This window comes from Phascolarctos cinereus, unplaced genomic scaffold, assembly GCF_003287225.1.
Source record: "Phascolarctos cinereus isolate Bilbo 61053 unplaced genomic scaffold, phaCin_HiC Scaffold_3;HRSCAF=262, whole genome shotgun sequence".
NCBI classification, from domain to species: domain Eukaryota; kingdom Metazoa; phylum Chordata; class Mammalia; order Diprotodontia; family Phascolarctidae; genus Phascolarctos; species Phascolarctos cinereus.
In genome coordinates, this window is record NW_027555736.1 from 184976357 (window position 1) to 185047052 (window position 70696).

General features: G+C 46.3%; 2 protein-coding genes across 3 annotated transcripts; both read left to right on the plus strand.

The window, feature by feature from the left end:
* The first annotated feature begins 7491 nt into the window (after nt 1-7491).
* BAHD1 (bromo adjacent homology domain containing 1) lies at nt 7492-42027 on the plus strand. 2 transcript variants are annotated; one of them, XM_021009339.2, is made up of 7 exons: nt 7492-7594; nt 30503-32040; nt 34724-35085; nt 37110-37269; nt 37673-37749; nt 38909-39000; nt 39470-42027. In XM_021009339.2, exons 2-7 carry the CDS (start codon nt 30519-30521, stop codon nt 39657-39659), a joined length of 2403 nt encoding a protein of 800 aa, XP_020864998.1. In that variant the 5' UTR covers nt 7492-7594; nt 30503-30518; the 3' UTR covers nt 39660-42027. The 2 variants fall into 2 exon arrangements, with proteins under 2 accessions (XP_020864998.1, XP_020864997.1); XM_021009338.2 differs by lacking the exon at nt 7492-7594 and adding an exon at nt 8874-9141.
* A 2833-nt stretch (nt 42028-44860) lies between these two features.
* Nucleotides 44861-47730, plus strand: CHST14 (carbohydrate sulfotransferase 14). The gene has a single exon (XM_021009382.2). It carries the CDS (start codon nt 45249-45251, stop codon nt 46383-46385), a length of 1137 nt encoding a protein of 378 aa, XP_020865041.1. The 5' UTR covers nt 44861-45248; the 3' UTR covers nt 46386-47730.
* The last annotated feature ends 22966 nt before the right edge of the window (nt 47731-70696 follow it).

Sequence of the window (70696 nt, forward strand, 5' to 3'; positions counted from 1 at the left end):
ATCTTCGGAAGTGGCTCAGCCATCACATTTATCAGTTCTCTCACTACTCTGGGACACAGCTCACCTAGGCCCAGTGACTTGAATTCCTCAATAGCAGCTAAATAGTCCCTTATAATCTGAAATAGGAGACTAGGATCATAGGTTTAGAGCTGGAACAGACCTTAGAGACCATCAGATCTAATCCTCTCATTTTACAAATTAGGAATTCAAGGCTCAGAGAGGGCATGTGATTTCCCCAAGGTCATATATGTAGCCAGTAGCAGAACCAGCATCTGAACTCGGGTTTTCTGACTCCAAACCCAACTGTTTCCACTCTACCATGCTTCTCTTCTTAATCTTATATCTGACCATATCTCTATTAGCCATTTTGGCTCTGTCATTTTCAGTCCTAACACTATTCTTCTTGGCAGGAAAAGCAGAAATAAAGAAAATATTGAGAACTTTTGCTTACCCACTGTTGGCTGATGTCTATCATTGATCCTCTCTCTTCTCTGATTCTCTACTTTCCCTCAACATAGAAAAACTCCTTGCAGTTATCCTGAGTTTTCCTCAGATCATCTTAAGCATTCAAGCTCCCAACACCATTATTTTTTAATTAAATAAATGCTTTATTGATGCTTTTTAAAGAACATTACTGTCATTTTCCAGGGACTCCCCTAACTCCAAGAGAACTCTAACAAATCGAAGACTTACTGTTGCTGCTGTTCAGTCATTTTTCAGCTATTAGACCCCTTTTGAGGTTTTCTTGGCAAAGATACTGAAGTGGTTTGCCATTTCCTTCTCCAGCTTATTTTACAGATGAAGAAACTGAGGGAAATAGGGGTAAATGACTTGCCCAGGGTCACACAGTTAGTGTCTGAGGCCATATTTGAACTCTGAAAAAGAAGTCTTCTTGACTCCAAGCCCAGTGCTCAAGCAAAATAAATTCAGGAATTACCCCTATATGATAATATTAATTATTCCTAAATTCCTTTCCTTATTACCTAAAGGCCACCACCTCTCCACTGAGAAGGAGGCATGCTTCATCAATAGTATATTGAAGTCATGATTAGACCTAACTCTGTTCTTAAAAGAACTGTTATGTTTTTGTACCATTAATCATCCTTGTTTCTATCTTCTGCATATGTATTTTAATAATATTTTGTTTCCCCCAATTACACGTGAAGTCAATTTTTAACATTCACTATTTTTTAAATTTTGAGTTCCAAATTTTCTCTCCCTCTCTCCCTCATCTCCCCCCTCCCAGAGACAGTAAGTAATTTGATGTAGGTTATATATGTTCAATCGCTACATGTGTTTTTAAAAATGAATTCCTTGTTCATTTACTTCAGTCTTTTCTAACAACTTCCCTTTTTTCCTTCTCTTCAGAATGCTTCTCTACCTGTCATCAAAATTTCAATTTTTGAGACTTTCCTACCCCTCCTGGGCTGACTTCCCCATGTAGGCCACGGGATTTTCCCTATCTTCTCCTTAAACCCTTTGAAATCTGCTCTCTAAAAATCTAGGGTTCGTGCCAGATTCTACTTTTCTCTCCTTCTCTAACACAAACTCTAAAATGACGTGGTCACTTCCCCCAAGGTTCTCATCACTTCCACTCCAGCATCCAGTTCCTCCTCATTGGTGAGAAACAGGTCCTGAACAACAGTTCCTCTCATTGCTTCTTCCACCTTTTGAAAAATGATCATTAGGGCAAGTCAAGAAATTACCTCAGCTGCCCTGCTTTGGGCAAGAGAAAGAGCTCTAGCAGATGTCTTTCATCACCACCCCCCTTCCAAGACCTAGGGACATCTAAGAGGCAAAATTTGCCTCCTGGCATTAGGAACTTTTTGCCCCATACTTTGTGAATTTGTGAATAGACATCTGAGGCCTTGACTTTTTTCTTGGCTTTTGCCACCTGTAAATTCCTAGGTATCTTCAGTGCTGATCTTCCTACACTGTAGTTACTATTGTCTATGGTATCTAACTGGATGGACATATGCTGGAAGTTTTCTCTCTATGACTTCTTTTCTAGTTCAAAGATTTTTGATTAGATATGCAAGACTCCAGACAAATATATATATATTGACCAGGTCTTGTTAGATGTCCTTCATCCCTGGCCAGAAGCCCATCGTTCCCACATTTCAAGCCATGGCTCCCAGCTATAGCTCCTGAAGGGGAATGGTTAAGGAAGGCAGAACCAAGAAACCTTGGGATTCTAATCCCTTTCTCTGTTTTTTCTTGTTTGTTTTTGATCAAGTTCTCCTTCCTCACTCAGGTTTCATTTTCTTCTGGGAGTGTACCTCCCAGAAATAATAGACTGGGGATGGCCAAGGACCAGTGGAAGGGGAAGGGAGTGATTTAGAATGAGTGGAGAGCTGAAAAAGGATCCACATTGTCCAGAAAGAACTAGATGTTGGAGGGGTGGGAATCTGGGAAAGAACTGTGAAAGGGTTCATGCTGTTTCCACAAAAGAGTGATCATTCTTGTCCAACCTCTCCAACAGGGAGAAGAGAGAAAAAAGAAGGTGAGAATGTTTCCAGGCATTTTTGAGTTCAATGAATCCAGTAGAGCAGGGGTGTGTAAGCTTTTTTGTGTGTTGGACTGCTCTGACAGTCTAGGGAAGCCTATGAACGTGCCTTCTCAGAATAATGTTTGCTGCCTACATTCAAAATCAAAGGAAATGCTAATTTCAGTCAGAGGTTAAGGAAAATAAAGATGTTATTTCCCTCCCTCCAAGTTCAAGGACCCTCTGAAATCTATCTAGAGACCACTGGTTAAGGGTTCTGTTGTAGACTAGAGAATGAGGGAGAGAGAAGAGGGGTATCTATCAGACGTTTTAGCCACTGAAGGACACTGGGCTTCTTTCTTCGGGACAGTGGGGGTTGGGGAAGGTGTAAAGGGTCAGGTACCAGCCCATTTGACTCTTCAGCCACTCATCCCTTGGTTCTATCAGGTGCTCAGAAGTGGACTCTTAATACCAACCCCCTCCACAGGACAAACATTGTCTGTGAATCTCTGGAGAAAATGAAGCCCAAAGAGGGGGAGGGGCTGAGCTGGAGCCTTGGAGCCAGCCTGCAGCCAGAGAACTCAGGAGCCCACATTTCCCAGTGAGACGGGGTAAGGGGAAAAGGTTGCATTCGTTCCCCTGGAGTCCTCTCTCCCTGAGGGATGGCACAGGTTAGGAAGGGCCAGAAGAGCCTTGGGCAGCTTCTAAAGGCTACGGAAAGTACACCCTCAAAGGAATCCCCCAGTCCTTGGGGAGAACAAGGTAGTCGAAAGTGAGTCCATCTACGTCGCTCTCTCCCTGTCTCAGGGATGGTGTGGCCTTCAGACCTTTGCCTATCCCCCTTCCCTGTATTATCCTGCGCCAATCCCCAACCCCAGCCATACACACAAGGTAAAAAAATGAAGTAGTGAACAGGCAGGAGAGAGGGGATGCTGCTCCTGGCTTCTGGGAGCTGCAGTGTGCCCATCCCCCAACCCCCTCCCAGCAATTTCTTGCCAATGTCTCTGGCAGTCCTGGGGGGGAGGGAGGGATGTAGATCTGGGGGGGATGGGAAGCTCAAGGGATACCCGAGGATGGAAAGGGAGGAGAGAGTAGTCTGAAGCCATAAACCCACCCGGTAGAGGCAGGGGTGAAGGGTGGAAAAGAGATTCCCCAAAAGATGAGGGCCTAGGGCACCAGGCAGTGGGGGGAGGGGAAGAGGGAGCAGCTTCTGCAGGGAGACACAGTCTGCAAAGATTCTTCTCCCGGCCAGCAATCTGGAGGCTGGTGCTGGACAGATGGGGGTTTTGGACACAGTGGCAAATGGGCATGTGTTCCCCCCAAAAGGGAGCTGGGTGTAGCCCTGCCTTGGCCCATCGCAGCTCCTTCTATCCTCAGGAGTGACCCAGTCAGGCTTGGTCCTATCCCAACCCCACACCTTTCTCACTGCCACCCCCTACCCCCCATAAATGCCTAAAGAGGAAGAAATCTTTGCACTAGGGGAGTCACTGTTTTCTATTATGAGGGCATTGGACTCAAAGTTATCTTTAGAGGGGTACTGCCTTCTACAGTTCCAGGGTCCATAAGTACCCTGAACACCTCTGTCCCCCTTCCTGGGGCAGGTGGCCACCAGGCTGAGCAGCTGCATCTCAGCTTTCAGCATTTAAATGGTTTACCTACATGGGGGCAAATAATTTCCGGAGATCCCTTTAAGGGGGGGGGATCCAACCCCTTTAAGAGGGAGGGGTCAGAGCCATAAGGGTTATAAAAAAATCCAGCTTTCCTACTCTACCCACCCTTAGGGCTTTTCTTTGAAGGGAGTTAGGGGAGAGGACTAAGGTATTACAGTCCCTGGTTTAGCAATCCTTAAAGAGGGAGACACGTAGCAGCCTTCCACTCCCACTCTTTCTCCCCACAAGTACGGTTGTTCTACTCAGTAACCCCTAGGACTTGCTGGGGTTCCAGGGTTTGCCACTTAGGCTAGGTGACCTTGGGGGCTCTTGGACCGTCCCTTCTTGTCCAGAGTCTCAGGAGGGAAATTGGGGAAGGAGCAGCAGCCTCACTGGGTGGACTTCCAGGTGGGGGGGGGGAGTAGAGCGTGGATGGGGGGGAAGGAGGGGGAAGGTCTCTCTTATGGTGGACGTGTGTGTGTGTGTGTGTGTGTGTGTGTGTGTGTGTGTGTGTGTGTGTGTGTTTTGCACGGTCTAAACACCCGACAGAGATCCGTGGGCACCCACAAGCGACTCACTGCTAGGGAGCAGCTGGGGGGAGGTGCCTGCCGGACCTGCATCTACCATAGGCTGCATGCAGAGCAGCCTGTCTCTTCTGGCTGCCAGTTCAGTTGGGAGGGGCGGGGGAGGGGTGTTCACTGTGTTCCCCCAGCACTCCATGTTTTTTTTCCTTTCTGCATCTTCCCTTCTCTGCTCTCCTAGTCCTTCTCGTTGGCAGGGAGAGGAATGCTGGGAGTACTCTTTATCCCACCCTGGAGCCCACAGTGAATCCAACCTAAGGGAGGGGGGGTTAACCCCCAGGGAAATCTCGGGAGGAGGGAGAGTTAACCTTCAGGGAAATCTAGTTGGTACCAATTTCCCTTTCTGACAGCCCCTGAAGTCCTTCTCTGCTTTGGTCTTGGGGGCTTTGGACTGGAAGGGGGAATTGGAGCCAAGAATCACTCCCTGTCATGCACCCTATGGTCCAGCCAATTTCATCCGTAGTCACTGGTGCTTTTGTACATGCCGTCCCCCATGCATGGAATGCTTTTCTTCCTCTTCTCTTCCTTTCAGAATCCCTAGTTTCCTTTAAAACTCAGCTCAAATTCTACCTCCTACATGAGGTCTTTCCTGATCCTCCCCTCCCTGCCCCCACAACTAGTGAATCTCACAAAAAAATTACCCCGTATTTATTTAGTATATGTTTTTGTGGATAGATGTCATCTCCCCAACAGAATGTAAGCTCCTTGAAGGCAGAAACTGCTTCATTTTTGTCTTTTCCTCCTGAGATCCCTCCCACAGGGCTAAGCACAAAATAGCTGCTTATTGACTGGGGAAGTGATTGATCTTTGAAGGTCTAAAGGGAGCTCTGGGATGGATGAAGAGTCTGTAAGAACTTCTGGGGCTGAGGGATTCAGGAAGAGAAGGAAGGCCTTGAAAGGAGGGGCTGATGAATTTAGATTCTCTGTTCACCCAAGTGTCTGCTCTACAGAAACCCTCGCTGTCCTGGAAGCCGATTTCCACAAGCCTCTTTTAGGGACAAAGGATAGAGCGGGAAAGGAAAGATGGCTCTCATTTCCTCCAGTGAACAAGGACAGCAATGGAGTTCGAGTGTTCGTGTTTGAATATAGTGCCACAGGCTTGTGGGGGCATCTGCTTTCAACTGCTGGGTGGGATGAAGATAACAGGTGCTCTTGGAGACTTTAATTATTTCCTCTGGCTTCAAGGTTTTAGGCCATTAAGGATGGGGGTGGGGGTGGGTGAGGAGGAGAGTCAGAGTAACTTAAGGAGGTGGAATGCCCTGGGCCTCACCTCTTACACTAAGGTTCAAAACTGTTCCCCATTAGATGAAGCTTCCAGTAGGTTTGAAGGTTCACCATCGACATCAGGGTAGTGTGGGGGCAAGTTCCTCCAGTGGACATTCTGTGGTAGAGCGGGCACACAGTCTGGAGTGCACTGCCATGCCTCCTCTGTCTCCCAAAAGGACCACTGCGTCTCTATTCATTCTCCTCCAATACGCTACAGAGAGGGGCATTGAAACTTCACTGTCCGACAGAGGAGGGAGAAAAAAATCCATCCTACCTACCTAGCCCCTGCCACCACTGCCTGCGCATAGCCTGGCCTTCCTGCAGCCAAGATTGAGCATTCAGATACCAAAGCCCTCTAGCCCATACCTCATTTCAGATCCCTTCTCCTCCCCCGCCCCCTCCCAAGTGAGAGCAGCTGCTGACAGGGAGCCTGTGTGTCTCCGAATTTTCCCTTCCCTTCCCCTCTCCTTCTCTCCTGGTTCAGTTAAAGGCACAGGGGCACAAGGCTCTGCTGACTGCTGCTGTTTCTTCACCAACAATCCCTAACTGGGTGGGGGCAGGACTGGGGTTATCAGCCTACTCCCTTAGTCCCCTGGGATGGGAGTAGGGGAGGGGCAGGGGAGTAGGCACAGCCTGTAGCTCAGCAAGTGTTAAGGAAGCTGCCTCTGGTTCCGAGGAGGACTTAATTTGGGACCTCGCCCTGAGGGGCAAATAGTGAGAAAAGCGAGAAAGACATAGTTTGCTTTGTGGAGTTGTGGGGGGGGGATTTCTATTCTCGGTTTGGGGGGGAGGGGCTCAAGTCGTCACTTAGTAGTGCTCCTGAGAGGATCGCAAAGGCTAAGGGATTAAGAATAACTCTGTACCCTCTCAGAGATCTCTAATGCCACATTCTTATCTCTCCAACCATACACTTCCCCTACTGAACCAACCCCTTCTTAAACCTGTTGGGCTAGGGATGGCAAGGACCCCAGTCTAGGCTCCGGAAGAAGATGGGTTGGGTAAGCATTTTGGGGGGGGAGGCTGGGAAGAGGTGACTGCTCTGATCTTTTTGGAGCTACCTTTGGGTGTCAAGAAAGGCAGTATAAGGTAGGGAGAGGGGGAGAACTAGAAGAAAGTGCACAGAATTTGTAGTCAGAGGACCTGGGTTCCAATCCCCACTTTCATTGCCTATGTGACCTTGCACAAATCACTTTCTTCACTTCAATTTCCTCAATTGTAAAAATGAGGGGGTTCAGCTAGATGACCTCTAAGGGCCTTTTCAGCGCCAAAAAAAGCACTTGGATATGGGCTCAAAACACCTATTTCCAAATCCTAACTAGTATGACTTTTCTGGGCCTCAGTTTCCTCACCTGAAAAATGAGGGGGTTGGGTCTTTAAGATTCCTTCCAGTTCAAAATCTATGCGCTTATGATACCGCAGCTCTCGGGAGGGTTGCTTAGGTTACTAGGAGGCTTGGTTTCTTCTGACCGAGTTCTCTTTGGGTGTTGCTCCCTCCCATGCCTGGGGCCCAGAGCATATTGCTCCCAGACCCAGGTCTTCAGACTGTCAGTGGATCTAGATTGTTCTTCGCCTCTCCCCTCCGCCTCGGCGTCTGGACTCCCCACCCGATCTGGGTAAGAGCGGATGTTGGAGGTTAGAGACCTCGGCCATGCATAGTCTGAGCTCTGCCTCCTGTGCCCACCGGGTTGACTAGTCATGCTCAGGCTCCTGGGGACGTGTCTGTGTGTGTGAGGGGGGGAGGGGAGCTAGGAATGTGTCTACACAGCTCTGACTCCCACCTGCCAAAATAACTGCATCTCGGCTCGAGGACTCTGAGGTAGCCCCGCTGAGACTGTCACACTGCCCACCCTTTGCTCCGGGAGCTCTCCTGACGACTCCCGTAGTGGGCTGATGGCGGGTGGGGGGTGGGAAGGGTGGCGGTGTAGGGGAACGCACATTTGCCTTTGCCGCGAGATGGAAATAGGTGAAAGCTAAGCAAAAAAAAAAAAAAGGCATCGGAAGAGGGAGAATTAGGATCTGGAAGGGAGGGGGCCGGTAGGGGAGGGGTCAAGAGGAGAAGATTGGAGGGGGGGGAAATGAGCTTAGAAGGGGAGGGGGGAGCGGCGTGGCCAGGGGCTGACCTCACTGCAAGGGAAAGGAGACTTGTGCTAGGGGACGATGGAAGGGTGAGGCAGAGACTGGGCTCCCTGCAAAGGAGGCTCCTCTCACTGGGGTCTGGGGTCTCTAATGCAGGGGGCGTCCAAGCTTGTTTCTTTTCTTGCTGGGTTCCCCCTAGCTTAACCTCGGGCAGCAGGAGCCTGCGAGGGTGGGGTGTGTCCGTGCCTCCTGCAGTTTCCCTGGATGGGTGGCTGGGCGGGAGGGCGGGAGATGGAGGGGGTGGGGGGTGGGGGACGGGAAGGGGAATGCTAGCATGGGGGGGCGCTACGTAAGACTTTCCCGGGGGGGGTAGCTGGGGCGAGCTTCTGGGGAGAGGGTCTTGGGGGTCGGCAGACTGGGGGGGTTGGACCATTGGAGGTGAGGGCCCAGGTTGGGGGGCGCTCCGGGAAAGAGAGAGGTACAAGGGGCTGGCGGAGGAAATCCACCCCTTGGATACGACCCCCTCCCCGCCACTCCCCGCACCTCCTCCCCCGGCAGCCTCGTGCTGCCCCCTGCGTTGGGACAGGCCGGCCGGTGGGGGCGGCTCTGATTGGTCCGGGGCGGGGAGGGGGAACAGAGGGCCGGGATTGGCTGGCGGGGGCCAGCCCAGGGCTTGTTGCTAATTGGTGGAGGTGGCGGAGGGCCATAATCCGATTGGCTGCGGACGAGGAAGCAGGAAGGAGGGCGGCGGAGGCTCCGCTCTCGGGGAGTTTGTGGGGGAACCGCGAGCGGCGTAGCGGATCCCGGAGCCCGGCCCCGCCGCCCGCCTGTCTGGACGCCCGCCCCGCCTGCACGGCCCCAGCAGCCCTCCCGCCCGGACCGGGCCCGCCCGCTCCTCCGACGGCCCCGCCCGGTCGCGGCCCCCGCTCCGCCCGCCCGCCCGGCCCCGGCCCCCAGGAGGAGGCGCTGACGCAGCAGCGTGGAGCCCGGGAATTGAGCGCCCCCGGGGGGTTCCAGCCGCCGGATTCCAGCCCGGCCGGGGCCTGCGGGCGTCCTGGGCCCCGTTGTCCGCGCCACTAGTCGGGTGAGCCAGGGGGCTGGGGGCCGAGAGGAGGGAGGGAGAGAGGGAGGCGAAAGAGAGGGACCGTCCGCCTGCTCTCTCTCTCGATCGCTCGCTCGCCCCGCCGAACTAGCCGCCGCCCCCACTCGGGGATGAGGACAGACGGACAGACGCAGAGCAGGTGCTGACCGCCCGCGCGGGCCGTCTCTCTCCCGGGAGTCCTGGCGCCCGGGTGGGTCCCCGCCATCGGGAGCGCAACGCGCCTCGAGGTGACAGCCCCCGGGGGCCGCCGCCGCTGCCCGCGTCGGGAGGCGGGGGGTGGGGGGGGTGGGGCGAGGGGCCGGCGGAGTGCATCCCGACCGCGGGCGGGCGTCCTAGGGCCGCGGCCGAGGTAGGGGCATTGGCCGCTGCGTCTCGGGAGCCCAGGGCTGGCTACTTGGGCGCGGGTGAGTGTCCCCACTCCCCTCCCAGGGCCGCCGCGCCCCCCTCGCCAGCCCCCCGAGCTGGTGGCCGAGGCCCGGGGCGGCCCCGCCGCTGCGGGAAGCGCCTGCCCCTGGAGGGCCCGCGATGGGGAGCGGAGCCGGTTCTAGAGTCAGGCTGGGGAGGGAGGCGGGGCGGGGACCAGGACCGGGCTGAGCCGAGGGGAGGCGTGGACCGCGGTGTGCAGCCAGGGAGGCTCGGGGCTGGGCACGCAACGGGACCAGGTTCGAGGAGAGCCGAGCCGGGGCGAAAGAGGGGAAGGCGAGCGGGGCTTCGGCTCCGGGTCCGAGGCGCCGCGGTGCTTGGGGGGAGGTAGATGGAATTGAAGTTGTCGGAGCCTCGTCGAAGTGACAGCGGGCCCGGGCTTCGGAGCCTGGCCCGGCCCTGCCCTTTCCGCCCCGCCGCCTTCTCTCGCCTGCGGCCTGGGGGGCTGGGTCAGCTCGGCTGGAGGGGCCAGCGCGGCCGAGAAGCGCTGGACAAAGGCGGCGCACGCGAGGGAGCGGGGCGCAGGTGGTGGCGTCGGGTAGGGGCGCAAGGGTCCGGGGCGCCCACCCCCACCCTCCGGATGGCCCGACAGCTCGACAGACCCTGGGGACTGCGGGGCCAGAAAAGCGGGCCCCGGGCTCCAGGGATCCGGCTGCAGGAGGAGCCGCAGTACTGTTGCCACGGCTCTCTGGATTGTCGGGCTTTTTCCCAGGAAGGGCTCTGGCGGCTGGGGTCAGGCCCGGCGGGGGCCAAGGGGAGCGGGGGCGGGGTAGCAGCAGGACGTCTGCGCTTCTCCAGGCAGGCAGGCCCCTCGGCCCGATTGGCGAGGGAGGCGATCCCAGAGCCCCGGAGGGGGGCGGAAGGGAGGGGGGAAGGCATCGGGGAGGGGGCCCTGCCCCATTTTTTTGAAGGTCCTTTCTCTCCCGGGGGGTGGCAGCTAGCATGAGCCCTAGCGAGGAAGGTCGCCTTTCAGTAGCAGCAGGATGTGGCCCTATGGGGAGCAGCTCCAGAGAAAGGGTACTGGGAGAGAATGACATGTATGGTGGGGTGATTGGGAAACAGGACTTCAGGTTCAGGTAAAATACTTGTAAATCAGCGCTAGCCTCCTGATTTACTTTCTCTCGTTAGGGCCCTAAATTTGAGGGGAAGAAATTGGATCAGGAGCAGATTTCTGATACCCTCTCCACCACAACCCCAATCTCTATTAGGATTTACAAAATGAGCTCCAGCGCCCCACACCAGTGTCTTCCTTTAACGAAAAATGCTTTTCTAGTTAGTGAAAAAATGCTCTCATTTTGACTTAAGAGGTCACTAATAAAGCCCAGGGCCAGATTTTGATGATAAAAGAAAAAAAAAACGTCGTTACCCTCGAGATGCCCCCTTGGGAGACTTTTCCTGCCCCTATCATAAAACTTCCATTAAAACGGAAGAAGGGGTCCCTATCAGACTAAACCTTGCCCTAGAGGGACATAGTGTCCTGCAGAGAAGAGTGCATCACTACCACAAGAGGACTCTGTGGACAGTGGGGGTGGGGTGGCAGCCATTGCCCTCTGTTCTTTTAAATTGTAGACACCTCCTCCAACATCAGTGTTGGGCTTTAATCCGGTAGCTATCTTCCTGGTCATGTAAACACTCCCAGAAATCCTTTTTCCCCTTTAGCTGCCATTTCTCTTAATAGAAGAGATGGAAACACTGAGAATGAGAGGCTTAGGCGTTGTATAGGGTATGGTTTGAAAACTTGAGTTCAAATCCCACCTCAGGCAGTGTTGAGTAAGAGCTACTACCAGCTGTTGGTTGGATCTAATCCCAGCTCATGGGAAGCTGCTGATGCTCTCAGACTGTCAGTCTTCCCAGTGGTGCAGTGTGGGCTGCACTACCATCTCCCCTTGAGGGTGGAGCCTCTGGGCCAGAACATGAGCAGTTCTGAGTGCCCCAGTTGAGAGAGATTTAGTGGACTGGAGAATGCAGCTTAAACTGAGACGGTTTCAATGCATAAACACACCAGCATGGTGGGAGAATTCAGATCCTCATGCCCTCATGGGGCTCCAGGGGCTGGGATTCCAAGGCACTCATCTGTTTTGGTAGCTGTGCATGAGATAATCTCTTCTAATAACTGGAATTCAGAATGGAGCTATAGGATGGCCTTGTTCCTTCCCTGGTAGGTTGTCTTTCAGGGAAGCCACCAAAATCAGATGCAGCCAATGTTGTAGAGGAGCTTAGCTCTAGGAGAGTTTGACCAGTGAAATGTTCCATGTGTGGTCTGTTGATTCTCACTTTATAAGATGTATCCAGTCTGTTCCTGCCTTTTCATTCCAGAGTGCCACTGTTGTTCAGGTCCTCATCACCTCGTAACTGGATTTTTCAATAGGATCTTACTGTTCTCTCTGCTCTCATTATTCCAGCCTGCTCCCCAGAACCCTACACAACACAGAAGAATTGTCCTAAAATATCACTTTGATCAGTCATTTCCTTGCCCCAAAACCTTATAATAGCTTTCACTTGCCTACAGAATATAACCCAAATTCCTCAGCCTGCCATTCAAGGCCCCATCAATCCAGCCCCATATGGGAAATAGAAAGGAAAGCTTTAGAGTCAGCGGTGCAGGGTTCACATCCCAATTCTGATGCTTAATTCTTATGTGACATTCAGCAGATCAGATCAGTAACCTGCCTGCACCTCAGTTTTTCATCTGTAAAGAAGGGGTTGGACTAGATGACATCTGAGGTCTTTTTCAGCTCTAAATTCTAGGACTTTCCAACCTTTTCTCTTTGCTACTTCCTTCTGCTAGGTGGCGCAGTACTCCCAGTACTAGGTCTGGCATCAGGAAGATCTGAGTTCAAATTCGACCTTAGAGTCTACTAGCGGTGTGATCCTAAGCGAGTCACTTAACCTCTTTTTGCCTCAGTTTCCTCATGTGTAAAATGGGGATGATGATAATAGCATCTACCTTCCCAGAGTTATTGTGAGGATCAAATGAGATAATGCCATAGTAAGTTCTGTATAAAATGTTAGCTGTTATCCGTATAATTATTATAACTCAGCCAAGTGGATAATACTCTCTGGGCAGTCCTTCCTCTAGCACTTTAGGGGAGAATTCTCCCCTAACAGAATGTTGCCCCTACCTCCACCAAATGCCACCTACCCATCTTTCAAGAATGCGTTGCAATTTTCCCTCTTTCCCTGGCTATCTCTAGCTCCCAATTATCTCTTTCTTTGAAATTCCACTGAAGTGCCTGCACCAATAAAGCACTTGGTTTTATATTGTTTATACTGGCTCATGTATTTTTTGGTTTTGTCTCCATAGTCAGATTTTGGGCTTCTTGAGAGTAGGAATTGTGTGCTGTCCCTTTTCATATTATACCTTGTAGCTATTAGCACACATAGGCATTCAGTGAAAAATTTTGTCATGAATGAATAAAGAATGCTATTGAATTGTGGCTGAAAAAGCACTTGACCCAAAATACCCAGTATTTTGTATACCCTTAAGGGACTCTGACCTTTCCTTCTTGGAGGTAGACACGCTGGGTCATTTGGTGGGGGAAGAAATGAGGTTTTGCTATCTTCTTACTTTGCTTTTTGTGTGTGTGTGTGTGTGTGTGTGTGTGTGTGTATTTTAGTTTACTCTTAGCATTCTGGAATTTTGTGGACTCATGTATATTAGTCTTCTGCACTTTTGGTGATTCTGTCTAGTAGATTGGCCTCATGACACCATATAGAGATGGATCTGAAAATGTTGTAATCCTGTTTTCTTCCTACTCTACCAGACCATCTCCCCCCACCCACACACTTAGCTGTCGTTATGCAATTTTCCTTGTCGTCCATGCTAAATGAATCCATGTGTTTTATCTCTTCTCATTCTTGGGTGTAAATGAAGGAAAAAATACTTTGGGAGAGGAGAATAGAGACTCCTAGATTTTGTGGATTCCTATTTTCCAGTCTGGTGTAAAGGGGGGGCACATTGTCTCAGCTTCTCTGGGACAGAGGTCCTTTGAAAACATCTATCCATAATTAAAGCTAATTGAAAAGAAGTAATTAGGAATCCTATCAAATTCGGGATTCTGTTACTGCCCACCATTAACCGGTATAGAGAATGGGCTATAAGACTATTGACTGCATTGAGTCTAGATATTTAAAAATACATTCTTCAGCTCTCCTGCTCCCCCATCTCCCCTTTTGTGCCCCAGTTTGATGATAAATGGACTAGCATTTCCTTCCAGAAGGGAAAGATACCTCTTCTTGTTACCATGGCAACAAAGCCCACTCCCCCATCAAAGAAACCACCACCTTTCCTCCTCGTGTACTGTAGCTCAGAAGAGGTACTACAGCTTAGAACTGGGGTTCATTCCTAGTTCCAGGCTGCTTTGCTCTGTGCCCCTTGGACACAATTCTGATACTGGGCCGTCAGCGTGATTTTTATTCATCCAAAGCAGTGTCTGGATAACTTATTCTTATTTTCCCCACCTGGATCTAGAAGCCCTAAGGTGTTTCGTCTAGGGGCATAGATAATCCTTTTTTTTTTCTTCCCTTTACCCTTATCTGAAATTTTAAAATCCCTATTACTATTACTGTCCCCACCTTCAGCTTAAAAAAATCCCCTCCACACCCTCTGGCACCTGGAAGGATGAATGGGAAACTGGGAAGTGTTGTCATCTATAAAGGAAGTTTGAGAAAATCTGTTAGGAATCTCCCTCCCCTCCATGTTCTCCTTTCGTCCCTTCTTCCCTATTTACCTCCCTGTTCTCCCCCCCCCAATTTCCCCTGCTCCCCAAGTTGGACTGCTGAGGGAATCTTCAATTTATTTTCATTCCTTTCAGGGCTTGGGAGGGCTTCTGTGTGGATTTTTTTTCCCTTTCATTTTATCTTGTTCTTATTCTATTTGGCCTTGCTCTGGCAGCATCTGGCCTCAATGCCTCGTCGCAAGGTGAGCCATTAAGGGGGGGGGGAAATCTTACAAAAAAAAATCTCTGGCGTTGAGAAGCAGGCTGGGTCTAAGACTGCCAGCTGAAGCTGCTGGGTTTATGGAGCGTTATACGAACAGCTCCGACTTTAAAAGGCCTCCTTTTTATGAATGGGTAGTGAGGAATGTAAATAAAGCAGCATCTCTCAATGGGGAAGCATTTTACATAAGCAGCGCTACCCCAGGCCCAAGTATTTATGGGAATTTGCTAGCACAGTCTGGCGAGGCTCACTTCCTTTGTGAACTTGCCATTGTGCTGGGGACACGAGGCCTTCAGTGGGGTGAGGGCAAAAGCTGGGGTGAAGAGCGTTGGTCGCTACTTCTCCTCCAAAAAGGACCAGGCTTGGAGTCTTGGGCAGGAAAGAGATTGGCACCCTGGCTGGAACCCTGACTTAGAATACACCCGCGTATAGTTAGAATGTGCTGCCTGTTTAACTTGGAGGAGAGAGGTGAAATCCATCCTGTCATGATTAGGAGTCAAATCCCCAGCAGACTGGGTTCCTGGTAGTCTCCAGCTATAGACCACTAAAAGCTGATGCCCATTCCCTGGGGGAGAGGGAGGTCCCAGGTAATTGAATTCCTTCCTTCTTTTAACTAGAGTCAAACCGATTGGTTGAAATTTCAGCTCCTTTATGTCCTGGGCCCATGCTGTTCCCCACCCATCCCCTAACCCCCCCCCCATCTCTATCTTAATGATAGAGATACTAATGATAAGTAAAATGGTTAAAAGGAAGGAGGAGGAGGGTAGGGTAGTTGGAAGATTGATCAGACCCTGAATAAATGAGAATTTATTATTATAGCTTTAAAAAATCTGAACTCCAGACCCTCCCTCCTATTTTCCCTCAGGTCAGCTAAGACATTGGAGTTTGAGTCCATGGGCTCAATGTGCAGACTTGGTGAGGAGGGTGTACGTAGGGTTGTCCAGGGAGAGCGGCCGTCCAAACCCCACCACTCTCTCAGTGGAGAACGCTTGCTGGAGTGGTTCTAAGCATCTCATAAAAATAGCATTGCTCATGAGCTCTTTTTTGAAGGCCCTTCCACAAGGAAAAAGGGCCAAAAAGGAACCTCGGCCTAGACCAAGTTTATCCCAGGGAACGCCTGCTTGAAGTAGCATGCACCAGGTTGCTTGAGTGAAAGAACTTGCCAGTGAGTCTCCTCATCACTGTAGGATCAAAGTCAGGTGTGACTTTTTTCCGGCTCTTTCTTCTCTGTGTTCTGGGAGAATGGGGTTTAAATCCCGGACCCCACCCCTAGAGTTTAGAATAGGTCTTCTTTTCACTGCTGTGGTGTATAGTTGGTTGTTTGCAAACAATCATTTGTCCTCCTGTTGCCTTGGTGGTCCTTCTGCCCTAGGTAGATGGTGCTGTTTTCAGTTTCCAAGACATAGAGGAAAAGAAATAGAGGTAGATATTTTGACCCTTCATCCAGTTGTCAATATCAGGAGCCATTGTATTTTAATGGGAGAGGGGCGATTTTGTCAGTTAAAAAAATTCCACAAATATTACTGTTCGTCTTTGAACTGTTGGTTTTGTAAACCTTTTGTTATATTTAATTATATTTTCACCTAAAAAAAAACTAAACTGAACCCTGGATAATTATAATGACCAAGGTTGTAAATATAATGACCAGTGACCCAAAGTAGAGTTAAGAAAATCTATCTCCTGTCTTTTGTTGCAAAAGTGAAGGGTACTTTGTCTATGGAATAATGTATATACTTCTAGAAATGGTCACTGTTAGTTTTGGTGAGCTTCCCCCCTCTTCTTTTTAAAATATTTATTACAAAATATTTCTCCCTGGGGCAGGAATATATTTGAAAATGCATTCTTTATTTTGAAAATTTTGAAATTTTCACACACAGACATACCTATGGCCAAAGCTTTTAGACATGTAGATTGGATTCACATTCTAGGTAAAGATTGAACCAGGTGACTGGCATCAACTCTGATTGTTTATGAGTTTTGGGGCGCATTAGGGTAGTGTTTTTCAATCATTGTGGATCACAGCCAATTTTTATTGCCAAAGATCCTTCTAAAAATCTATAAACTTAAAAAACCTGACTGACTCTTCATTTTTCTCCTCTGCTTGTGATCTCAACCCCTTGGGCCCCCCCCCGAGAACTTCAGAGCTGATACTGAAAGGTCAGAGGAGTATGTGGTAAAACATTTGGACAATGTACCATTGCCCGGTTATCTTTTGAATTAACTAATGCTGTTTTAGGGGGTCATTGTCACTCAGAAGACATTGAGATGCACCAAAGAGTAAGTAGTAAAAGGACCTGGGCTCATATCACAGTTCAGCTGTTTTAAACCTCTGTTACCTTGGTTGTCACTTCCCCTCTCTGGCCTCAGTTTTCTCATCTGTAAATTGAGAGGGTTGAACTAGATGATCTAGAAGTTCCTGGCAGCTCTAATTTTGTGATTCCATGTGCCAATCACTGTAAGGTATGGAAAGCTGCAGAGGAAGAAAAACAAACCACACACACCCAGTTCCTTGCCTTGAGAAGTTTATGATCTTGTTGAGTAGAATACAAGTTAAACCAATAAGTTAAGACTAATAAGAGGTCAGACAGAGAGGAGTGAGAGATTCTAGGAAGAAGGGATCACTTTTTTAGATAGGGATATCAGGGAAACAACCTATTGGAAGAAGACAGTGCACATGACTTGAAGGAAAGAAAGGATTTCAGCTGGCAAAGACGGAGGTGACTGTTGCAGGCATTGGGGTTAAAGGGGTTAGAGATTCAGGGAGTCGGAATGATGTGCACAAATGAAGTGCCTCCTTCGAGGCAGGAAAGAGTAGGATAAGGTTGGTGAAAGGCTAATAGTCCAATTTGGCCGAAATGTAAATTGTGAAGGGGAAATAGTTCGAAATAACATCACAAAGGTGATTTCGAGTGATGATCACTCACAATTTCAGACTACCAATGATGAAATGCACTAGTACCTGCCTCTTGACAAAAAGATGATAGACTCGGGATGAAACATCAGTTTGGAGATAGCCTGTGTGAGGATCTGTTTTGATCAACTCTGCCTGTTTGTCGCAAGGATTTTGTTTTTCTTTTCTTCTATGCTGGGAGCGAGAGAGAAAATAGATTACTTGTAATAATACAATCAGATCTGTACCTTAGGGAGATTGCTTTGATATGGCCATAGTATGTAGGATAGATTCCAGAGAGAAAAGGCTGTTACTGCCTAATAGGAGGCAATACTGTGGTGGTAGCAGAGTGGGAAGGAAGGATTAAATGCTAGTGTTCAAAAAGATAGGACTTGGCCATTGATTGGATATGGGGGACAAATAAGATGGAACAATATAAGACTATTTTGAACTTACGTTACTGGTAAAGTGGTGGTACTATCTCCAGAAATAGCTTAGTTAGGAAAATTAGAGTGGTTTTTTTCCCCTTTTTTTGGAGGGGGAGGAAGGGATGATGAATTCAGTTTAAATGTTGGCAGGATATCCAGATAGAGATGCCCAGCAGAGAGGTGGAGATCAGGGACTGTAAATGTAGATTTAGATGTAATAATTGAAGCCATAGGAGTAGACGATATTACCAAAGGAGAGAATAGAAAAATGAAAAAATAATACAGGAAGACAGGACCAGGGATTCCCTGCCTTTCAGAATTTGGAAGGAGGAAGAGGAGAAAGACCCAGTAAAAGAGACCAAAAAGGAATTGTCAGGGGAAGGAGGACAAGGAACCTTGAGAGAGCAGTGTCATAGAAGCCAGCTGGTTAAGTGTATCTCAGAGAGAGAGAGAGAGAGAGAGAGTATGTTTGTTAGATGGTGTCAAATGATACAGAAAGGTCAAAGAGGATGGGTCTTGCTTATAAACTCATGGAAAGATTGTTATTGGGGTACCAGCGTGATACTAGGATGTGCTGGCAACAAGGTTGACATTTAAGAGCCATGAGGTCATCGTCCAACTATATTCAAAATGGTTAGGCTCTTATTAGAATGCTGTATCGGCTTCATGACTTGACAGGTGTGGAAAACTTAGACAGAATCCAGAAAAGAGATAGAAAAATAATGGGGAAAAAATTGGAAGATAAAATCACCAAGGAAAAAGGAAAGGATTTGGAACTGCTGAATAAAGAAGATTGAGGAATCACTTAATAATATATAGTAGAAAGAATACTTAGTGGGTGTGAAATCAGAGGAATCAGTATTTGCATCTAGGTTCTGACATTCCTGTGTGTGGGGAAGTCAGATGACCTCTCTGGACTAAATTGGCTGTAAGGACCCTTCCAGCTTAAATCTATAATCTTATACATTTTCAACTGTCTGGATTCTGTGGGAAAGAATGGTTAGCTATTCTCTATTTCCATGGAAGGCAGGTATCAAAGATATGTTTTCTGATTAATTGACCACTTTTGGCCCTGGAGAACAGATAATGAGACACAGCCTTCTACTCCTGGTGCACACAGGTGGGAGTACTACGGATTTGCAGTGTTGCATACGCTGTGGCATAGTCATCATGTCGGTTGGTTTTACGTAACTATATATTCTGTGTTAAAGGGGCAGGAAAGGAGGGATGATATATTTTGGGGCAAGGAGCAAAGTGTGAAATCAAAAGACATCAATAAAACTTTAAAAAGGAAATGAGAGTTGATTATAGCAAGAGAATTTTAGAGAAGTATAAAGAAAATTCTGAGGTTATAAAGGAACTCATAGCCTTTCATCCCCACAGGCTATTTTAAAATAGGAGAAACAACCTACATATTCCTTCTTTCTCTTCTCCCCTTCCCAAAAACTCTTTCCCTTATTAGATAATTAATACAGTTGGTCCCCAGCTTTACAAACTAATTGTATTACAAAAGTTCAGTTAGTTTTTTTTTTAACCCAGAGCACGTTTGTTTTGTTAATTGAGGTTTTCTTCTGGAGAAAAAATTTTAGAAATGGTGATTTCGTTTTCAGACTAGCACTCAAAACCTATTTAATTTATAATATAACTAAATACTGTATATTTATAACAAAAAATGGTAGAAAACAATTTTGTTGTAACACTTGATAAAATTTAAAAGATAATTAGTTTTTATTTATCTTGATGAATGCTGGTGTTTTGAGGAAAAGCATATTTAGAGGAGAATGAGAAAGCAGATGGAAACTTGTAGGGACTACAAAGACAACGTAATTTCAAGGGTTTAAGAGGTTGATAGGCACAAATTCTTTGTTTTATTTCACTTACAAATTTTCACCTTTTTTTCCCCCTTTCTAATAGGTTGTAAGCTCCTTGCTATCAGGGACATTAGTTTTGGCTTTCTGTCTACCATGCCAGAAAGGTAGCTAGTGCTTAATAACTGCTGTTGATTAATTGATTCTTTGCCAAAGGTAAATCAGTAACACTACCACTCTTAAACTTGTCACACATGAGTAGGGTCAATTTTAGTTTACAAATGAAATGAGAGAAGGAGAAGTGTTTTTCTGAAATAATTGGCAAGAGTTGAAAGAGGGGTAGAGAGGATGTACATGCACATGTAAGAGTGCTTGAGATGTATGTAGTTAACTGTGCTATCAGCTGTGAAAGAAAAGAAGGAAGCTCATCTTGAGCTCCAAAATTGCATGATCCCTGAGAGGGAAGAAAGGAGGTGGTAGGTCATAGGATAAAGGTAAGGTGGTGCAGTGAATAGAGACCAGACTTGGAGTCAGGCAGACTCATCTTCCTGAGTTCAAATCTGGCCTCAAACATTTACTAGCTGTGTGTCTCTGGGCAAGTCCCTTAACCCTGTTTGCCTCAGTTTTCTCATCTGTAAAAGGAGCCAGAGAAGGAAATGGAAAAGTACTCCAGTGTCCTTGCCAAGAAAACCCCGAAAAGGGTCACGAAGAAGTCAGACACACTTGTAAAGGTAAAGGCCTTAGGCTTAGGTCAGATGGTATTTCCGTGCTCACCACCAGCTGGGACAATTTGGGTTTTGCCTACTCTTTTATGTATATGATATGAATACCTGAGGTATTTATAATGGCTTCCTGGAGCTAGCGTTGTTGGGGAAGTTTTTCTGACTTCTCTCTATTCTCTGCAACTATTTTTGTCTCAATTGATTAGAATATTATACTAATAAGCTTAGTCATGTATTCAGTCCCTACATGGGCCAGTTAGCCTACTCTTTTCCACAGCCAAAGACTATCCATAACTGGCAAGCCATCCTAGAGATCTGTGCCCTTGGTTGCCAGAAGTCTGGACAAGAGTTTAGCTGTATGAACAGAAATCCATCCCCATTCCTGAAATAAGAGAAAGTCTGAGTCAGTAATGTCACCTCTGAATATGAAGTACAGCAAGTCACTAATATAGTTTGCATGGGTCTGATTGAAAATATGTAAGGGGGAAAAAAGACCTCCCTTCATTTTGCTTTGAGATGCAGTTTTCAGTCCAGTGAAGGGAGCTGACTGAGCATGTGTTTATCTTATTTATCTACCTTTCTCATGTCTCTCAAATTGTTAAATACTGTGGTACAAATGGCTTTCCATCCCGGCTACTCACTTTGTTCCTGGCCCAACCTGGAAAGTATGGAGATATTGAGAGACCAGAGTGGTCGTATGTAACTCAGAGCTTCTGCAAGTGGCCATTGCGGTCTTGAGACCCGCCCAGGGATTTGGATCTGTCCCGTGACATGAGGTATGTAGAGGGTATGAGTTGTCCTTCTCACTCCTGAAAACTACCTTTTGCCAGCCTTTGCATCCCTTTGTGAAATGGGATAATATGAACTTATTTATTTGTATAATAAGTCTTTAAGGTTTATACCGTGTTTTCTACACGACAACCCTCTGAGAGAAGTAGTGCAAGTATTTTTTACCCCCGTTTTACAGATAAGAAAACTTAGGCTTTGCCTAGAGTTGAATAGCTAGGGTCAGAGCTGGAATTTGAACTCATATCTTCTGACTCCAAGCCCAAAGCATTTCCTACCACATTGCTTGAATGCTACATGATGTTTGCCCTTTTGGCAAACTGCAAAGAAGACCCTACTATTTTTTATTACAAATAGAAATTTCAACAGATACAAACAAATTGATGCCAAAAAGAAATGAAATATAATTGGAATTACTTCTGCCTAGATACTTAGATGATCTCAGCTATGGGGCTCCTCCTTCCAGGAGGCACAGGTTGAAACCCTGTTGTATTCCATAGTGTCCATAAATCCTTCATAGAAGATCCCACTAATGTGTTATATTGTACATATATACATACATCATACCATACATGTAAATGTGTGTGTGTGTATATACACACATATATATACACACGAATTCTGAATAAAATAACAATAGCAACTTCCTTGCTCCATGAACTTTTGTGATCTGTGTACTTATAAAGCTTTGTTTGCTATTTGTAATATTGATTCATAAAATGTTAGAGCTGGAAGGGACCTTAGAAATCATTTAGTCCAGGGGTTCCTAATCTGAGGTCCATGAACTTCATAACTTTTATTATAATTGGTTTCCTTTGTAAAGCTACAAATTTTATGCATTTAACATCATATTCCAAGAAGGAGTCAGTAGGTTTCTCTTGATTGCCAGAGGGGTTCTTGAAGTAAAAAAAAAGGTGCATAGCCTGTGCTTTATTTAGTCCATGCCCCTCCTTGTACAGATATAGAAGGAGATACGAAGGTTGAGTTCCTTTGGACCAGAACCTGGCCCTCCTGGGTCACAGCCCAAGGTTTTTGCTTCGGTAGCCACAGTTCCTTATGCAGGTTGTGCCTTCTTTCATGTAATAATGACCTACCAGGGAAAAAGGCAGTGTCTCAAGTTAGGTTTTGTAAATGGAATCATTTTAAGTTGAAGAGTTTGCCATTTAAAAGAACTCTTTGAAGAATCCCTTTGTGATGCAAATAATCACTTCCTAATTTGTCTCTTCTCTCACTTTGCAGCTTCTTACAGTGAGGCACAAGTTATAAACTAAGTTAGCTGCTTTGTGCTGTAAGAAGCATAGCTGGTTCTCCTGGTGACCTTCACCACCTAGGGCCCAGGGTCTATAGACTTAGACTCCTCAGGCTCCTCTCCTTAACTTAGTCACATCTCTCTCCCTGTGGGCAGACCCATTCCCCAAGAAAAGCTTGTTGGCACATTTTAACCTTCGATGAAAATTCCACTACCTGCATGGGTAACACTCCATCATATCACCACCTTTTTTATTTGTGTTCATTTAAGAGAGGAGGGAGAAAAGAAAGCTTCGACAGTTTCACTTACAGCAAAACAAAGCCCATTTCCCAACCATAAGATAGAAGTAGATCCCAGATTTGCTGGGTCAGCGTGCCAAGATACCCAACTGGGCAAACTGGAGCTTGTGATTAATGTAGTGGGATGAGGGGTTGGGCATCAGAAAGACTTCAAAGGTACACTGAGGTCCAGTATCTTAGGAACATCACTTGTGGGAGTGTTAAGAGGACTGAAAGGTGAGGCAGAGCAGGCAATGAGGCAGACCTTCCAGCAGGGTCAGGTGGCAGTGTTTGGAGTTGTTCCCCAGAGAACCGTGGGTGTTTGCCCATGCCAGGATGGTGTTTAGGCTTCATTCATTCAGCAACCCCATTTGGAGTGCCTGCTATGCACCAGATACTGTGCTGGGTGCCAAAGAGTAGTAAAAAGACAGTCTGACATATGCCCGCTTAGGAGATACTATTGCCCTTGTTGCGTCTGCCACCTTTCCTCTGGGTAAAGCTTTCTCGGTGTGTACCCATAAGTGACCTAACTAGGCTATGTTGAGACCAGTCTAGCAGCATCCTCTCAGAGGGTGTTGAGATAGTAGAAGGGATTGTCTGGTGAACTTGATATGGACAACATCCTACCACTCTTTCCCAACCAGGCAGGTTTGATTCTTAAGAACATGCTACTGTGGCACTCCTAAGACATTGACTGTAGAACCTAAGCTCAGAGAAGCTGTTCCTAGGTATACTTTCCAAGGTAGATGGAAAAGCCTGCTTCTAGGTTACATTGGACCCCAGCTTTCATTTTCTGTCACTTGTATTATCTGACACTGTCTAGGGTTTTCTGTCCTAATGGATCGAATAGCTGATGAAGCTTTTTACTAGACATCTAACAGGGCTGAGGAAGATTATCATCTCAGGAGCAGTACTGCTGTGTGGTTCTTGGACATGAGCTCACAGTGAATCTGGGAGTAAAATACACATTCCCTTACCCACTCCCACCCCCCACCTCCTCGAAGAGGCTAAAAGTATTTCTCTTGGCTGGTTTTACCATGCTAAATTTGAAGTTCTACATAGAGGTAGAGAGCGGGCTTTCAGGCTGTGTTGGAGAGATCCCTGACCCCAATTCACACCACACTCAGCACAACTAGAAAGGAGTGAAGATCCCAATTTTCCCAAGGTGTAAGGCTTGGACTTTTAAAATGTAGAATTATAACAGCATGGCAGAGTTCAGTATGCAGGCAGAATTTCTTCATTTTCTAAATGAGAAGAAGGGGAGCTGGCCTCATTTGGAGGTGCAGACCCTTAATATAGAGAAGGGCTATAAGGAGCAGACCCAGGGTGCTTCTGAAGTTAACCAGCTGCTGGCACTCATCTAGCTAGCCCCCTCCTCAGGTGTGGAAGGACTCCCAGGCTGAGAGGGAACTCTCTGCCCTCCCAAGCAGCCCTCCAAGATGGCTTTTGGATTGTCCGATGTGAATCACAGAGTGATAACGGAGAATTGATGATTCTCTTGATCCCCGCCCTTCGTATAGTTGGTTAAATAGTCTCATTTTTAGTACAGTAAGCTGGGAGGGTGTACAGGAAAACAAGGAATTCCCTGCCTGTTTGTTCTGTACCTTTCCCCTTCCCCCAATCCCATGTCCTGTGGCCCTCACTCTAGGCCAGATTGAGAATCAGCCTAATAAGGACACCTCCCCTTTCTGTGCCCTTTTGCCATAACTCAGCAACTACCCCCTACTCCCACCCCCAGGGTTCCAATCTTCTCATGTTTCCTTGTCCTTTCTGTTCAGTGGAAAAAGCTGGGGAACTGGTAGGATTTAGCTCTGGAAAGAATCATTTAGTCGAGCTGATGTAGTGGATAGAGTCCTAGACTTGGAGTTGGGAAAAGAGAGAGGTTCAAATCCTGCCCTCAAACGATAACTAGCTAAGTGACCGAGGGCAATTCATCTAGCTTCTCTGCCTTTGGTACTCCATCTCTAAAATGAGGGTGTCAGACTCCATAGTCTCTAACAATCTTTTTCAGCTCTACATCTCAGATTTGGTGATCTTTCTCATTTTGCAAGTGAAGAAATTGAGGTCCAGGAAGTTTGTCTAATGTTATATACCATAGTTAACCTGTCTCTGTATATACCTGAGAGGACTTGTACATTTGTACATCCTCCGATGCTAAATCTAGTATTCTTTCCACTATCCCACACTGCCTAAAATTCAGTGTTAGGAATGTATATGCTACACATCAAGGAACTATTTACATTTTTAAAGAAGCTGATAGGACTAGGCAAAATCAAACTGCTAATGGTAGCATTACAGTCATTGGTGGGAAAGAACTTTTTGGATAGGAACCTTCCTGGGGCTCGCTTAGGCAGTTCCATATGCTGCCTCCTCTTAAGGCCAATCGGCAGCAAAAGTCTTGAGCTAAAGGTGCAAAACTAGACTGGAGTCCTGTGGCCCAGAAGCACTCCCTGACCTGCCTTTCTCCCCTCACCCCAGACATACATACAAGTGTGTGACTAGAAATCCAGAAAGGATCCCACAATATCCCCTCCCTCAGCTTGTCCTTCCTCCTGCCACCCCATTAGGCCTAAATGCCTTTGCTTTATGGTACTGATTGCAGAGAGAAGAGAAGGGCCGTGTCTTAGTGTCCTTTTTAGTTACAGTTATCCTGAGACAGTGTAAGGGGAAGGCCTGGATATTAAGCACTGCCAGTGTGCCTCTTCCAGACCAGCCTGCAGTTTTAGGGTATAGAATCAAGGTGAAGTTTTCTCTCAGGTCTTTTGAGTGGTCTGTGGGCCTCAATTTACTCATCTGTAAAATGAGGGGGTTAAGCTCAGTGACTTCTTAAGGTCCCTTCTAACTCCAGATCTATGATCCTAATCTCTTCTTTCCAAATGGAGTCCCAGAACCCTAATAAAGAACATACTTTGACTTTGGAAGAGAGCTGGCTCTTGATCTCTACCATCTTGACTTCAGCCTCACTGCCCCTGATGACTAGAGACTTTTGGTTTGCTCTGTCTCTGGGGAGGTTTCAAGTTGAATGCTTCCTTGAGGAAAGGGAACTTGGAGTCGGGAAGAGGGAGATTCAAATCCTGCCCTCAAACAATTTAGTTCCTTTTTTTTTTTTAATTAATAAGACCTGTGTTTTCACTGACGTAGGGAATTCCTTTTTTGAAGACTCCCTTTACCAGTGTAGATGTACTCCTGCTCTACAATTCATAGTCTTATTTGCCTAGAGTATTGAGAGGTTAAGTGATTCATCGAGGAGATGTGTTTTAGAGACTGGACTTGAACCCAGGCCTTTCTGACTGATAGATTTCGACTATGCTTGCCTGGCACATCTTAGCCTCTTAAATCCTTGTTCATTGATTGAAGACACTAGTATAGTGACAAGATCACTGGATTTAGGATGGGGAAATGAAGTTTGATTTTTGGTTTTGCCATTTATTAGCCACGTCTTTTTGGACAAGTCGCCTAACAAGCATAAACTAACTGTGCATATTATTTACTATATCTCCAGAAGGTCTTGGCCTTCTGGTTGCTCTTCCTCAGGGTTTCATACTACCTGGAGATGTTTGATGAAAAGGGAAAAACACCAAGGAAAAAACTGCTGGGCTGGTTTTCTCCAGTGTTCACGGGCTAGACATTACCCTAGGGCATAAGAAATATCTTAGATTGTAGAATCAGGTTCCCCAGCATCACTTTCCTTGGAATTTCTTATTGGGAGTGGCAATTAGGGGCTAGCGAATGACCATATCCTTAGAAGGAGAGGGAACCCAGAGAGTTAGCAGTAGGGTGGGGGTGAGGGATCAGCACAGCTGCCTTCCTTGGCTCTTGGCAGTGATAGAATCAAATTCCTAGTAAGCACCCCACTCCCAGCGGCTAAAACAGTTGTACTTATTGGTTGATCCATTGTATAAATGAGAGGGAAAGAGTAACTGATGAGGTTCAATCCTTCTGATTTCTTAGGATCCTCTTTGGACTGGACTAGGTTAGACTCTTTGGGGGGGGGGTCCAAAGAACCTTGAGCTGCTTCTCCTTTGCCCAGTTCCACCCCAGGGAAAAGCTGCTGCGGGAGTTCCCACCTCAAGCTTCACAGTGTGACTCACTCCACTCCTTCTCCAGCGTGCCTCGAAAGCCCGCAGCTCAGCTCAAGGGAAGCTGGAGCCAAGTCACCCAGCCTCTGCTTGGATGATTCTAGGGTGAGGGAGGGGCCAGCTCACGGTTTGGGTCCCACATGAAATCTGGGGTGGTTTTGCAGTGGTATTTTTGATGGCTCCAAGTTTTTTCAATGAGCTAAATGGAATTTGATAACTTCACTGGAGAGTGGATGATAGGGAGGGAGAGCAGGGAGAGCCTCCTCCATTCCATCCCAAGCTCAGAAGGGTCACGGTGTTTATCCACTGCAGGGTCAAGCAATGAGAGGCACCTCCTGACCAGACAGTGTAGGTGTATGCCTTTGGGAGATAAGAATGTTGAGGCTGTGGAGCTGGCTGTTCAAGTGAAAAAAGAATTCTCATGTTCAGGCCCAGAGAAGAGCTCTGAGGAGAGAGAAGCATAACCCTGAGACCCTTACTCCCCCTTTCCTAACTTGGTGGTGATTTCATGTTTACATGATGGAGAGGTTTCCTAGATTGGGGCCCTGAGGTCACCTACCTATTCAGCTAATTGACAAGTGTTCCTTAAGTACCTGCCTCTTGTCCTGCACTGTTTCTTTGGTCTGCTTCAGAGCATGGGCCAAGCCTTCCTGATTCTGGTCAGTTAGATCTCTGCATGACGGCTGTCTACCAGCTTAGTAGCTATGTTTCCAGCTTGGCTTTGACTCTCCGTATGCATACATATCTATGAAGGCCTTGGGTCTGGGTGAGCTTGGCTTCATGGCCTTAGGCCATCCCCTGCCCCTCTGTTTTGGTGGGCTCTCTGCCTAGACCTTGAGCTGGGAGGGGAGCTGCCGCCACCATCCCAGCTCAGCTGCCTGATTTGAACTCCATTTCTTTCCCCACTTCCTGGGGTCCCCTGAGCTTTCTAGGGAAAGGGTCTTGGTTTTGACCTGCCCCTCTCTTCTCCCCCACCCCACCCTCCCTCTGTCCCAGTGTCTTGCTCTTGGCCCTATCCTGGGGCCAGGGCAGGTCAGCACATGAAGCCACAGCTTTCTCCCTGGCATACTGCCTCCCCTTTCCAGTTTGCCGAGTCAGAGCTCCGGGGTGGGGGTCGCCCACGCTGATCAGACTGGTTTATAGCAGGGAGGGGAGTCTTTCTGACAATTCCCAAAGCCCTTTCCCCGTCCCTCAGTTAGCCCATTTTTTCCCAGGAGAAATGTCAGGGGCTGAAAGTGAGTGGCTCAGAGCTATGCTGGCCCAGCTGGCTGGTCATTGCTCACTTTGCACTCTGATCTGTGTCCTTTTGAGTGGGCATTTGGAATGATCACCAGGGAAGGAAGCCTTCAGGAAGCCTGAGCCCAACTCCTGTTTGGGAATTTCAGGGTTAAATCCTTGCCCAGCAGGGACTCTAACTCTGTGTTCTTTAGAGTGGAGTGTATGTGAATAACAATAGCAGTGGGGGAAATTAAGAAGGAAAGGGTGGGAAGTGGGGATGGGCCAGCCTTGAGGGTAGGCCGAAAGGAGCAGAGGAGCCTAAGGGGCCAGGATTGGGTTTTTGTCGCCTAGCTTGTTTCAGAAGCTGGGCCCCCGTCCCACCCCATCCTACCCTGTCCCACCCCATCCCACCCTATCCCACCCTCAAACCTAGTGTCTGCTGAGTTGGGTCTTAAGCTAGAAATTCATCCTATGTCTTGGCTGCAGCTGCTACTTGAGTTTCTTGGAGGGCAAATATGGTCTGACAGAGAGCAGGCATTCTAAGACTCCCTGTGACCAGTTAGGTTCATCTCATCCATTGGCTTTCCAGGTCTTTGGAGCCTCTTCTGCTGGAGGAAAATTTCCCGCCCAATGCCTCTTCCCTGGTGCCTGGCTTTCTTAAGTGCAAGAGGAGGGTTCTGGGCTACCTGTCACATGTGTATATGTTTTGGCCTGAGTACACCATTAAGTAGAATTTCCTACATCTAGTTTGTTCTTCTGTGGGGTCTGTGGTCCCAAATGTCTTCTAATTTAAGAAGCAGCATGATTTTGTGGCAAGCCATGGACATGGGAGTCTGGAGACTCCTATGTTCCAATTCTAGCTTTGATACCTGTGGTTCTGGGCAGGTCACTTAGCCTTATGTTCCTCATGTATTGTCATAGTAATACTAACACTACCCACCTCACAAGTTAAAGTACCATATGAATAAGTTGTTATTAAGCTGGAATAATACCAAATTACTGGACTTGCCAGGAGAGGGGAAAGGCTCCAGCCCCTTAACTTATATTTGACTTGTTCTTTGCCTCTTCCTTTTCCTGAATCCCTTTGTGTTTAAACAGGGATTTAAGGCATCTGCTTCTGGTTCTGTGACTTGGACCTGCTTCGACACCTAACATGTATCCTCTCAGGGGCTGAAGGGTCCCAGATTGCCAGCTTTCCAGCCTTCTCTTCCCCAAGCACAAGTTGTTAGCTGCCCTTCCCAGGGAAATTGGAGCCTCTAGAGCCAGATTTGGTGATGACTCCACAGGATTAGGTGACAACTTCCAGGCCTATGGGAGCCCTTAAAGAGCCAGTTTAAGGTGGTAGCTTTGGCCTGGGTACTGGGTGAGAGCAGACTTCTGACCCCCGGAAGCCCTTTTCTTCTTAGAATCTAGACCCTAAAATGTCTGTCTTTGGGTATGGTTCCTATTATGGCTGGAACCTTTGGGGTGGAGAGAGTAGATAGAATGAGTAGGCAGCAAGGACCAGGTTGTCCTTTACCCAGAAATGCCTGACACTGATTAGACCAGCTTCTTACTCATCCCAACAGGGCCCCTCTCCTTACTCGTGAGAAGGTTGTAGCTTTCTTCTTATAGAATGTTTTAATTTGAAGGATCCTTCAAGGCCATCTAGTTCAGCCCCTTCATAGATGAAGAAACTAAAGCCTTAGAAGTACCATCTCTGTCCTTTTCCCCTTTTACTCCTAAATTGGATCATTGATTGCTCCATAACCTTCGTAGGAACCTTTCTGTTCCCATGGGAACAGGGGGTGCTTGTCACCCAGAGCCACACAGCTTTTTCTCAGTTCTTAGTATACAGTCCCTAAATCATGTGAATTGGAACAGGGTAGAGTACCAGACTGGGTTCTCTTCTCAGATTTTCTTTTTATTTTACCTTGGTCCCTGGGTCTGCTTCTCTTCCATTTCTGAGTGGGTATTCCTTTCCTTTTCCCTCCATGGACATGTACAAGATGGGAGGGAGCCTTGGGCTAGGAGGATAATGGGGGGAAATGGACTTTTGGGGAAAGCATTCCTTTCTCCAGTGGAGCTAGAACACAGGCCTTGTGGACCATCCCATCAATCAGTGGTTTGAAAAGAGGAGAGTTGGAGGGCGAAAAAAATCTAGGCTTGGAAAACCTGGGGACCAGGTGGTGCTTTGGAGTCCTGGTAGTGAGCAGAGTGGGGCTAGCAGAGACAATTAAAATTCGAAAATGACTGTGAGGAGGAGTTGAAAATGGGAGTGGGCTTTGAGTCTGGGGAGCTGTGCTCTTAGCCTGGGTCAGAGAGCGATGTAGTGACAAGAATGTTAGCCTGGAGAGCCAGGGAAACCTCATCTCTGGTCCTTCTCTGTCTCTTATCCAGCTGTGTGATCATGGGCAAGGTGGTTAACTTCCCAGAGCCTCAGTTTCCTTGTCATACCTGTAGGGTTGTTAAGGATCAAATGAAATAGTAGATGTAAAATGCTATATGGAATTGTCAGTTATTACTGTGGCCGTCTCTCCTACAGGTCCAGAAGCTACTCTATGACGCATGCTCGGAGGAAATCTCTATCCCTGCTGAGCTCTCTCCCCACTGGCCGGGAGCCACTTAGGGTGGAAGGCAAGAGGATGGAGCGGCAGGAAGGCAATGAGCCAGGGGCTGTTCCAGAGGTCCCAAGCCTCACCAATCTGCAAGACCTTAGAAAAAACTATCCCCTTCGCAAGCGGCTTCTGGGCCCAGGCAAGCCCAAGACCTGCAAAGTGCTGCTGACCCGCCTGGAACATGTGGCCAGCCCTCGGGGCAAGGAGGCCTCAAGCTGGGTTGAGGAGCTGCAGCCACTTACACCTGGCTTGCCTGAGACATCTGTCCCAGGCAAGGGTGAGACAGGTGGAGAGCAGGATACTGGGACTGATAACACCCTTCCTGAGGAACCACGAAAGAGGCGTCTTGCTTCACTCAATGCTGAAGCCCTCAATAACCTGCTCCTGGAGCGGGATGATGGGGCTGGCCTTGCTGCTACCCGGCGATGCCGAGGGGAAACTAGGAGGGCCCGAGATAAAGTGAGTGGGAGTTGGGCCTCACCAGAGAAGCCAGTCCCCAAAAGCTTTAAGGGACGGAGCCGAACTCGGGCAGGAAGACTCAAGGGTAGTAACCAGGACATTCTGCCTGAGGAAGTATTTGAAGACAGTGCCCGCCGGGAAGGTGACACTGCTCCCAAGAGACTGGCCAGCCTGAATGCGGCAGCCTTCCTCAAACTGAGCCAGGAGCGGGAACTGCCACATCGTGCTCCCCGAAACCACACTGATGGGGATGTCCGGTCTGACTCCATAGGCCCTAAGACATTGAGGCTTAAATGGGCCAAAGCCAATCGGAAAAACTGCGTGAAGGCTAGGCAGGAAGCTAGCCTAGTAGGGACTGAGGGACTGCCCAGCTGGCAAATACCCCCCGAGGGAACCTGGCCGCCTGCTGCCTCTTCTGGCTCCCCTAGGTTATGTGGCAAAGCGGAGCCCCTACCCTATGAACCCTTAAGCCACGCTTATGAGAGCCCTGGGGACCTGTACCACCGGTTGCCCCTGCTGATGGGCGGGCAGGCTGCCATGAAGCCAGAGTATGGGCGCCCAGGAGAGAAGTCTCCCACTCCCAAACAAGACATACACCAGCCCTCATTTCCTCTCCCCCAGCTACCCCCGCTGCCTGTGCCCGGCAACCACTCTGACTTCGGCTGCTTCTTTGGTGGCCCTGAGCTTACCACACTGAGCGGGGTCTACTTGTACTACGGTCAAAGTGGACTGCAGTGTGGGGGCTACTCGCCCTGTCCTGTGTTCCCAGAGGGGGGAGAGCTGTCCCCTTCTGCTCCCTGTGATGGGCTTCTGGTGGCCCCGAGCTCCCTGCCCACAGGGACCCCCTTCCAGCACCCTCCCTGGTGTTCATCACGCTATTGCTGTGGAGAAGGAGAAGGAGTAAACAGCTACAGCCTCTGCGGGGTTCTCCCCATGTCCCTTAGTCGCGTCAGCAGCCTCCATGCCACTCATGGCAGCTGTCCCTACAAAATGCCTTTTGCAGCAGGTAAGATGTCCCTGGGAAAGTTGTTTGACTTGAGGCGAAGGGTTTCCAGGGTGACTTGTGCGTTTCTAGTCTTTGCCTGTAGCATAGTGTCCTGAGAGTTCACTCTAGGCTCATAGCAGATGACTGTGTGTGTGTGGCGATCAGGGAGGCTTCTGCTGGTGCTAGGAGAGCCTGGCCCTGAGAAGTGGGAACGATTTCGGTTCTGGCATTGTCAGGCAGGGTCCAGCCTCTAAGGCAGAGAACCTCAGTTTTATTCTTTCTCCCTTGGTGGTCATCAGACTGCTTGGGCATGTCTGACAGCTGAAGCTGCACCCAGCTTATCTGCCAGGACTTTATGGAGAATAGCATGATATGATAGCTGGGTAGTCTTGTCAACAGTCAGCAAGCATTTAAAATTGCTTACCGTATGTCTGCCACTATACTGTGCAGTGGAGTTATAAAGATAGGCCAGAAATTGTGCCTGCCCTCAAGGAGTTTACATTCTGATGGGAGAGACAGCTTATAAACAGCTAAGTTCACAAGAGATATATAGTTGTGTGTGTGTGTGTGTGTACACGTGTACATATATGCATGTATGTATACACACTTGATGGAAGGTAATCTAAGAGGGGAAAGCACTAGCAGCTGGGGGGAATCAGGAAAGGCCTCCTGTAGAAAGTACTTGTACCTGTCAAAGCTTTTGGTTACTCCAAAATTCAGTGTAGTATGACTGAGACCTAGGGCAGGCCCTGAGATGCTCATTGGAGGGTCCTGCCTACTAGTAGATCCAGAAGAAGATGCATGTAGTTTTGTAACATGTGTTTTTGATAACCTGACTGTGTAACCAAATGTTCCCATAACGATTCAGAACTCTGCTGTAACATTGACTGATGAGGGGCAGGGCCTCTCTGGCAGCCTAGCAGACTGCCCTCCTGAAGCTGCTTTTACTAATAAGTTTTCTCAGAAGCAGTCAAGAGTGTGGATAGGGCTATGCTGATGCCTTTTCAGATGTAGCTTTGCTTTCTGAGTATGTCAGTCTTGTCAAGTTGTGTCCTTGTCATCTCTGCTTCTCCCTTTGGGAGCTGAATCCTATGACTCTGTGCCTGTTGCAGAAAGCCCCAAACATTGACCAGTGTGTGCTACAGAAGCATTCACATGGAGAGCTGAGCTGAGCCCTGGGCAGGAAAGGTGGCTGGGGCGTGGGACTGGGAATGTAGATAGAGGCCTTAAAGTAAAGGCAGCTCTACTGGCCTTGGTGCCAGGGACCCTTGCCTTCCCTTACATGCCCCCTTAGTATGTAGGCTCAAGTAGGATTGCTCCCTTTGGGAAGTCAGGTCAGGATTCCCACAGCTTAAGCATAATCATATCCGAGCCCACAAAATTGGTTCTTGTTGTCTCAGTGAGACACGAACACCTCAGGAAAATGTATTCCAGGCCTGATGAATCTGTCTCTATTATATCTTCTGTCTTCCCAGGCTAACTAGAGAAAATACAGAGACCATAATGCCTTTACCAGAAAAAAAAATCTTCAAAAATTAGAGAGTAGAATCCTCAAGTGAGAAAGAATGGGGAGTTCTTATTGGTCCCAGCATTTACAGGTTAGCATTGCCCCTTTTCCAAGAAGACAAAGATCACCAATCTCCTCCTGAGGCTAAGCCCTGGCCAATGTGCTTGGGGTTTAGAGTTGGTGTCCTCAGTGGGGTAGGGAAGCTGCCTTGTCTCGGTGGCAGACTCGCAGGCAGACCCCTCCCAGCATTCCACTTGGGCAGCCTCACTGTGCCCCAGGAAACACACCAGTCCAGTGGCATTTGTACCTGCTGTCTCTGGCGTGTTCTGCTTTGGTCCAGGGGCAGAGCAAGGAGCAGTTGGTAGAAGTTACGGAGAAACAAATTTAGGCTTGACTTTAGGAAAAACATCTTGTAAGAGCTATCCAAAAGTGCAGTTGGCTGCCTTAGGACTCAGTGGGCTCCCTCTCGTGAAGGTCTGCAAGCAAAGGCTGGATCGGTCTGTGTGCAGATTCTCTTCTGGGTTTCGGTTGGACTAGATGGCTTTTGAGGTCCATGCTAACCCTGAAATTCTGTGATTCTGCTTGCCAGAGAAAGTCTGGATAGGAAGTGGGCAGCCATGACTTTTGGGTCTCTTCCTCCCAGCTCACACACTGACTACTTGTAGCACCTTCTCTCTCCTTCCTAGGGAGGTGACCACATCAGCTGGGGCAATAACTCAGTCATCATTCCAGGTGGCTCTGCCCTGCTTCTAGGAGCCTGAGTTGTCAAGGAGGCACTGACCTGGGCCTTTCCAATGGCTCCCTCTCCACCCTCTCTATAGGAGGCTATAAAACAACTTTATAGACCAATGGGCTCTGACCAGACTGGTTGTTCCAGGTTCCATGTTAGGCTAGAGCCCTGAAAAATGAGGGCAGGGTTCTTTCTGACTCTCTTTCTACCTTTCCTTTCTCTCCTCCCCACCCCGCACCAGGCAGGAAAGATATGGCTTCTCTTGTCTCACCCACCTTACAGTTACCTTGATAGGTTACTTGCATAACTAATAGCCTAAAACTCTTTTACTCTTTGTAAAGCTCCTATGGTTCTCCTGTGATTGTGATCCCCAGATTTCTCTTTTAGATCAGGAACTAAGCTTTATGGAAACATGGGTGAAATGGACTACAGATTTCTCCCTGACATTCTCCTTCCTCTCCCATTAGAGAGTTGCAGGTCTCTAGACCAGCTGGACCTCACGATCCCTGTGGCTGGCCATCCAGCTTCGCCTGCCCACCCCCTCTCAGGATGTCCTGTGCCCAATGTGCCGCCTGCAGCTGAGCCTGTCCCCCATCTGCAGACTCCCAATTCAGAGCCCCAGACAATGGCCCGGGCATGCCCACAAAGTGCAAAGCCTCCTAGTGGCTCCAAGTCTGGCCTGCGTACGGCACCCAGCTGCCTGCACCCCTCTGAAACTAAGGCAGTGACCGGGCACGGCCACCCGAAGCAGCAACGCATCCAGCGTCGTCGGGCCACCAATGGCTGGGTGCCTGTTGGGACTGCCTGTGAAAAGGCTGTGTATGTTGTGGTAAGTACCTAACACCTGGTGAGGGGAGGCAAGGGACAGAGGGCAGAGCTCTTTGGGACCTTGTAATACTCTTTAGGGCATTAAGCTGTGAAAGGTAGAGGAGAGACTAAATCCTTCTCACCTGCTATTCCCATGGTTCCTGCCATGAGCTCATGGGAGCTGGTGAGTTTCAGAATGGGACTGTACAAGCATCCGAGGCAATTGTAGTATGGTGGAATGAATGCTGGATATGAAGGCAGAAGATGGTTTCTAATCATAATTCTGTCACTGAATGACCCTGGGCAAGTCACTTACTTTTTCTGAGCAAAGCATGAGTAATCATAGGTATTGGATTCTGTCTGCCTGCCACTAATTCTCTGGACATCCTTGGGTTATGTAGTCTTCCCACAAAACTTCTGCCTTTTCCTATTTCCTAGTTCATAAAATGGGAACCACTCCAAGAAGCGTTTTGGTACTCCTCTAGGAAAATGGATTTTAGACTTCTGGTAAACATGGCAGCTTGAAAGCCTCCAGTCAAGTTAGTAGCTCCTATGAGAAACAACATAGCAAAGATGTTTACTTTATTGAAGGAAATAGTCATTAAACTCTAAGGGGAACACCAGTAAGCTTCTCCATCCAGTCCAGGATTTCACAAGGAGATGGCCAGAAGCCTGTGGGCACTCTGGTCAGGGTGGCTTCAGGGGAGCCTATAGCCAGTGTGATCTCTGGTAAACATGACTGAAGCCAGTGGGATCTCAGGAGCCACAGAAGGGGACAAAGCCAGCTCCCTGTGGGTGACTTCCCAAGGAAACAGAGACAGAGCAGAAGTGCCTTAGCAGACAGAGCTGTGGGTCCCTCTAGGAGACCTGAAGCCAGTGAGATCACTGATATCCAATAGCCACACTAGAGGATCAAGGAAATGGAGTTGGGACCAAATCCAGTAGACTATTAGGAGTTAGAAGCTAAAGCTAGGGATTGAGCCCTAACACCCTATCACAGGCCTAGATTAGGAAAAATGTCATGAAGGACTCAGCCATCCCATCAAGAATGTTGGAAGGGCATTATCAGAGACAGAACCAGGACCTACCCACCTCATCCAAGAATGAAGAAGAATGGATCTATTACAAAGTCTCAGCTAGGAATTGAGGCTAGAGACATGAGCAAAGAGAAGAAAACTTCTAATACACTGAAGAATACCATGGGTTAGAAGAAGCTGAAGAAGTAAATCCAGAAGAGTAATTCCACAAGAAATAAAAGAAGGAAAATGACATGGCAACAAGGACTCCAGGAATGGGTGAAAGAAATGAAGAGACAAAAAAATACAATTAGAACTCTTGAAGAAAAAAAGCTTAGAGTAGAAGGTGAAAAACATGACTCAAGTAGGAACAACCTTTAAAAAGCAGAATGGCGCAAACAGAACTCAGAGATTGAAGGAGACATGAAATATTAGAACAGAGTCAAAAGACTGAAAAATTAGAACATGTCAGGTATCTGCTATCAAAAATAAATGACTGGAAAACAAGGCAAGAAAAGATAATTTAAAGATCATGAGACCTGAAAAGCATGACCAAGCAACAAACCTGGATACCATGACTCAAGAAATCACAAGAAAACTACTCAGAATTATTAGAACCAGAGGCTAAAATGAAACTAAAGTCTACTCATCACTTCCTAAAAGAAACCCCAAGTTGAAGTTGCCCAGAAATGTCATCACCTCAAACCAGAAAGTATGTGCTGGGGACATGAGATGATGGAATGTCATAGGACAGATATGAGAGTGAGGGACCAAATAGCAATGAGGAAGGATAATTAATGCCCTGAGCCCACAGGGTTGGTCCCATAAAGTTTCTTACCTCATTTCCTAACCTTTGTCTGGGAGTTCTCCCCTACTCTAATCCTTGAAAAGGAGATATACAGGGTAAATGTATTCCTTTGGCCTCCCTCTCCTTGGGTGGGGGTGGAGTGTTATATCAAAAGGATTATAATTCCTTTCTTCTCCTATTATAAGACTGCAAAATCTGAAACCCACTTATATCATTGCCTAGAATGAACCAGGACCAGCCATCCGAAAGAGCTACCAGGCGGTGGAGCGTGATGGAGAGATGATCCGGGTCCGGGATACAGTCCTTCTGAAGTCAGGACCACGAAAGAAATCCATGCCCTATGTGGCCAAGATCTCTGCCCTTTGGGAGGACCCTAAAACAGGTATTAACCCAGGGAGAGGAAGCAAATGACACCTGCAGTTTGACACTGGGTTAAGGTTCTGATAGTGAAGTCTCTGGCTATGGAAGATAACACCTCAGGGACTGAATACCTCATTGAGTTTTCTCTTCAGGTTCTGTCCATACACCTTCAGGCCCAGGCATCTATCCTGTCTCTCTTGAAGGTGCTCCCACGCCACAAACTCATCCCTGAATACTGAATTCCAGACTAGCATCAGAGAGAGGGGTCAGGTGCCCTGGGCAGTTGTGGAGTCATGAGGAATCATTACCAAAATCTAATCTGGGTGAAGAGCTCTAGCCAGAGTTGACAACAGCTTGAGAACTCGAGGCCAATCTTTCTAGGATTGTCAGCTCCATCCCTGAGTGCCTCTATTATCTTTCCACAGGAGAGCTGATGATGAGCCTACTGTGGTATTATAGACCAGAGCATACTCAGGGAGGCCGAAATCCCAGCATGCATCAGGTGAGCACCTAAAAAGTAAAGAAAAGTGAACACAGTGGGGGCTGTCCTGTGGATATGTGGGGTGGGTGGAAAAAAGGTATGGATGCAAGATGGAATTGGGGATGAGGGGCAGAACTTTTTCTTCTTAGCCAGGCTTTTTCCATGGCCTCCCAGAAAGCATGTACCTCTACAAAACTGGGAATTATTCTTGCCTTTTCAACCAGCCCTCTCCTGTTGGGCATTTCTGGTTCTTAGGGGAAAGGGAGTAGCAGTACTTGTTTTAAAGAGAGAAAAGTATCACTGAAGACATTGCAGGACTCTGCATGAGACTTGTGTCTAGAACCTGCTGCAATCTTAGTTTCTCCTATTGACAGCTTCCAGCCTAATGATTGCAGAGTGGGTTTTCTGGCTAAAATTGAGCAGGATCTGCTTAGCTGAGTAGTCCCTCTCTCCTGAAGATTGAATTGATGTGGAAGGAATGCATAGTGCCTCTTGTTACTCAGGTTGCCTGAGCACCCCAATACCCCCTCAATAAACTTAAGTTCTCCCAGAAGAAGATTGAGCAAAGGGGGAAGGCCCTTAACTAAGTATTAGGATGCCTGGATTCTATTCTTGACACTACTGCCATTCTCTCTGGGCTGTAAGACCAGCTCTAAAGCCTCTGGCTGCTTGGGGGTGTTTTGGTTTGTTTGTTTTTTCACTCTAGTCTAGGACCAGCCTATTTCAGATGGGGTAGGGACTTGAGAAGATCCTGGAGCCTATCCCTGCCTCTAAGCTCCCTCAGCTGACTAGGTTGAAAGGGACTGTTTTCTTTCTCCCACCGTATAAAACCCCAGTGCTGGAACCTGGGCTATGAGATAAAATGGCTGGAACACCCTACAGATTCCATATAGCGCCCCTGGAAAGGAAGCTGTTGGCACAGGCCTTAGTTGTAATTCCCCTGTTAAATGGAAAATGGAATAGGGCTCAGGAGGTAGGAGTGGGTTCGACGATTGGTTAGGAGAAGATGGCTATTTGGCATTGTGAGTGATTGTAGGAACACCAGCTTAAACTTTCTCCAGGGGAGAAAGGGAAAGAGTAATGATTCCTCTTCACCCTGCTTGGCTTGAGCTATGACTACAGAAAGCATTTCTCTGTATCTAAACCTTTTACTGCCCTCTTTCCTCCTCTACTCTGGCAGAATGAGATCTTTGCATCCCGCCACCAGGATGAGAACAGTGTGGCCTGCATTGAGGAGAAGTGCTATGTCCTGACTTTTGCAGAGTACTGCAGGTAGGTGGTTCTTTCTGCCCACTCAGGCCCACTTCCCTCCTCAAACAAGACCCCTGACATGGCCTAGAGGGAGCTACTGTCAGCCCCTTCCTCCTCCTGCCCCCACAGAGGCCTTAGAGGTACTTCTGAGGCCCAAGAGAACTTTCTGACATACCACCTGACTGTCTTGAGGGGATCCTCTTCTCTCACCACAGACTGGACCTGGTGGGATGGGGTGGCATGGGGAACTGGAGGGTGGCCCTGTCCTCAGCACTTCCCTAGAAGGAAGAGAACTCCATTGGGGTCCTCTTCAAGCACAGTTGATTTCCACTAGGGCAGTGGGGAGCCTGGAAGGTGTTTGTTGTGGGCAGGCTCACAGGTGGTGTTCCCATATGGGGAGGGAAGGAGGATTGGAAGGGAGAAGAGTCTACATCCTGATGTAGGTCTTAGGGGATGAAACCCCACATGATGGCCATACTGTTCCCCACAGATTCTGTGCCTTGGCAAAACGTCGGGGTGAAGGTCTCCCTGGCCAGAGAGCAGCGCTGGTGCCCCCCTCGGTAGAGTATTCTACCCCACCCCACCGCACAGTGCCAGAAGACACAGACCCTGAACTGGTGTTTCTTTGCCGCCACGTCTATGACTTCCGACATGGCCGCATCCTCAAGAACCCACAGTAGCTGCCCAGTCCCCAGCCCAAGGGGAAGAGCTGGCAAGGGGCATCTGGGGGGGGGTTCCCCATATGCCAGGGTGGCTTCCCCAGGGCAAGGATGGCAGCAGCTCAAAGCACAGCACTTGGTTAGAAAGAGCAAAAGGGACCTGGGGGAGGTATGGTCTGGTTTGGCTGAGGGTGGGTTGAGCTGAGCAGGCCATATCTGTTCTGGCCTAGCAGAGGCCAGGGTCCAAGGAAGGTACCAGGCTCCCCCAAGAAATCTTTCCAGTGGTCCCATGGGAGGCAATGCCTGGATAGAGCAGTCTCTCAAGAGGCCATGGAGCCTGGCCCAGAAGGGGGTGGGGTAAGATAGGGCAGGGCAGCAGGGGAGCTCTGCTGGCACTTCAGCCTGTCCTCGGTGGGAAAGGGGGGGTGGGAGACCAGCTTTACCTCACCACACTGTGACCAGCTGCTGCCCACTCCTGGGGGCTCTCTTTCCCTTGTTCAGGGAGCATTCCTGCTCCCTGCACGCCCCCCAGGCTCTGAGCAGACCACTGAGCCCATGCCTCAGAAAGCCAGAGCCTGTCTTCTTGAGCACTTGAGTCCCTCTCCCTAGGCTAGGGGTGCCCCACCCCACTCCCCAGGCCCCTGGAGCATTCCCCGTCTCCACTTCTCATCCCAGTCACCCCACAGTACACTGCTGCCATGGGGTGAGGGCGGGAGTGAGCCCAGCACGGGCCCTGTCTTGCTGAAGATGTCCGGCTTCCCGTCATCCTGGCACAGAGAAGGTGCCCAGGGACTCCCAGAAGGAAACTGCCCTACACAGGGTGTGTGTTGTTTTGGGGAGGGTGGGTATTTGGGAGGGGGGTGGGGTCAGGGAGAGAGAAAAAAAAATACTACCTGATTTGCTGGAGACTTTTTTCCCTCTTGCCTTACACGTTGCGGTTCTACAGAGCCTCCTGCAGACCTTCAACACCCAACTCTCGGAGCCCAGTCCTAAAACAAACCAAAGGAGAGCGGGGTGGTCCACCACTTCCCCCCTCCCCCGCCTGCCCACCCATCCATCCGTCCGTCCCCCTGGAAGCCCTTTGTAGATTGCACTAATTTAAACCAGAATGAGAATCAACACTGTATCAGTCCGCAGACCTGCTGAGAGCTGCAGCCACTCGCTCCTGGAGTTAGGGAGGGACCTGGGTTTTCCGTTGTGTTCCTTTCTAGCCCAAGTAGAGGGCCCAGCTCTGACCTCACCTTTCTTCCTAGGGATGGCCCCAAGAAAAGAGCAGGTTAGGAGTCCCCTGCCCCTTACCCCAACCCCTTCTCGATTGGGCCTGGCTGGGGGGGGTGGGGTGGGAGGGGGGAGGTGGCAGCAGTGAGCAGGCCCTGTTTATTTCCTATTCATACCAAAGAGGGACCGTGATGGGGGAGGGAAAGGCTGAGACCGAGAGTCTTGCCTCTAGTTAGCTGGGCTGCCAGCTACCCACCCCACACCAATGTGTTTGCCCTCCTTACCCTCACTCCCAGTCTCACAGATTCCTGGGGAGTTGAAGGGATCAGGCTGTGTGAGAGGCAGAGAGCCTCTTGATCTGGGGATGTGCCTGTGCAAGGCCAGACCTTCTCAAGGCCTTTGTGGCGCCCCTGCTTTGTCCTTGTCCTCTCTATGTCCCTTCATATTGAGGCTTCTGGGGGGGAAGGGAGAGGGACAGTTTATATCCACTAAAGAGTGGATGAGGTCCCTAGGGTACAGAGGAGAAGTTATAAGAGGGGAGCCCAGGCCCAATTAAGGAGAGGAATCTGAGGGCCCCTCAAACAAATAAGCTGATTGGGGGGGGGGAAATCAGTCTGGGAGGGATGGGGATCCTGGGATGCTCAGGGCACCTTGCCCACAGCAGGCAGTAGGGGAATAATGCATGAGGGAGGCTTGGGATTGGAGCTTTTCGTGCTGCCCAGCAGCTGGGGTATCCTCAGATACCGGCTCCATCCCGAAGGATCCTCAGTGATCCTGCTAGTGAGAAAAAGCCAAGCCTCCTCTAGCCCTCTAGAAGGAGGCCCACCCTCCCACCAGGGAGGGAAGAGACTTGGCTCCTTGGGTCCCTTCTCCTCAAGGCAGGGCACCCCACTGCCACCCAGGACTCTTTCATGCTTTTTTAATCTCTTAGATATGGAAATATTTTTTGAAACTGAAAATGCAGCTGGTAGAATTTCAATGGAAGTGTAATCCATGTAAAATATATTTTAGTTGATAATTTTGTAAAATGCACTTTTTTTGTGTCGCCCCTGGTTTCCCAGATCTGTATTTCAGTGTTTACAAGGGGGGAGAAACCTTCCCTCTCGCCCCCTTCTGACAGAGAAATTAGAAGTAATTCTTTAAGAAAAAAAAATAAATTTGAGAAATTGTATTGATTTAGAAAAGGTTCACTTCTTTGGTGTCTTGTCTTTTGCCTGTGAGTTTGTTTTATGTGTCCGCGTGTTAACTCTTTCAATGCCACTTTTCAGTTGAGAGAACTTTCCTCCTGCCCCACCCCCACCCCAGTAAAAAGTGTGGGGTAAATTGGAGAGGGATTGAGGCAAGGATTGAACTCTTATGGGGATGGAGAGGAGGGACTGGAACTTGAAGACCTCTAAGATGAATGACTGAATAAGCAATTAAATGCTTGCTGTGACCCCAAGCATTGTGGATGCAGTCTCTGCCCTCAAGGGACTGCATGGGATGGGGGATGGTGGTAGCCAAGGAAGGGTGATAGAGGCCATTGGACATTTGATGGTTCATGTGCCCAGCCCAGAAGCAATGGTAGTACTGATTAGATTATTGTTCAACTCAAAGGAAAAGGGGGTAGGTTAGATGACTCATGGATCACCACTAATGTGAATTTTGTGCCTTTCTTCCATCCTTTTCCAAGAACTTACTTTAGAATGGGGATGGGAAGAAATGTCTCTTAAATTGTCCCAACTCAGACCTAAATAGTACTCTCCCTCCATCTGAAAATGGGGGTGATTCATGGAATGCATCACTGATGTAGGTGACTCACAAGTGGTTGGTTTGGTTTAGTGTGATTGTCAGCTCTGAATCTCAGTTTACCGGTGAGTAAGGTCTGCTCTGGGGAGGTAGCAACAACAGTAACTAATTCACACAGGACTTTAAGATTTGCAGTGTTTTACATATATTAATTATCACAACAACCTCTAAGGTGGGTGCAATTATTGTGCCTATTTTACAGATGAGGAAACTACATAGTAAGCATTTAAATGTTATGACTGTAGAACAGGTAAAAGGTAATACACAATCTGTTAACTGTTTCAGCTCACCCCAACTCTTAAGAATGTCTTTATCTGAAGAGGAAGAGGTTGCACTGAGATTGTCTTCCCCCAGGAGGCAGGGGCAACAGCCCCCAGTAGCATCACGTCCTCTCCTATGTACCTCGGGGAGTGTATACCTAAGAGGGAGCAAGAATCATAGATACATTTGGTGCCCTGGGAAAGATAATGGGCACAAGTTTTGCCCATGGGGCATTGGTGGGAAGGGTAATCTAGCAATGAGCTTGTGGGCAAAGCTATACTTGACAGAAGACATTGTACCTGCTGTCAGGGAGTTTGCCAGCAGGCAGCATGGGGAGGGCAGCGGGAGACACCAATGTGGTATGATAGAAGCAGGCATATGCAATCGACTAATTATCTACTGCTGGGGAAGTAAAAATGGTGCAAAGAATATATAGTGAACTTTCAAACTTGGTAGATGTTCACTGATGCGAGAATTACCTTTCCTCTCCCCACACCAACCCAGCCCGGTGAAGAACCAATAGGAAAAATCTGGAAAGACACTTTAACCCACTCCTTTCTACCAACTCATTGCCACTCAGTTGGAGTTGACTGCATTGCTTTCCAGACACTTCTTCCCCCACTCATCTCTTCCCGAATTCTTCTGATGGCATTCCATATTCTCAGTCACTCTTAGGCCAAATCTTGGAGTCATCCTTGGCTCTTTTCTCTTCTTCATGTGGTTCTGGTCCCTCCCCACTTTGCAGTCAATCAATTATTCCAGGGATCGATGTGCCAAAGCAGAGGTACCAAGCTAGGGGGTTTAATTACCCTGGTGCTTTGTTGCTGGGTCTCTCCCCACCTCAAATCAAATATATGGGTGATTACTACAGTAGTGGATGGGCAGTTCTAGTTACCGTCTCAGTGAATCCTTTAAGGGAGCCGAGCTGGGGGGTACTGCTGGTCACTGTCCGAGGATCATAGTTCTAGAGCCAGAAAGGACCTTAGAAGTCATCTAGATCCATCCTCTCATTTTGAGGAGGAAACAGCCTTAGGGAGGTTCAGTGATTTGGCGAAGGTCACAGAAGCAAAAAGAGGAAGAGGAAGGAGCAGAAGCCTCCGGCCTGCAGACGCCAAAGCCAATGAATGCCCTTTCCACCGACTATACCAAACTGCAAATGTGCCTGATGGCGCAATTCCCCATGCTCTGAATGAAAAGTATGTCCAACAGCTTGCAGCTGCAGGGACTTGGGAGGCTGATTGGGGAGAGGCCTCCCGAGGGCGAAACTTCAAAATGGGAAGCCAAAACTTTAATCTGAATCCCAGTCCTGTCCTAGCCTGGCAGTGAGGTTGTACCAACAGCCCCGTGTCTTTCCGGGACCCAGGTCCCATTCAGATTGAATGAAGTTTAACAGCATAGAACCCAGGCAGGAGAAGCCTCTGTGGAGGGAAAAAAATCCTAGGTAGAGGGAATGCCCATCCTCCATCCTTCCCATGGCGGGCCCCCTCCGTCCTAGGGTACACCAGGGTGTTCAGCTGATGACTGTAGGAAGCTGGGGGTGAGGTGAAAGGAGAGTAAAGTGACTGCCAATGCCTGGAGGCCTGCGCCCCCACCCCACCCCACCCCAATTCAGTTTAGAGGACTTCAGGGCTTCTTTTGTCCATGCAGCTGGTGAGGACGTGCAAGGGCGTCTGGGCTCCTCTCTCTAAGGACCCTTGCCAGTCTTAGAGGTCTGAGCTCACTTATAGCCTTGGGTACTTCCTATTCTCTGGCCCACGAGGAAATAGGGGTGTGACGCCCCCAACCTTGGACCCGCGGTGCTCGGATGCCCCCCCCCCGGGACCCCTTCTGTAGGGGACTGGGAGCGAAGGTGCGGGATGTATCCCGAGCGGGTGGGAGCCCCTAACCTGAGCCCCGGCTGGGTGGGGGCGGAGCCCTTCCTCCCGCCCTCCGCTCGATGTCACAGCTGGGGCCGGGCCGAGCCCTAGAAGGGGGAGCTGGGCCAGGCGGGACATCCGGCCTCCGCTGCTTCCCTCCTCCTGCCCAGCCGGCCCGAACCGCGGCGTCCGCAGCTCCGTACTCGGTAACGTCCAGCTGCCCGCTCTGGGCCGCTCCGCCTGGCCCGAGTGGAGCGCCCTGCGCCCGTCCCGGGGCCCCTTCCCACGCCCCCAGCTTTCTCTCGCCTAGAGCCAGAGCACAGCAGCCCGTACCCTTCCACTAGGCTAGGCCTGAAGCTGGACTCACTTTCAGTGCCTCTATCCCCTCTCTCGCTGCCTGAGACCGAGTTGTCTCCAAGTGACTGCCCCGTCCTGTAAAAGCTAACACTTAAGTAGGTCCTTCTCCCTGGAGGGGGGAGTGGACCCCATGTTCCCCCGGCCTCTCACCCCGCTGACAGCCCCGAAGGGCACGGAGCCCCTGGGACGGGCATCGAGGAGGAACCCCCTGGCTGCAGGAAGGGGTCGGGGCGGGTCAGGAGGGCCACCCCTGCTTCTCCCCTCCATGTTGATGTTTGGAGTGATAGTGGCCTCCAGTGGGCTGCTGCTCATGATTGAGAGGGGCATCCTAGCTGAGATGAAGCCTCCTCCTTTGCATCCCCACGGCAAAATGGACCCTGTTTGGCGTAGGGTGGCAGCTGGAAGTCCAGAAGTACTGCTAGATCCTGGAGACCCAGACCACCAGGTGCGACAGGATGTCCGGAATCGTACCTTACGGGCTGTTTGTGGGCAGCCAGGCATGCCCCGTGACCCCTGGGACCTCCCAGCAGGGCAGCGTCGGACCCTCTTCCGTCACATCTTGGTGAGTGACCAGTACCACTTCCTCTACTGCTATGTCCCCAAAGTGGCCTGCTCCAACTGGAAGCGTGTCCTCAAGGTCCTGGCTGGTGCCCTAGACAGTGTGGATGTGAGGCTCAAGATGGACCATCGAAGTGACCTGGTATTCCTGGCCGACCTACGTCCAGAGGAGATCCGATACCGCTTACAGCACTATTTCAAATTCTTGTTCGTTCGTGACCCAGTGGAGCGCCTCCTCTCTGCCTACCGAAACAAATTTGGTGAGATCAGGGAATACCAGCAGCGTTATGGTGCTGAGATTGTCCGCAGATACCGTGTAGGTGCAGGCCCTAGCCCCGCTGGTGATGACGTCACCTTCCCCGAGTTCCTTAGATACCTGGTGGATGAAGAGCCAGAGCGTATGAATGAGCACTGGATGCCCGTGTACCAGCTGTGCCAACCCTGTGCGGTGCACTATGACTTTGTGGGTTTCTATGAGCGGCTGGAGGCTGATGCCAACCAAGTGCTGGAGTGGGTGAGAGCACCACCCACAGTTCGATTCCCCTCCCGACAGGCCTGGTATCGACCAGCCAGTCCTGAGAGCCTCCACTACCATCTCTGCAATACCCCCAGGGCCTTGCTGCAGGAGCTTTTACCCAAGTACATCCTGGACTTCTCTCTCTTTGCCTATCCATTGCCCAATGTCACCAGGGAGGCCTGTCGGCAGTGACCATTCCTCCAGCCCTGCTGGCTGCCAGGAAAAGCCCTTTGGTAACCCCAAGGCCAACTACTGCCTAGATCCCAGAGTGTCCCCACAGTGGGAAAAAAGGATCAGAATTCTCATGTAACCAGGGAATTATACTTCCTGTCAGCTGGACACTTGGGCTGAGAGACAGGGTCATCCTTCAAGGGCTCTTTCTGAAGGCTTTTAGACTCTCCCCAGTTGCTGGCCCAGCAGGCAGGGGTGACATCCAGTTGCTCCAGATTCCAGCAGGCCCAGGTACTGTTAAGCCACCTATGCCTTGGAGCAGGACAAGGTGGAAATTTTTTATCCTGAAGAAGCATTCTGAGATATACTGCTACTTCTGTTGGGGGCTGGTGGGTTGGGGGTAGAGGGTTCCAACCAGAGGATAGAGACTTTTCCATCCAGTATTAACTAAAGGGGCATTTCCACAGCCCCTGCTCCCTATGTCCATAGAAAAATGGACCATATGTGAGAAAAGGTTTGGGTCCTCACCCTGCTAGGGGAGAAAATGGGAGAGTAAATAGTGTTGGACTTGGAGTCTGAAAGACCTGGATTCAAATTTGCCTGAGATATTTGCCAACTTTATTATCCTGGGCAAGTAATTTAACCTCTCTGGGCCTCCATGACCTCTAAGGTCCCTTCCAGCTCCAAATCTGTGAGCCTATGAACACAAGCCCCCTCTTCCCAGTAGCTGACAGCTGCCCACACCTGCTGCACTTTTTCCCATGACCAGAACTGGAGGTGACATTAATCCCTTTTTAGGGCCAGCCACAAAACCATGCAAAGCCTAGTGGCAGACCGTGGTGTTGACTGCTCCCCACCACCAGCTCTGTGCTATGCTTTCTAAGTGCCTTCTATGTCCTCTTCAATGCCAGATTCAGTATCTTTTATATGTCAGCTGGGTTCTTCCCATCTTCCAGAGGAAGAAACTGAGCTATGAGAACTCAACTGAGCAGTCCAGTTCTGAACCAGGAAAAGAACCAGGTAATCCCTATTAAAACTCCATCCCCTATCACTCTCTTTATCCTTAGCCAAAGAAATGGCCCAAAAGGGCTGAGAGCCACATGATTCTTCAAAGATGCAGGCAATCAAAACAAACTGGCAAATTGATGGGGGGTTTTCTTTATTGTATTCTTTTATTTGGGGAGGGAAGATTTTTTTCTTTTTTTTAAAGAAAAAATGTATTTGCATGTGCCTATCCTGATGAGTTTATTTAAGATTTGTACTTCTCAGTGCCAGCCACTGTCTGCGTCAGACATCCCCTCTGAGGGTTTTTCTAACAGCTGCATTTTTAATAAAGTTGTTCTGTCTGCATATGGCAGGGTTCCGATGTGTCTCTCATCTGTGCTTTTGTAGACTCCCTGTGGTTGTATCTCCCAAGGCCTCTGCAGGGGAGGAGGGTATATGGGGATCAAAGCCAGAGAAAGCAAGACAGAGCAGGACAGGGCTGTGTATCAGGAAGCAGACTGGATTTGGAAGCTGGGGACTGAGGTACCCATCCTGGTTCTACTGTCCGTATGCTAGATCATTCCTCCCCGGCCTCATTTTATTCATCTGCATTCAGCAGAATGATCTCTAAGACTTTTTATAGCCCTGGATCGTTTGGCTGTCTGAAAGACACTTATTCCAGGCCAGCCAATGGATCGTCTCACACAGCCCTGGAGATTTATGAGAGATGACAGTATACTGTACAGGTATATGGCACCAAAAAAAAAAGTTAGCCTCCAGTCATGCCAAAGTAGACTTGCCTCAGTTTAACAAATATTCATACTGTGCCTTCCTACTCTGTGCAAGGTCTCTGTTAAAGTCCTCCTCCAATGCCTCATTGTGGTGCTGAGGTCCTGGAAGGCTGTGTCGATGGAATGTGAGTTCTGGCTGGCCCTACCAAGCTGGCAGAGCCTCGAATACTGACTGTGTGTGTCTGAGAACTGGCCGGTGCATCTGTCATCGAAGGATGGCTTAGCTAAGTTTAGAGTAATGCATCACCAGAATGGTGGGGTGGGGGTGGGAAAGGGAATGGAGGGCCTCAGGTTTAGTTGAGGGAGAGAGGAGGAGCAAAGCAGGTGATGTGTGTGTATATATTTATGATGTTATTGTTATATTACTTATTATATATTATCATATTATTGCCAACAGCAATTCAAGAAGATATTCTACTAAGGTGTAGCAGGGGTTACCATCTATATTGGTAGAGGCAGTACCTATTCACAAAATTTAAAGTCTTTGAATTATGGGCAAAGCACTCATGGGATCATAGGGTTTTGAAATGTAAGGGACCCTAAAGTCCATCCAGTCCAAGCCTTTTACAGATAAGTAAACAGAGCTCTAGAAAGTGGGTGGTAAATAACAGAGCTAGGATTTGAACTCCAAATGTTTCAATCTCTCTGCTTCCTCTCTAAACAGAGGTTAGAGAGGTTGCTTCCTCTCTAAACATTTCTCTCATTCAAGCAAGGACAAGTGATGTTAGGCCTAGAAATGTAGGTTATTATACTTATGGTCCTATTCCTTCTTGTTTTTCTTTCACTTTTTCCTTAGCCTTCTGTGCAAGTGGTAAAAGACTGACAAAGACCCGACACTGAAGAATGGGAGGACAAATAAAAGGAGAGAGGCGAGGAAAAGACAGAGGGGAGGGAGTGAATGGGTAGTATATGGTAATCAGGTCTATGGTAAATGATGACCTATAGTATCTCAGGAAGAAGAGGAGCTACTAGAGAATGGGTGAAGGGGCAAAAAGAGGGATTTAAAACGGAGGCAAAGGAAGGAGGAAATCTTGATTTGGTGGAGGGCGCCAGTCCCCCTGAAGTATACTCCAATACAGGGGACAGATATGGGAAATCTGATATGGTAATGGGAAATAGGAACTCTGATTCAGGAGAAAGGGAATTGAAGCTTCTGAGGACAACAGACATCCAGAAGGATGGGATGTCACAGATCCAGAGAGATTTCATGGCAAATGGGAACGGCCATGATCATGAGGATTGAACAATTGGGGACACAGGAAACTTTCTGTCAGGGGACAATATTTCTACCATCACTGTCATCTATAGGAATTAATACTTCTAAGAGTGAGGCACGACAGAAAAAGAGAGAGAGAAAAGGGTGAGAGAGAGAGAGTAAGGGCCAATATCAACAAGGCAATGACATAGAAATTGTTTAGAAGAAGGAACTCAAAAGAGATATTTTAGTAGCTGTAATTCCATAAGGAAGAAAAAGACTGGAGAATGAAGAAATAAGTCTATGGACTATGGATCAAAGAGAAAGAATTTATACAGAAAGAGAAGAAAATTAATGAAGAGAACAAGGGAATGAAACCCTTTTCAGAAAAGGTCCCAGAAAAAAAATTTGCAACTTAAAAATAAATTTTTAAAAAGAGAAGGGCTCTAGAAAATGAAAAAAGAAAATTAACAAATAAATGAAGGTAAAAAGGAGAAGGAAAAAAAGGACTTTATTCAATTATTTAACTGAGAGGAGAAAAGGAGGGAAGATTTAGATAAGTAGGGAGGAAAGGAGGTAATTAATAAATTGAGCAAAACTCCAAAAATAGGGAAAGGGGTGACACATGGGAGGGCAGAGTAGAGTTGGGTTCAAGGGGAAGAGAGACTATGGGAACAGGTTGTCTTGAAGTATATTAAGCAAAAGACAAAGTTCTGTCCTTAAATAGGAGTAGGAACAAAAAAAAATCCTAATTCAGAAAACAAGGGCAGAGCAAGACTGACTTTTAAAGTCACTCTACCCTAGTAAGGAAACTCTCTCCGGATTAGATTGGCAGCTGTTCTGAAACTGACATTCATAGAAAGTTGCCCAAGTAACTGAGAAGGGAAGTAACTTACCCAGGGTTACAGAGACTGTGTTAGAATTGGAACTTGACCTAGCTTTTATTGTCTCCAGGGGCAGATTTCTATTTACTGTGCTGTGTTGTCTCCTCTTGTTTCCTAAGTGTAAATAATAATAATAATAAATCAGCAAGCATTTATTAAGTTCCTATTATGTGCTATGCACTGCTAAGTACTGGGGATACACAGAAAGGGGAAAGAAACAGTCCCTGTCCACTAGAAGCTTACAGTTTAATGGAGGGAGATAAGAGGTAAACAACTGCATGAGCAAGATATAGACAAGATAAATTGGAGATAATCTCAAAGAGTAGGCGATAGGATTGAGAGGGATCAGAAAAGACTTCTTGCAGAAGATGGGACTTCCGCTGAGACTTTAAGGAAGCCATGGAAGCCAGGAGGTAGAGGTGAGGAGGGAGAGAATTCTAGGCATGAGAGACAGCCAATGAAAATGTTTAAAGTCAGATGTGAGGCATGTACAAAAATATTTATAGCAGCTCTTTCTGGGGTGGCCAAGAATTGGAAATTAAGAGGATAACTATTAATTGGGGAATGGCTGAACAAGTTGTAGTATATGAATGTAATGGAATTCTATTGTGCTGTAAGAAATGATGAGCAGGCTGACTTCAGAAAAACCTGGAAAGACTTGTATGGTCTGATGCTGAGTGAAGTGAGAAGAACCAGGAGAATGTTGTACACAGTCAGAACCACATTGCTCAATGACCAACTTTGATAGACTTAGCTCTTCTCAACAATGCAGTGATCTAAGAGAACTTCAAAAGACTAATGAGGAAAATGCTGTCTACATCCAGAGAAAGAACTATGGAATTTGAATGCAGATCGAAGTGTACTATTTGCTCTGTTTTTTTTCCGCTTCTGTTTTGTTTTGTTTCTTCTTTCTTATGGTTCCTCCAATTGGTTCTAATTCTTTTTTACAACAAGACTAATGTGAAAATTTTAAAATTTAAAAAAAAAAAAGAGAGAGATGGAGGAACAGCCAGGAAGTCAGCATCATGAGATTGAAGAATTCGGGTGAGAGATTGAAGAGTAAGGTGTAAGAAGACTGGAAAGGTAAAAAGGGACCAGGTGATGAAGGCCTTTGAAAGCCAAAGAATTTTTTTGTTTTATAGGCAATAGGGAGCCACTGGAGTTTATTGAATTGGGGTGGGGAAAGGGAAATGTGACATGTCAGATCTGAGCTTTAGGAATATTAACTTTGGCATCCGGATGGAAGATAAGCTGCACTAATGGGAAGAGACTTGAGGCAAAGAGATCGATTCAAGGGCTATAGCAATAGCCAAGGCATGAAGTGTTGGGGGCCTGAAGTAGGGTGGTAGTGTCACAGGAGAGAAGGAGGAAGGTAGCAATGGCAAGACTTAACAATTGATTGGATATGAGAGCAAGGGTATGTGTGTGAGGATGATAGCTAGGTTACAAGCCTGGGTCAATGGTCAATGATAACAATAATAAAGTTCACATAGCACTTTAAATCCATTATCACACTTGCTTTATGCAGTAGTGTATAATATGATTCCCTTTGGTAAACACAGATTACTGCCTGCGAATAGAACATAGTTAGGTAGATTCAGAAGGGGCAGTCCCAAAGAGTAGCCAATATAGTTTAATGGTTCAGTGTCAATGTCATTTTGGAAGGGTATCACTAGAGGAGCCCCCGGAAGATCTATGCTGAACCCTTGACTGCTTAATATTTTTATCCTTGACTTGGATAAAGACACACTAAATTTATAGACAACACAAAGCTGAGGGATAGCTAACATTCTAGATAACCAAGTCAGTATCCAAAAAGATCATCATAGTTAGAGCTTTGGGCTAAATCTTCAACATTCTAATGGAAATGGGATCTCTTTGTTGTGGGAATGTCCTTCACCAATGGAGATGGAAAGCTATTCATGCCTGCCCGTACATAAAGTTGGAAGTTTGAAGAAAAGGGTCCACTCAACATTGGGGGGTTTAGGAAGCTCCCTCAAATTCTCAATGCCATGACAACCTCAATATACAGTCATCCCTCTAATCAACTCACCTTTTTTTATTATATATTTCTTTGATTATACCTTTATATTGCTTATACTGTATAATTCTTTTTTTTTTTACCATTTTTTTTGCACCTGGATCACACCCGTTATGCATTCAATAAGATAAAATTTAAAAGGAAGAAATGTAAAGTCTCATATTTGTGTCCAAAAAAATCAACTTCACAAGTGTAAGATGGGAGATGTGGCTCAATAGTGGTGTTATTTGACAGCTAAAAAAAAAAGACCATATGATCTTAGGCTGTATTAATTATATATTAACAATATATAATAATAATATTTTAATTTTCAAGACTAGTGTTCAATGAAATGATTATTTTACTATATTCTGACTTGGTCAAGCTATATCTGAAATATTTTGTCCAGTTCTGGTGCCACATTTTAGGATGGACATTGATAAGATGGAGGTGAGCCAAATAGAGAAGGGTACCCACTTCAAGTAACAGGATATTTAGCCTGGGGAAGAAAAGACTCAGATGAGACATGATGTCTTCAAGTGTTTGAAAGGCTGCCATGTAGGAGAGAGAAGGAGTAGTCTAGTTCTGCTTGGCTCAGAGGACAGAACCAAAAACAGTGAGTGGAAGCAGTCTAGAAGCAGATTTAGGTTTGATGTTGGGCGAATCTTGCTAAGAGCTTGGAGATTTCCCAAAATGGAATGAGCCACCTGGGGAGGTAGTGAGTTCCCCTTCACAAGCAGTCTTCAGGCATGGGTGACCACTTGTCGAATATATTGTAGAAGAGATTCTTGTCCAGGTTTGGCTGTTACCCAAGCTGGGGGTTCTCTCCCTCCTCACCCTCTCCTTTTGGATTCCCTGGCTCAGTTTAGGTCGGTAAACTCCAGTGACTCTGAGATCCAGTAGAAAATCTGCTTGGTGTCCAGAGTTTTTAACCTAGCTCTCCCTCTACCAACCTTTCCATTATTCTTACATCTTATGTCCCCTTTCCCCCCTACCCCACACATGGGTTCTTTGTTCCAGTTATACTGGCCTACAAGATTCCCCACCTTTTGGTTCTAGGCATTTTTATTGGCTTGACCCCATGCCTAGAATGCTCTCCCTCCTTATTTCTGCCTTCTGGCTTCCTTCAAGTCCCAGCTAAAATCCCACCTTCTACTGGAAGCCTTTCTCACCCCACCTCCCTAATTCTAGCACTCTGCCTCTGTTGATTCTCTTCCATTTATCCTATACATAGCATGTTTGTCATGATTGTTTACATGTTATCTCCCCATTAGATTGTGAGCTCTTTGAGAGAGCAGACTGCCTCTTACCTTTGTTTTGTTTTGTTTTGTTTTGTTTTTCCCCCAGTACTAGTGGGGTCATCCTTGGCTCTCTATTACCACCAGGATCAAATATAAAATCCTGTTTGACTTTTAAAGCCTTTTATCAGTTAGGTCTTTCTACCTTTCTAGTCTTCTTACAACTTACTCAACCTCCCACCCTTACCCTTACTCAACCTCCCACCCTTATCCTTCAATCTAGTGACACTAACTTTCTAGCTGTTCTTCAAATCCTCGAGGAGTTAGTGAGGCTGATGACTTTGCAAAGCTCTGCCTCACTTAAATCCAATTCACTCGCCAGTCAAGATATCGCCCTCATGACATCATTGGTCTTCTTTGAGAATGGAAGACAAACAACACAAAAGACACACACACAAATACAACACCCTGTCTCTTTCAATATTTTCACCGACTGTGCCCCATGCTTGGAAAGCTCTCGCTCTTCATCTCCATCTCCTGGCTTCCTTGGCTTCCTTCAAGCCTCAGTTAAAGTTCCACCTTCTACAAGAAGCCTTTTTCAGTCCCCCTTAATCTTCCTGCCTTCCCTCTGTGATTATCTCCAATTTATCCTATCTATATCTTGTTTGTATATAACTGTTTGCATGTTGTCTCTCCCAAGAGATTGTGATACCCTTGAGAACAGGGATTTTTTTCCCTTTCTTTATATGCTCAGCTCTTAGCATGGCACCTGGCCTATAGTAGGAGCTTAATAGATGCTAGTTGACTGACTGACTTGACTCCTACCCCTTTTGACTTTTGAGCTTCTTCAGGGGTATTTATTTAATTTGGAGATTCTAGTATCTTCCCCCATAGACACTTTTTTCATTTTTATTATTGTATCCTCAGCTCCTAATATAATACCTGGCATTTAGCAGTCATTATTAATTTCTTGTATTAAAACTACATATTATATATCAATAAATGCTTGCATCATTGATTGATTGATTGATTAGTCCTCTCTAAGCCTGGAGAATTGTTTCAAATATATGAGAGGCAGCCCAAGGAGAAAAATTCAGATGAATAGTCACACCAAGATTAGGAGGGAATTCAGGGATTTTTGAATGAAAAAGCATTATTTTTGATGCGCAAAGCACTGGGGATTCAGATACAAAAGGCATTAGTGAGATAGCCGCAAACCATGCTCAAAGCTGCAGAGACCAAGCTTCTAGGGATTTATAAACTTTCTTAATGGATCTGACTTTAGGACCACCTTGCCACCTAAGTCCAGTCTCTGAGCACAGTCAGTCCATTAAGGCCTATAACCCTTCACTTCAAGGAAATCCTAGCCCAAACCTATCTGATAATTGATCCTTCAAACAGGGACTTTTTTTCTTTGTTTTCTTCCAATATCTCTCCAAGATGATGGAACTCAGTCACTGATGGAAGAGAAAGTCATCTAGGAAGACTGGTGAGAGAAATTAGTGTGAGGACAGGATACCTAAGGTGTAGGAACCCATTTTCCCCAGTTGACCGCTTCTTTTCTCATACTAGGGGCATTAATTCTGTTTGTGCAAAAGCTTTTCAGTTTTCTTTAATCAACATAATTGATCTTATCTTCTGTAATTACCTCTGTCCCTAGCTTAAGACTGTATCTCCTACCCATAGCTGTGAGGAGTATATGATCTACTTATCTTTTGATTTTTAATAGTATGATTTTTAGTATTAAGGTCAGGTATTCATTTAGAATGCATTGTGGAATATGGTGCAAAGAGTTGGTGTAAGCCTAATTTCTTCCAGATTGCTTTTCGTTTTTTCAACAGATTTTTAAAAAATCAAGTAAGTTCTTTCCTAAGTAATTTATATTCTCTGGTTTATCAAACATTGAGTTATTGAGTTCCATTGTTTCTCATTTTCCCGTGTCTGCCCTGTCCCATTGATCTGCCTCTCTGTTTTTTAACCAATACCAGATGATTTTGATGATTGCCACTTTACAATATAGTTTGAGGTCTGAAAGTTCTATTTCCCCTCTACCCCTACATCTTTTCATAATTTTCCTTGATATTAAGGATATTTTATTTTTCCAAATAAATTTTATTATCATTTTATCAAGTGCTGTAAAGTATCCTTTTGATAATTTGATGGCATGGCATTAAGATTGTAAATTAACTTTTGTAGTATTGTCACTTTCATAGTATTGGCACAGCCCAGCCATGAGCACTGAATATTCCTTCAGCTATTTAAATTAAAGAAACATGTTTTTTATTTCTTTAAGGAGAACTTTGTAATTGAAGCTATACCAATATTTTGTGTACTTAGGTAAATTTGATTCCCAGATATTTTATGCATTTTGTAGTTATTTGAAATGAGATTTCCCTTTCTATTATTGTCTCTTGAATTTTGTTATTATTATATAGAAATGCTGTTGATTTTTGAAGGTTTATTTTGTAGCCTGCAATTTTGCTAACTCCATGGTCTCAGTGAGCATCCCTGCTGATTTCCAAGGATTTTCTAAATACACCATCATCTCAGAAGCAAAAAGAGATAGTTTTATCTCTTCTTTACTTATCTTCACACCCTTAGTTTCTTTTTCTTGTCTTAATGCTATTGCTAGCATTTCCAGAACTATATAAAACTGCAGTGGGGAAAGTGGGCATCCTTGATTTCAGTCTTGTATTTATTGGGAAAGGTATCTAGTTTGTTTTAGACGACTGGTTGTAGTCTGTCAGACAGGATTTTATTTAAAATTTTTGAATCAATATTCTTTAATGACATTGGTCTACAATTCTCCTTCTGTGCTTTGTCCTTTCCTGGCTAGGGTATTACAACTATATTTGTCTCATAAAAGACATCTAGTAGGTGCTTTCTTTCTCAATTTTCGAGAATACTTTGAATAGTATTGGTACTAATTGTTCTGGAAATATTTGACAGAATTCTCCTGTAAATCCATCAGGACCAGGAATTTTCTTTTCTCATTTTGAGAGTTCCTTTACAACTAGTTCTATTTCCTTTCCTGAGATTGGATTATTTAAAATCTCTATTTGATCTTCTATTAATTTGAGTATTTTATGGTTTTGAAAGTATTCCTCTATTTCTTTTGTATTTTCAGTTTTGTTTACATACAACTATGCATGTTAGGTTCTGATCAGTCTTTTTATTTCTTCTAGTTTTGTTGCACTTTCACTTACCCATTTGTTACTTTGTTGATTTGATTTTTTTTCTGCCCTCTTCTTTTTAATCAGATTGGCTAAAGGTTTGCCTTTTTTAATTTTTTTTATTCTTAGTCTTTTCAAACAGCCAGCTTTTAGTTTTATTTATCATTTCTAGAATTTTTTTTGTTTTCTAATTGACCTATTTCTCCTTTAATTTTTTAACATATCTTCTTTTGTACTTATTTTAGGTTAGTTTATTTGTTGGCTCTCTAATTTTTAAATGAGCATCCAGTTCACTAATCCTCTCTTTTTCTATTTTGTTCATATATGTTTGTAGGAATAGACTTTTCCCCCTGAGGATTTCTCTAGCTGCATCCCAGAAATTTTGCTGTATTTTCATTATTATCATTTTCTTTCCCATGATAAATTGTTTCTTTGAGTTGTTCTTTGACCCACTTGTTGCTTAGGATTTCATTGTTAAGTCTCCATTTGAGTCTGTCTTGGCCTTTTTTTTCTGTCATGGACCCTTTTGCCAGTCCAGTCCAGGACTATGGATCCCTGTGTTTTAAAATGCTTAAAACAAAATACGTAGGATTACAAAGGAAACCAATTATATTGAAACACAATTATCAAAATATTTGAAAAAACAAACAAGCTCACAACCCCAGCCTGTACTCAACCATATTTCTTAAAGGACAATGGAACTTAAAATATCTTCCCAACCCAGTTGCAGCAACAGTAAAGGAAGAGAGGTCCCTGAAGATATCTTTTGCCCCATAGTCGTCCCCCAATGGGATCTTCTCTTCCTTCCCAGAGAAATGGATGACAGGGCCAAGATGGTGCCAGATTGACACAATGTGTGTGTGTGTGTGTGTGTGTGTGTGTGTGTGTGTGTGTGTGTGTGTAATAGAAGGGTAGGATTACAAAAGGAGGTGGCATTTACATAGCACCTACTATGTGCTGTTATTATCCCCATTTTACAGTTGAGGAAACTAAGGCAAACAGCGGTTCAGTGACTTGTCCATGGTCACACAGCTAGTCAGTGTCTGCGGCCATATTTGAACTCCAGTCTTCCTGACTCCTGGCGTAGGACTTTATCCACTGTAGCACCTACCTGCTTCAACACGAAAACTTTATAATGCTCCCATCAGATGAAGCCTTAGCTGCTTTTCCAAATAAAGGCATATTTGCTAGTACCTCACCTTCACTTGACTGATGTTTCATCCTCCCTGTTCTGAAATCCAGAGAATTAAGGCCGCTAGTATAAGGGACTGAAGCGCAGCTAGAGATGGCAGACCGGGCTGGAGATGTCACCCCTCCCCCGTCTCCAACACCTTTTTATGGATTTCTCCCCTACTGCAGCCTTGCTCTTCTGTATCTCCTGTCTCTTTTCTTTCCTGACGCTGGCTGCAAGGCTGAGCAGTTATTTAGCATCCTCCTCACCATATTCTTTTACTTCTGATCTTCAGACCCAAATCTCTCCACCCCTCTTTCCTGACCTACCAAGAATGAATGCATTGATGAGCAACGGTTTGCAGCATTTCAGACAGTCCCCAAATCTCTCCATTTTGTCCGTCTGAAGTTTGAACCCACCAAGTAGATCCTTCTGCTCCAGACTGTGAATCCATTGGAAAGAAGCGACGTATTTGTTTTCTGAGCTGCTTGCAACTAATTGGCCTTGTTCGTATAAATGTTTTTTTAAACACTCATCGAAACAATCCACTATCAAAGTGATTCTTTAAGAGCCCATGTGAAGGGCAAATAAGCCTACTCCCACATCAGTTGTATCTAATCGATTCCTTGATCAACAAGCATTTATTAAGTGCCTACAATAGATCAGGAACTGTACTAAGCCCTGGCCAGCCAAGATGAAAGTGAGAGAGCCCCTGACCTCAAAGAGTTCACATTCAACCAAGGTGATGCTTACATGTGATGCTCACACAGGGAAGTGAATTCAGGATACATACAAAGTAAATACACATTAATTTGGGTGGGAAGGAACAAATAGCTGGAGGAATCAGAAAAGGCCTTTTGAAAGAGGTGGCACCAGAGTAGAGGCTTGAAGGGACAATGGTGTTCCAAGAGGAACCATCCTACGCAAAAGTATAGAGGGAGGGGATGGGATGCTGTGTTTAAGGAATAGGAAGACATATTGGCTTAGTAGAGAATACATGAAAGGGATTAATGGGTCATCAGCCTAGAAGGATAGGCTGGACCCAGATCTTGAAGAGCTTTAAATACCAAGCAAAAGACTTTGTATTTTGGAGAGCCACTGATTGTTTCTGAGTAGAGGAAAGACTTGGTCAGACCTGCCTGTAGGATCCATTTGGTAGCTACGGCTCCAGGGACAGTTCAGAGGCAGGAGAGACTGGATGTAGAGAGGCCAATTAGGAGGCTACTGAAATACTCCAAGAGAGAGGTAACTAGTTCCTGGACTAGGGTGGTTGCAATATTTAAAGAAGTCAGGGAAACCAGGAGGTACAGATGAAAAGGAAGAAAGTTCCAGGCTTTGGGACCAGTGAAAATGCCCTGAGTCAGGGGACAGAGCATTGTATGTGAAGAACAACTAGGGGTGGACATTGATTCTGGATTACAGAGTCCATGGAGTAGAGCAAGGTGTTGGAATACCAGGAAGATAAGAAGGAATCAGGATATAAAGGGTTTTTAAAATACAAATGGAGAGTCCTATGTTTGACCCTAGAGGTAAAGGGGAGCCTGGAATTTATTGACTAGAAGGAGTGGCATAGTCAGAGTTTAAGACTCACCCTTTTGGAAGATCACTGATAGCTGACTGGAAGATGGATTGTAGCAGGAAGAGACTTAAGGTAGAGAGACCAAATAGCATCCTATTGCAATAGTTCATTCGGGAGGTGAGGAAGGCCTGAACCAAGCTGGTGGCAGCATCAGAGAAGGAGGGCATCTATGAAAGATAGTGCCAAGGTAGACTATGAGTAAGACAGGGTAAGAGATTGGTTATAGAGGGTACAAAAGAATGAGGAATCCAGCATGGTTCCTAAGCTGCAAGCCTGAGTGACTGAGAGGATGTTGATGCTTTCAACAGTAATAGGGAAGTTAGGAAGAGGGGAAGGTTTTGGGGAAAAGATGATGAGTTCAGTTTTGGACCTATGGAGTTTAAGATGTCTGTGGGAAATCCAATTCAAGACATCCAACAGACAGTTGTGGATGAGAGACTGGAAGTCATCAGGGAGGTTAGGAGTGATAAATAATAGATAGACAAATAGATAGATGGATGGTGGATGGATAGATAGGCAGATAGATAGGTAGATAGATAGATGGGCGGATGGATGGATGGATGGATGGATGATGAAAATAGAGCTGATAAATAGATGCTTCTCATTCATTCACTCATTCACTCATGAATGTTTGCAGAATTTAATGATCAGATTTGGTCTTGGAGCCAGAGACAGCCACAAACTGCCCTTCTCTTCTTTCCTGGCTGACTCATGAGGCTCTCCCATCTCTTGGACAGAAGGGACCCTGACCCTAACGCAGACACTTTCAGCAAGTAAAGAACCCAGCCCAGAAGCTCTGCAGCTGGGTTTGACTGACATTCACTAGATAGGCCCTCTTAAAGGGGCAGGGGCCTGCCGTGGGTCCGATTGCACAGTAATAAAAAGGGAATTATCCAAGCAGATGGAAAGAAAGAGGGGGAGTGATCCAAACAAGGGAGGGAAATTGAGGAGGGAGCAAATGGCATCTGTTTGAATCATTTGGTCTCAGTCGCTTTTGTGGCAAACAGAGCCCCCGTGGGTTTCTGCCCATCAAGGCCAACAGCCATAAGCCTGGCTTCCCCCACTCCCACCCCCCACCCCGCTGCAGCCCACCTCTGGTCGCCTGAGGAAGGTGGTGGGGCAAAGAGAAAACGAGGGCCAGCAGATCCCCGAGTCAGGGAAGGCTGCCCCTGCCTCGGAGCGGGCTGCGGCGTGACGGGAGGGAGCCTGCAGGGAGAGCAGGAACATGAGGCCTTGAGGCGGAGGCTGTGGGCAGGAGGCCAAGGGGAGGGCTGGGGAAAGAGGAACAAATCAGCACTGAGTGATGAGGAGAGGGCTCAGGAGCGCAGGCTGAACTTGAGAGGAGAAGAAAAGCCGCAGGAAGAAGCTGAATGGGGCCAGGGGAGGGGGGTGGGCTTGGTCTGTGGCAGAGGCGCTAGAGGAGAGAAGCAAAGGGACTCTGAGTAATGGAGGAAATAGCAGCCGGGGAGAACGCCGGAGGGGAGAGCGGAGGGAGCCACGGGCCAAAGAGACCACCGGCGCCGATTCGGCGGAGGCTAGGCGTGGGGGCAGGGCAAGAGAAAGATGGGGCTGAATGGAGGCATCCAGAGACATTGGAAGGAGGGCTCTGGAAGCCAGTCAGGGAAGCCTGCTGCTGCCTGAGAACAAGCTCTAGGAAGGGCATTATTGTGGAAGGTGGCACAAGAAGGAAGGAACGGAGCCAGTGGGGATGAATGGGGGAAATTCCCAAGTGGGGAACTGCTTCCTACTATCAAGTAGCTTCCCATGAGGAGGAATGAAAGGGGTCTGTGTTTATTTGAAAGGGAATCCATCCAGGGTTGGCATTAGTGGAGGCAGCCATGGGGTAGTGGCCAGAGCACTGGATTTCACAGGACTATAGGATCGAGGTCTAGGCAACCTTTAGGACCGCCCTTCGTTTTACGGATGAGGAAACTGAGGCCGAGAAAGATTAAATTATTTGCCAGAGGTGATAAAGTTGCAAAGATGGGATAAGAACCCAGATCTTCTGACATCCAATATATTACTACAGATCTGGAATCGTAAGACCTATGGTCAGCCTTTCCAGGCCTCAGTTTTCTTATCTGTAAAATGGAAAAAATGGTCCAGATGAGCCGATGAGCCCATCATTCTCAGAGTAAGCTGTTTTCATCTCTGTTTCTGATTTAACTAGAGATGCAACCTAAGATGGTAAAAAAAAAAATGAGGACGGTTGGGAGATTTCTGGCTTCTTGTCATGGTCCTGCTATTCACTTGCTGTGTGATCTCGGATGAGTCACTTAGCTGGCAGAGTGGATAGAACAGTAGATCTGCAGTCAGGAAATCTAGCCTCAGACACTTCTTAGCTGAGTGACGGAGGGCAAATCATCTAACCTCTATCTGCCTCAGTTTCCTTATCTGTAAAAAAAAAAGGTGGCTGTGAGGATGAAATGAGATCATATTTGCAAAGGGTCTCACAGACCTTCGCTATGTAAATGCTAGCTATTATTATTTTTCTGAGGCTCAATTTCCTCATATTCCAAAGGGAAACAGTAATGCCTGTCCTACCTACCAAGATTGTTGTTCATCCTTGATTCTCGAAGATGACCAATGACATCAGGAGGGTGATGTCTTACAACATTGTAAAGGACAGCCAATCAGCAAGCAGTTAATAAGTGCTTACCATGTGCCAGGTACCACGCAAAGTTATGGGAATACAAAGAACAATTAAAAACAGTGCCTGCCCACAAAGAGCTTACATTCCACTGGGGGAGACAATATATAAATTAGAACAAATAAAATAAGTACGGAGGAGATAGAAACTAACCTTAGAAAGGATAGGATTAGCAGCTGGAGGGGAGAAGAAGGACCAAGAAAGGGTTCCTGGAAAAGGTGATACTTGAGGTGAGTCGTAAAGAAAGTCAGTTATTCTAAAAGGTGAGGGTCAAAAGGAAGAGCATTCCCAGCTAGGGGAATAGCCAGCGACCAAGTAGTAACACAAGAGTGTTGTGTGATAGGAATAGCAAATTTACCCGTAGGACTAAAGTGTAGAATGAAATGGAGTAGGTGTAAAAAGACTGAAAAGATAGGAGATGCAAGGTTATGAAGGGCTTCAAATGTCCAACATGATTCTATACTTCATACTGGGGGTAATAGGGAGCCATTAGAGTTCATTGAGGAGAAGTAGTGACGTGGTCACACTCACACTTTACAAAGCTCACTGTGGCTGCTAAGTGGAGGATGGATGGGACTCAACAGGGAGGCAAGGAGACCAACCAGAAGTCTATTGCAACAGTCCAGGTGAGAGGTGGTTAGGGCCTGTCCCAGGGTGGTGGCTTTGTGAGTATAGAGAAGAGGATCTATGTGAGAAATGCTATGGATATAGAAGCAACAGTATTTGGCAACAGATTGGATATAGGGACTAGGAGTTGTGGATAAAACCAAGATGGTGAGCCTCCGTGGCAGAAAGAATAGTGGTGCTCTTGAAAATTAATAGGGAAGCTGAGAAAAGAGGACGGTTTAGGGGTAAAGATGTTAAATTCTCTTCTGGACACGTGGACATGTTGAGTTTAATATGTCTATGGAGCATCTCATTCAAAATGTCCAATAGGCAATTGGTGATGCAAGACCAGAGCTCACGAGAGAAACTAGGGCTAGATATAGATATCTGGGAATCACCTGCATGGAGATGATGATTAAACTCATAGCAGCCGAGGAGATTACCAACTACAAAGCGAAGGAATCTGGAGAGAAAACAGAAAGGAGTTCAAGACAGAACCTTGGAGGATACCCACAGTTAGTCAATCAATTGACAAGCATTCATTAAGTTCCCACTATGAGCTAGGCACTATGTTAGGTGATAGGATTAAAAGACACAAGGAAAACAATCCTTGCCCTCAAAGGGCTTACATTCTGTTAGGGGAGAGAACATGTATATATGTAGGTATATACGAATGGATTAAAAATAATTATACATGTATATAGGTAGGTATATAAAAATGGATTTAAAATAATTATAAGGTGATTGGAGGTAGAAAGACACTAGCAGCTCTTGGGGTCAGAAAAGGACTGATGTAAGAGGTACTGCTTGAACTGAATCTTGAAAAAGACTAGTGGGGCAGCTAGGTGGCCCAGTGTATAGAACACTGGCCCTGGAGTCAGCAGTACCTGAGTTCAAATCCAGTCTCAGGACACTTACTAGCTGTGTGACCCTGGGCAAGTCACTTAAACCTGATTGCCTCAAAAGAAAAAAAAAAGACACAGGGAATAGACTCAGAGATGAGGAAATAATGCCTTATATGAAGATCACTGAGAAGGCCAGTTTGACTGGACCATATGGAACTTGAAGGGGAGTAATATATGATAAAGCTGGGTAATAATATGTAATAATATAATAAAATAATAAGGTAGGGTTGGGACCAGGTTGTAAAGGATTTTAAATTCTAAGCAGAGAAGACTATTGTTTATCCTAAAGGTAATAGGGAGTCACTGGAGCTTATTGAGAAGGGAAGTGATGCGGTAAGGCGCGTAAAAGTGTTGTAAAAAAAGTTAAAGCTAGCTAGGTAAAAAAAAAATGATTATTATTGTTGGCAATCTCTCTATAATTTATTCCAGTCCTCATAGAATGTCATTAGGGAGGAGGTGGAAATTCGGGTCCCTTGATCAAAGGACTATATCAATTTGGGTACTGGGTTAAAACCCAACAGAACTAAAGAAGTCATTACACTTGGTTTTCTCCACCCCAGATTACTTCCCGATTTTCAGCTGGTCTTAGGCAAAGGGATTCTGCTTCCTCACCCCAGCTCACAAGGGAAGGATGCCTTCTCCTTCCCACTCTCTCCCCACCCCCACCTCTCCTACATATACCCAAAGGAAATCAGCATAAATAACGAATAGGAGGAGGAGGGCTAAGGATGATGCAGCGCTGCGAGGGAAGGGACCATTTCCATCTGTTAGGTAGCGTACCCCAGCAGGCAATTAAAGTGGAACAGTCCTGACGGTGATCAGAGTGCCAACAGGAAATAGCTGTTACACCCTGTTCTTACATTAGTAACACTCTGTGCTCCCGTAATAAATGGTACCTACATATGGGTAGCCCTTTGTGGCTGAGAGGGCAACGCGGAATAATGGGTACAGTGCTTCACTTGGAACCAGAAAGATTGGGGTTCGAATCTTGCTCCTGGCAACCTTGGAAATCCCTGGGCAAACCTTATTACTTCCCTGAGGCTCAGACAGTGCTTTCAGTAAGCCTGGTCCAGTGAAAAGATCACTGACTGGAGTCAGAGAACCTGAATTTGTGACCCCACCTCCAACACTTACCCCCTAAGTGAGCTTGGGCCAACTCTGTGATCTACTTAGGCTCACATAGGTTGTGGTGACTTTGCTTTGATGTTTTGAAAAGCACTTGCACATACAGTGTTTTCATTTGATCTACACTGGGACCCTGACAGGTTGGAAGCGGGTGGGCTAGGTATTATTATCCTTATTTAAAAGAGAAGGCTTAAAGAGACTGACTGGCCCAAAGTCATAAAGCTAGTTAAGTAGGAAGCAGGAGAGCCTCCCCTCCTGCCCTGCTTCCCAGTCCAGTGGTCCTTCCACTACGGCCACGCCGCGAAGCCTGGGAGAGGAGAGAGCAAGGTTGCTAATGAGGAGGTGATGTAAGCAACTGCTTATATGCTTTGATTGGAAGGGCTCTAAGAAGGCTTGGCGTTTCCAATTCCATTTCATAATGCCATCTGCTTCCAGATCTTCACCAGTGACCTATCATTAATGCTTGAAATTCAGCCATTAGACTTTCATATATGTGGGTTCAGGTTTTGTCCCATTAACATTCAAATTCCCCTTAGGAGAGAACTGGCCTTTAAGTTGTTAGTCATTTACACAATAATTTGGTATTAAGCATTTACACCATAGTGTGAATTAGTTCAGCAGCCCCATTCTGACTTCACAACTAGCTGAGAACAGGTTTTGCCAAGGCAGCTATAGTATGCACCTTTAAGCAAGTATTTTAATTAAATACCTTTAAGCACTACTCCAGCCTCCCATATCAATTTGCCTCTGAAAATCCATGCCTCATCCAGATATAACAAACCTCTTGTTTCCATCAGCTAATTCTGAATTCCATTTCTCTTCAACCCGTTCACATTGTGGACCCTCCTGGAGGGCGGAAGTAAGAGCCCCGGTGACTGGTTGGGTCCCTCGACTATTAGGATCCTCCAGGCCCTTTTCATCATGGCCAAGGGTGTCATACTATGGGGATCTTTGCTTCTTACAGGTCCAATACTCAGAGATTAGGGAGAACTTAGGGGAGGGGTGGGGCAAAAGTAAAAAGGCGTTTTGGGGGTCTAGTTATAGTCACCTGTGATGCCTCAAAAGCAGGTGAAGGGGAGGCGGGAGATTAGTGGGTATGATCATGAGGAAGATTTTGGAGTTCTGTGGCTCCAGGCAACGTGGACACAGAAGGAAAGAGGTAGGGAGCAATGGAGCAAATAGTGTCCAAGTGAGTTCAAAGGAGAAAATCCCGGTAAAAGAAAGAAGAATGAAAGGAACTTCTACGGTTCTATTTAGTTCAGCAAACACTTACGGAATGCCTGCTGTGTGCTGTAGGTACAGAGCTGGAGCAGGAGATACTGCTCAAGTAAGACTGAGGCAGCTATTCACCAGGTAGAACTAACACTGACTTGAGAGTAAATGTTTAACAGCAGGGTCTCTGGGGTGAGGGAGGCAGGGATAGGGGGAAGGGATTGTATACAGGACAATGCACTTCTAGGTTGAATCTGCATCATTAATGTTTTCTCCATACCTTTCTTAAGTCTGGACCACCAGCAAAATAAATCAAGCCCTGATTTTGTAGCCTTTGCTGATTTCGGAGGTGTAAATAGTCACCCAGAAAATTTAGCAGTGGCTCCAGAACACCCCTACTGGCAAGTTGGAAGCTTTGAGTTCTGCTCTGAGCTCTGGCATCAGGGTCACAACTAGGAATCTTTGCACTGGGAGAAACTGCACTCGTAAACTGCCATGGGAGGCAAATAGTAAGAGACAGAAGTGGTATATCCTCAATTGAGTACCACATATGGGTGGGAAAGAATTCATAATAATTATCCTTGCTCTTTTAGTGGTGAACTCTTCTTTCTTCTGTGCTGCTGAAGGGCCACAAATGAAGTCAGTGCCCTCTATATTCAAGACCCTGAGGCAAAGCCCAGTATACCATACCTAGTCATTTGTGCAGCTAACTGGCTAATGTAACCATGGACAGGTCTCTTCACTTTTCTTCACCTTAGTCTCTTCACCTGCAAAAATGGGGAGCTAGATAGATAGATCCTTAAGGCCTTTTCCCATTTTGCAATTTGATGATGCCACAGTTAATTTTCATTCATCATATTGAGGAAACTTGGCTTATAAAGCCTCCATCATGTACTGCTGGTATTTAACCCCCAGATAAAAATAGTCACTCTCGGTTTTTCAAAGCAACATGAACTTCAAAAAACAAAATTTGTTGGGTGGGGGAGAGGTAGAAATCTATTGGCTGCTGTTTTTCTGAAAGTACTAACATTCAGTTTCAAAATGGCCACAAGCCTTTGTATGACATCCTCTTGAATTGAGTGTAGAAATAACCACAACAAACCCTGTGTTGAATGTGTGTGGCCTTTATCCTTTCTCTCCTTTGTGTTAAGATTGGATGTGGTCTCTGCTAATAATGGTCTTTGGATAGCATATTTGTATCATCTTCTGTATTTTTTTCCCTTCTTTTGTAGCATGTCTGAGGTAGGGTGACACTCTTTGCAGTGTTTTCATTTCAAATGCCTCACAGAGACAGAGCTCGATAGTAATTTTAATTAAATTATAACCATAAGATAATTCCAGTGGAGGAACAGTGGGAACTCTCAGAGAGGAGTGTTTTTAACTGAATGCTTGCTACAATAAGCATCCTTGAACTTGACCAACCCAACTCTTCTCTTCTGTGAGAATCCATCCATGCTAAGGATGAATCGTGATATGTGTGATTTGCTTGATTGATTGAAGGACAATGCAAAGTCACACCTTCAATTTCACCAAATGTTGATGTGTCATATCTTGAGTTGGTCGGTCATGGGAAATCCAAGGGTCAAAGCTTCAATAAATTTCCTTGACCCATACAAGTGGGAAAGAAAGAACTCTCCATAAGCCCTTTCATTTCTTAATCCATGGTAGCACCTGTAAGTGTCATAAAGAGAATGTGAAGAGAAAGAATAACAGAGGGCTCAACTTGTAGAGTGGCTCTCAAAAACCCCAAAGTAGTCATTAACCTTTGACCCCCTCAATGATCAAAATACCTAGAATTCACATGCTTTTGAGAACAAAGATGTTACAATATAAAAATATGGACTTAGAAAGTGAAAGGTAAACGAGAACCAGTCCAAGTACTTGGTTTGATAAATTTAATAAATCAGACCCATTTGAAGACACTGGTTTATGAGAAACCAAAAGGAGTGAATGTAAGTTTCATACTGTCTACTTTCTAGCCTATGCTCATGCCCATGGGCAAAACATTTTACCCATCTAAGCCTCAATTTCTTCATCTGCAAAATGGAGACAATAATAGCACCTAACTTAACAGAATTATGATTGTCAAAAGAGGCGATGCTTGCAGAGAGCTCTGTGCACCTTAAAGCATTATATAAACACGCATTATTGTTTTTGATAGTCATCAGAATAACATTAAGAAGAAATCTCAATTATCTGTGCTTGGACAGAATGTAATAGCCCGACTACAACTCAACGGACCACTGGCTACCTGCTGGGAGCTCTCTGAAGCTACTATCCCCTAATGCACCAGCCTACAATTACATAGTGACATATTGGGATAGCTATTGCTATCCCAAATTTAGCTATCCCAAAATAGCTATCCCATATTGGGATAGCTATGGCCATCCCAAAAATTGCACTTGGAATTAGGATCATAGGATCACAGAGTCAGATCTGGAAGGGACCTCAGAGCCATTTAATCCAATCTCTTCACTTTACAGATAAGGAAACTAAGACCCAGAGAGGTTAAGTGTTTGCCAAAGGTCACACGGGTAGTGTCCCTGACAGGATTTGAAAGGGTAAGATGTAGCTGTCTTGTTTATTGCTTTTTGTAAAATGTTGTGACCCTAAGGGGATTTCCAGTGTTCTCAAACTGAAATTGTTAGCCATCTCAAATTGTCATAGGAAAAAGCTGCAGATGTAACTAGGTATGGTATTCTGGGCTTTGCCTCAGGGTCCTAAGTATATGGTGGCACTGACTTCTTTTGTAAAAGTCCTTCAGCAGCAGAGAAAAAAGAAGAGCTCACCACCTAAAGAACAAGAATAATTATTTTGAACATTTCAAAAGAACCCTCTTTTGAATGAACCAACACACAGGTATACAGGATAACACCAAGGGTAGTCCAAGGCCAAATTGTGGTAAAGGTTAAGTTTACCTTCATTAGGGTGTACTGGAGAGAGCTCTAACTGGTTCTCTGATTGTCAAATGTTCAGTGTAAGCTTTTATACATTGGAAATCTGCAGATATGACAAATCACGGCTTGATTTATTGTTTCACTGATTGTCTAGAGTAGACTTAAGAAAGTAATGGAGAAAACGTCAATAATGCAAATTAAATTTTGAAATGTGCCCTCCAAACATATGTCTTCCCACCCCAAAGCTGGTTATTAAACAGTTACCAGCACACATAGCCAACTTCCTTTATTCTATTGTGGTTCCCATTTGCTCTGTCATGTGTCATAGATAGTGTTTTCAGCCTTAGATCATAACCTCCATGAGGGCAGGAAAAATGTTTCCTTTGTATCCATGGATTTTAAGCTACTTAGTGCTTGATGATTTTATAACATACCAGGGCACATTCACTTGTAGCTCTCAGGTTCAGATACACACGTTAGATAAAAGGTTTTTGTTTCTCCATTGCTAATTTTCTCTTGCTTATAAATAACTACAGAAGAGCAATCTATTTCAATGATTGTCAGTAATGACCATGCTATTCTAAACATATGTATGGAATTGGAGACAGTAAGATATGATACTTACAAGCTTCGGGACCCTATAAAATCACATGACTTTTCTGAGTCCCAGTTTCCTCATCTGTAAAATGGGGATAATAATACCTACTTCACAGTGTTGTTATGAGGATCAGATAAGATGACATGTGTACAGAGCTTTGCAAACATTAAAACATTTTATAATAAATACCAATTATCCATACCTAGAGAGAGTCTAATTCCCTGACTATACTCCTTCACTCAAGGGAACACTGTCCACCTGGTAGGAGCTACTGAAATTATAAGCAATCATACCCAGGGAGATCTAAGGAGCCTATAGGGGGGTGGGCCTTGCCAATTCAACCCTGTTTCATCAAAGGTAGATATAACATATGAACTAAAACATATGGATTAACTCTAAAACCAAATATCATTTCCATAATAATACATGCTCTTTTCGGGTGTAGGTGATTTTATCACAAATCGTGGCAGTATGAGGAGGTTCTGTTGAGGAAGCTCTCTCCAATAGCTCTTTCCACCCATGCATTTTAGCATCTCCACTGTCCCTTATAGTTTTAGAGAGTATGGGACACAGAAGCAGCTAGGTGATGCAGTGGATAGAGTGCTGGGCCTGAGTCAAGAGGACCTGAGTTCAAATCTAGCTTCAAATATTTAGTAGCAGTGTGACCCTGGGCCAGTCACTGAACTCAATGGCCTCCCCAAAAAAGAGAGTATGTGACACACTTGCCCACAATCACGTAGCTAGCATATATCAGACTGGGCCTTGAACCCTAATCTTTCTGACTTAGAGGCCTGCTCCTCTAAACACTACTCTATGCTACTTCTCTGGTATATACTACTCAGGTGAAAATTATGTCTTGTTTTTGCATTAATGTTAAGAATTACTTCTGTGATAATACATTTATAGCTCTTCATTTTCAAAATGATGTCTACTGAAGTGTGTAGCTCAATGAATTTAAATGAAAAGATTGTAAACTTTCCAGTTTTGTAAAGCTTTGCAGTCTAGAGAGAGAAATGAGTTCCTAGTGTTATAAATTATAATTTAGGCAGTCTGCTTCACATAACGATTTTAAAAAATAAGTTTGTTCTTTTGAATACTGACCTATACAACATTCTAAGCCAGTGTTTTTCAAACTGTGCATGGCGAACCAGCTATTGAGCTGTCTGTCTATAAATATCTTGTTGCTCAGAGGTATGTACGAGTACTGAAAAATGATCATTTTGTGGCTATCATGCCATGTATGTCCCATCTCTGTAAACATGTTGGGTTTTTTTACTTCCCCTTTAAGGTTCTTTACTGGATCT

What these genes read in the sequence shown, in the direction of transcription:
- BAHD1 (XM_021009339.2), top strand. Translation starts at nt 30,519, where the DNA reads ATGACGCATGCTCGGAGGAAATCTCTATCCCTGCTGAGCTCTCTCCCC. An exon ending in CAAAATGCCTTTTGCAGCAG is followed by an intron (nt 32,041 to 34,723) that starts GTAAGATGTCCC and finishes CTCTCCCATTAG; the next exon opens with AGAGTTGCAGGTCTCTAGAC. An exon ending in AAAAGGCTGTGTATGTTGTG is followed by an intron (nt 35,086 to 37,109) that starts GTAAGTACCTAA and finishes ATCATTGCCTAG; the next exon opens with AATGAACCAGGACCAGCCAT.
- CHST14 (XM_021009382.2), top strand. Translation starts at nt 45,249, where the DNA reads ATGTTCCCCCGGCCTCTCACCCCGCTGACAGCCCCGAAGGGCACGGAG.